Below are 72,089 nucleotides of genomic sequence, written 5' to 3'. Positions count from 1 at the left end.
TAAAACAGGTTGCTTCCCTGTTTCATTGCGCAGTGCTCTGATCGTTCTTATCTTAAAACCAGGCAAAGTGTCAACCGAACGTGGTTCTTATAGACCCATATTACTTTAAATTCAGATGCAAAGATTATAGCTACGGTTCTAGCCATGAGACTTGAGAAGAGTCTACCAGCCATTATCGATGGAGACCAAAATGGTTTTGTGCAAAAGCGGCAGGGGTTCCACAATGTTAGGAGAGTCCTTCACATAATTAATGAGTGTGAAGAGTCCCCTGACACTGCAATACTATCACTTGACGCCGCAAAGGCATTCGACCGAGTCGAATGGCCCTATCTACTCGAGTTGCTTAGACGGTTTGGATTGTGTGATTACTTTCGTAAATGGATCGAAATTTTATTTGTTGATTCTTCTGCAGTGGTATCTACTAATAATCTCACCTCTCAGCCTATTGAGTTATTTCGAGGCATGAGGCAAGGGTCACCAATTTCCCCTCTTCTTCTTCTTCTTGTAATAGCCATGGAAACATTAGCAATAGCGATCAGATCATACTACTTAATTCATGGTATTAAGATTGGGGACTTGGAACACCTGTTGTTTGACCGCTAATGGCGTTGCTCATTATAACATAACATAGCACTAGCACATAGCAAGGCTCTGTACTTAAGTGAAACAAACAATTAATTCAGTGTGCAGGGCCATCGGCTAACGTTCTCAGCTAGCCGTTAGCTTCTAGCCTGCCTGACAATATGATGGCGTTAGATATCCAGCACCATCACAAATTAGTCAACGTGAACTAAGCAAGCTTTATGTTTAATCAAAATGTCAAACAGAGTAGGCTGATGACCCCAAACATTTTAATACTGCTGCATCTACTTACCAACAGCTCCACCACTGCTTGCTGGCGACCATGACGTGTCAGAAAGACGTGGTTGGTGTAGACACTTGTCACTCAAACATGTCTGACCAATAGGGAAGCACCCGCCCACTGCGCGATGTTTGTGTGAAAATAATTCAATAAAAAAACGACTTCAAAACTTTCTTCACCTCATTCAAAAAACTTCAAATCTAAAAATCTTTGATTGACAATATTTTTTTTGATTGAAGCAACTTTTTTGGGATTGAAAAATTAAGACACCAATGTCCTCCCCATAATATGGCCCAAACACATATGGAAGACCATTTCTGCGAGTCTGATGGAAAAAAAAAAGATCCTGTAAGTATCTCATAATAATGACTTAGTATCTCATTATAATGACTTAGTATCTCATAATAATGACTTAGTATCTCATTATAATGACTTAGTATCTCATTATAATGACTTAGTATCTCATAATAACGACTTAGTATCTCATAATAATGAGATAGTATCTCATAATAATGACTTAGTATCTCATAATAATGAGATAGTATCTCATAATAATGATTTAGTATCTCATAATAATGACTTAAGCCTAGCATCACAAAGTCCTACATACTAGCTGTCATTGCTAACCTAAGGAAGCAGTCGAGGTTTAGAGGCACTTCGGGAGAGCAAACTACATGTAGATTGCGCTCCACCACCAAGACAAACGTAAATGTAAGCTAACTAGGTAGCTAGGTATTGTGTTATTAATTTGAATTTTCAACAGGTAGATAACCTACTTTAATTATGATAAACATATAAATATATATAATGGAATTGATTTGTTGAAGCCGTTTATCTATATTGGACGATGCTATTTTAGCATTTAGCAATGTGTCTGCCTGGTGTCGTCTTGCGTCCATGAATGAAAGAAACTTAGTGAACAGCCATACTGCCGACGCACTGTACTCTTGGGCTGCACTTTTGATTCATTATTCTTATTTAACCTGGATTCCTCCTGTCGCAACCGCAATTTGAAAGTACTGGTGCCCGCCTGACTCATAAAGATTTAGCTGGAAACGAACGACACGCTGCATTCACTTACTACTGTTTGTTTACAACTTTTTACGGCTGTGTTCCGGCATACTATGTTTACATAGGTCCAGTATCATTATTATACAAGTCAGACTGTGGACAGCTGCCAACAACAAATTGCACAGCTAACCCCCATTAGCGTTACATTCATGGAATAAGGATGACAGCTCAATACGCAGGTCAGGTAAATAAAATGTGCATTGATAAGCTAAAGTTACACCAGCCCCTCTGTGAGAGCCTCGTTCAAGCTTGCAAAGGTCCTGTTTAGCACATCCATAAGCTATAGCCTACTCCACTGCTCAACAGATTTGGATAAAAATTACAGCTTTCCTCCATTACGAAATTATGAATTTTGACGTATCTTTACAATGTGATATCCTACTTCAGTACACATACAATTATTAATGTGACCACAACTAATATTAAAAAAAAATTTAAATTGAGAGTTAATAGTGATCCTGACCAAACTATACTTATTGTACAATATTCTTCAGTAGTTCATACTGGAAAACCTAAAGCATTTCATATTAGGACTGAATATTAGTTATACAGTCCAAATGCAAAGTTATCAGAATCAGAATCAGAATCAAAAAACCTTTAATGTCCCGCAGACGGGGACATTCTTTTGTCACAGCAGCAACAGAATATTACAAAATAAGATAAAAAATAGCAAAATTAAGCAATAAAGTTAAATTTAAAAAGGGAAGAAATAGAAATAGACATATATACATATTCACATGATATAGTGCAGTTTCTCTTTTTTTGTTTGTTTTGTAATAATATAGTATTGAGTAAATAAATATGAGTAAATATGACCTAATAAACAGAAGTGACCTTAGTACAGACATATTGCACAGTGCAGGGTACAGGAAGAGGTCAATAGTCTATTGGGAGCAGTGCTGATTGTAAAGTCTGACAGCAGCAGGAAGGAAGGACCTGCGATACCTCTCCTTCGCACACTTAGGGCGCACTCACACTGTCGTTCAGTACCGCCTACGGCCCGCTTGAAAGAGGTGGGCTTTAGCAGAGCCGTTTGCACATGTACGAGCATGAGCGTGCGCACGTGTACGAGCGCGAGCACGAGCCCTACGGCGTTAGTGGTATGTGCGCCTGTTTGGACATAGAAAATAGAATGACGGACCATGCGCGGACATTTAACAACAACAACAATGGCGGTGAAAGGTTCACGTTGGTGTGATGCGGAGGCCGAGTGTTTACTGCAGATTTGGTCGGATGAAAATATTCAAAAACAGTCGACAAGACGCACAAAAACTCCGAGGTCTGTGGAAAGATGTGTAAACAAAGCCACACACGCGGTCACGTGTTACGCGTGATGACGTATGGACAGCAAGAAGCATTGGCCGAGGCCCAGGCAGTGTGAGTACAAACAGGGCTGGGGCGCGGGGGGAGAGGGAGGGGGGACAAGTACCCTAAAGCCCGGGTCGCGGTGCGGAAGGACAGTGTGAGTGCGCCCTTAGGGTGTATCAGTCTGTTGCTGAAGGAGCTGCCCAGTGCTGTGAGAGTGACCTGCAGGGGGTGGGACTCCTGCACCAGCAGCGATGACAGCTTGTCCATCATCCTGCTCTCTCCCACCACCTGCACCACCCTGAGTCCACAGGGCATCCCAGGATGGAGCCGGCCTTCTTGATAAGTTTATCAAGTCTCCTCCTGTCTGCGGCTGATATGCTGCTGCTCCAGCAGACTACTCCATAAAAAAAAGGCTGATGCCACCACAGAGTCATAGAAGGAGGTCAGGAGTGCCCCCTGCACTCCAAAGGACCTGAGCTTCCTCAGAAGATACAGTCTGCCCTGACCTTTCTTGTATGTTGCTGCATTGTGGTCAGACCAGTCCAGTTTATTCTTCAGGTGAACTCCCAGATACTTGTAAGATGTCACCATCTCAATGTCCCTTCCCCGGATGTTCACCTGTGTGCAGGGTTGTTTGTGCCTGCGAAAATCCACCACCAGCTCTTTGGTCTTCCCGGCGTTGAGCTGGAGGTGGTTCCACCGGCACCAGTCCACAAAGTCCTGAATAAGTTCTCTGTAGGCTCCGTCGTCACCGTCCCTGAAGAGGCCGACGATAGCAGAGTCGTCAGAAAACTTTTGTAGATGGCAGTGAGGGGATTGGTGATAGAAGTCTGTGGTGTACAGGGTGAACAGGAAAGGAGTCAGGACCATTCCCAGATTATTGTGTCCGACACGTAGTCCCGAGTCCTCACATACTGTGGCCGGTTAGTGAGGTAATCCAGGATCCAGGATGTGAGGTGTCGGTTCACCCCTGCCAGCTCCAGCTTGTCCCCCAAAAGTGCAGGCTGAATGGTGTTAAAGGCACTGGAGAAATCAAAGAACATAATCCTCACAGTGTTTCCAGACTTCTCCAGGTGAGACAGTGATCTGTCCAGGAGGAAGATGATGGCGTCGTCCACCTCGATGCCGGGTTGGTAAGCGAACTGGAGAGGGTCCAAAAAGGGGCCAACCAGAGGGCGGAGATGGATGAGGACCAGCCGCTCCAGGGTCTTCATCAGGTGTGAAGTGAGAGCAATATAATGGCTACTTCTCTTGCAAAACTTGTAGCTCATCTGTAGCCTGTGATGTTGGTATGTATGATGATAGCCTACAGTAACTTCCCTTGTAATGCATGCTCACAGGATGGATGACCTATGTGGCTTCTTGAGGGAGATAAATGTTCCTGAGGAAACGATAGAGACTCTGGAGCGCGAGAAGGTACATAACAGACTTATCAAATCAGGATTGCTTTTTTTAAAACAAGTCTATTTTTCTTTTTAGATTGATGCCAGCTATATACAGCTGATGACAGATGAACAGTTAAAGACTTATTTGCCATCATATGGGATCGCCTAGCAGTGTTAGGATTCTGTAGGCGGAAGGAAAACAGCCACAACACTCGCAAATCAAAACTTTTTGAGCGCCTTAAAACAAAACTTTCCAAAAGAAAACCTTGTGATGGAGGAGGCAGCAGCAAAAACCAAGGGGAGCATTCCCCACCAACTCAGAAAAAAATGCTCTAAAGTCCGTGAGAAAAATAGAAATAGGATGGATGCATTATGATGATGAAAAAGGGTCTTTCAAGCAAGTGAGAGCCAAACGAGGGGGGGGAACAAGAAGGGTCAACATTTCAAAAGATGCTCAGAAAACGGATTTGATACAGGAAGCAGCTGGTCTGTTTTTTCCAGATGGGAGAAATAGTATATGGCCCATAACAGATTTTGAGTTGGATCTCAGAAATTATGAAGAGGTGACAGTTGATGATGTAATCACAGTTGGAAAATTGTACACTGACACAAAACTCCCTCTTTTTGGGTTTTATTTGACAACAAAATAATTGCCAGTCTACACAGTCACAGCGCAGGTTTGGCTCTAACTTTGGAGAGACGACACAGATCTCAGAATCAGTCTTCCACTTCTTCTGTCAGTGTTGCTACAGCATCATCTGCTACATTTGAAACCATCAACACTTAAGGGTTGTCTCTTATAAGCACAAGTGATGATTATTTTGTCTTCTCACTATTTTCTGCAGAAAGTGTGAGTGAGGATGTTCATGAGAGCAGCAATATTGTTTTTATAGGACCATTTTCTGAGAATGAGTACATAATTTGGATGATACACTGCCTGTTAAACCATTATCCATGCCATCCAGTGAGAGAGTGAAGAGAATATTGGTCGTTCACAGAGGGCAGGTACTGCGAGAGCTCATAGCACATTTCTGTGATGACGGATGGACTGAAGAAAATCAAGCCTGTTCTGCCAGATGGAACATCTGAGATGGGGTATGATGATGGAGGGGTTGTGAGGGACTGTCTCTCCGAATTCTGGAATGAATTCTACGACCAGTGCGCAACAGGAAATGCTTTTAAAGTGCCCTTTCTAAGGCATGATTTTGGACAGCAGCAGTGGGAAAGCATTGGCCGAATAATTGCTTTTGGATGGGCAAGGGAGAAATATCTGCCTGTGAAAATTGCACCTGTCATATTAGAGCCAGCTGCCCTGGGATATGTAAAGAGCAATCTGGTGGAGAATTTCCTTAAATACATGCCTGAATCTGAGCGTACTGTGTTTGAATCATGGCGATCCGATTTTAACAGCGTCAACCATGAAGAATTAGAGATCCTAGATAACCACAGCTGCAGAAGGATGCCAACAGCCAGAAATGCCAGTGAAATCATCCAAGAGCTTGCCCACAAAATTCTTGTCCAGGAGCCTGCCTATGTAATCGAACAATGGGCAAAAGTACTCAGCATAGTGAAGCAAAGCCTTCAGGACCTCACAGCAGTCTATGAATCCCTACAACCAACTGTGAGAAAAGTTGTGAAGTCTCTTACCTTCGAAGAGACAATGAAGGTCCACCAGAAGGACATTCAGAAGTACCTAACCACATACTTGAGGAATGTAGATACACATCACCTGTGTTTATTCCTCAGGTTTTCCACAGGATCAAATCTATTCTTGGGCAAGGACATCATTAGTGACTTTACCCAGATTCAAGGTTTTCAGAGAAGACCTGTGGCCCATACATGTGGCTGTGTGCTGGAGCTGTCAGTCCATTATGACAGCTACCCTGACTTTAGCTCAGAGATTAACAAGGTCTAATGTGTGGGTAATGGACATAATTTAACATTAATGTTTAAGCACAGGGAGTTTGTGTGTGTTTATGCTATTAACACAATATTTAAATGTGAAATCAGGTTATTTCTATTTATAATGTGACTAAGCGTCCTCATGTGAAATTTTGCACAAGATTTAAATCGTTCAACAGATTGTTCAGCAAACAATACATTCCTGGTTTGTTACCTAGATTATTTGTCAAGGATAACACCATAGGATTGTAAAAGCATCAAGCTAGTAGACTTCCAGGAAGGCAAAATTGTTTGTTTAAATATTTTTTATTGGCACTATTGGCACTAATGAATCTTGTTTATCAATGTCTGTGAAAGCAATGTCTTTGGCTTCTTTGTTTGTTTTTGAGCTGAGCAATTATCATGTCAAGTTACTGTATTACTACCAAAGCAACATTTTGGCTAGTTAGTACTTGTTAATGTCACTTTAGATAAAGGCCTAATGATGTTGCAAAGGATGTTTCAGGTCACTCAAAACAACCTAGGAATGTATTTGCCAAATCCTCAGATACGCATAAAACCTTTGTCATCTTTATCGTAAAAGTCTTTATCATTTTCTCACAAGCATGAAGCACATTTGTTCATACACAGTTTAGATACTAAATAATCGTGTTTGTTGACACGTAAAGGCATAAAGTTAAGATGGTAATATGTGTAAGAATCATCACAATAATCTCTGGCAGCTGTCACAATTCATGACTGAAATTGCTGACTGTATTTTATTTATTTTTTATTTTTTTATTTTTTTCATTTTGAGCCAAACAATTGTTATGTCAAGTGATGTAACATTTTGGCTGCATCATTTTACTTAAGGTTAAGGCCTCATCACATTGTACAGGAAATCTATGGTAAACTGACCACTGTAAGATTTTTTTAATTAATACAGTACATGCCTCAAGTAAGCGCAGTCATAGTGTAAACATGTTAATAAATGAGTTAGAGTGTTCTGTTGTTCTGGTAGAATGTAAACAGTTTGTAAACAAATAGAGCACTATGGCAGATATCACTTGCTTATCTGTTATGAATGTTCAGCTCTCAGGGGCAGTTACTACTTACTCACTAACCACCTGGGGAAGGAATCTTTTTGCTAAATTCTCAGACGTATTAATTTACACAAAATCTACAGCATCATCATTTTTTTTTTTATTAGCATACAGTACATTTGAACAGCTTACATAATAAATTATCTTTTTGACATGTAAGGGCATAAAGGGTGGATAGGAATATGTGGATGAAACGTTACAAAAATGTCTTTGGCAGCTATCACAATTCTTGACTGGATGTCTTTTTTTTTGTTCATGAAATTGCCATGTTAACATGTGATTGTTGTTGTTGTTGTACTTTTTATTACAACTGTTACCATGGACTGTGTCGTAGTGTCCTTTTATTGACAATGTTTTTAAAAATTACGTACTTTTGCACAGTTTTACAGGTGCATCATACAGGGCATGCCAAAAGCAATCCGGCTAAGATGACAAAAGTCCACCTCTATGTATGCTATTGTATCAACAAGCACAAAGATAATGAAACATCGATTTAAAACTGACAACCCAAGGATGGCGAATAACCAGATCAAAAATTAACTTATGAATAATATTATCACATAATGTATAAGCTTGCCAGGCTTTCTTCCACTGATAAACAGCTTTGACCAATGATTGCCATGCACAGTCACTATCTAATCGGCAATACCATGAACAGAGGAAAGGTAAGGTAATACAACTCCAGAAGAGCCTGTGAAGTGAAATTATTCAGCACCATGCACAGCACCCTGTGCATAGACACGATAAACACACGAGTGTGTTTATTCCAAAAATATCAGACTATCAATTAAGAATGAGAATGAAATTGCTGATGTACATTGATTTTAATTATTTTGTGTAATTTTAGGATGATACATTAGGACATCTTCTCACTAAAAATGTCTTCTTAACAACCAGCACTGAGGATTTTAAAATCAGGTTTGGAAAAAGGTTAAGACACCTTATTTTCCTTCTCTGTTATGTTTTATTGCATCTTGTTTGCCAGTCTATATTAGGAAAATGGCTTGGCCAGCAACAGTTACAGTAAGAGTAATAATAATTGCAATGACACTCAAGGAGATGCAACATCTGCATGTGAGCTTGCTCAAAATGAAAATGTAAAAATTATAATCTACACATGGTGCTCTTTTACACTTTTGTTGTTAAGGCAATATAGAGCTACAAAAACATCAACCTATAATTTTAAGTGTATACAATGATAGGCCTCCTTAGCTGAAGCTTTTTCTCTATTCCCCCAAGCCATTAATAATCATTTGACGAAGTCTTAGATAAAGGTCAGTAACTTCATACACATCATCAGACATTGCAAGGTTGTGCTCAGACATAAATTCATTACATAAGTGAAACACATCCTCATCACAAGGATAGTCCTTAAAAATGCATTCCTCTCGACATATTTCTAACTTCATTTGATCAGCTGGCTGCAAGTACAGTAATTCTGAGACCCATAAAGATTGGGAACCGCATAGATTATTGAAGGGCGGCCATTTGGAGCCCGAGGATTGTTGGTTCTTCTTATGCGATGATCATTCCAAACAGTTACAACTTCATCAAGCTCCTCCTATAGAAGAAGAGTGAAAATAATCTGTGTTCATGCCGTTTATCTTATAGTTACATTTGTGTTGATAAACAATATTTTAAGGATACTATAACTGTATGGTGTTTTGGAAGCAGAACTGGATCAGTGATTTGTCAATGAAGCTGTCAACAAAATAGCCATCTGCTTTCAGCTGGTCAAAGTGATCCATCCAAAACTGGGCACATTCACTTCTCAAGGTGCACCACCAACGTTCAATCCTTTGATTGCCAGTACTTGGACCCAAAGTGACACATTCTGTGCCATTCTGATCCTCACTGTTGTGCAGACACTTGCATTACTGCAACATGTGTATTCTCAGTGCCGAGGTCTAACCTGACTTTCTGTGGACATCCATTGTTTTCGGTCACAGCATCAATAAAATAACTTGCGACAACACGAGGGTCACTGTTGGTTTTGTATGCTTCTAGCCACATCATTTTTCTTTAATAGCCATCTATGCACCCACTGATACATATGCCATATGGTTTTAATTTATCGTACCCGTCTATATGCCATACATAGTTTGGCCCTTGACTGACATACATCCGCCGTCTCAAACAGTTGTGTGCACGCAGATCCACCCCATTTCTGTCCATCAGTCGCATCAGTTGACGCACAGTTTCTCTGTCAGTTACTATCCCGTCCGGCCAACATTTCTGGTGCATCCATCTGTATCCGTGCTGTTTGCCAGATGTTTGTAGCTGTTGGTCAATGAAGGATGCCACTTCAGCTTCATCTGTCTTATTTCGTCTTCGCCAAAGCTGTTTCCTTTGTAGCTTTCTCTCTAGAGTCCGAATGCTTAGTTTGATATTATGCGATTTCTCCAAGAGCTCTGAAATTTCACGATTAGTGAATCCACGTCTGAAGTAGTCTTCAATGATGGTATCCATTTAGGTCTGCTAAGCCCTGTCTTGCCAGCTTGCTTCTGTTGCTTTGGCACATAAGAGGAAACCAGACATAGGACTAAGTCATTATTGTGAGATGCTGAGTCATTATTATGAGATACTAAGTCATTATTATGAGATACTATCTCATTATTATGAGATACTAAGTCATTATTATGAGATACTATCTCATTATTATGTGATACTAAGTCATTATTATGAGAAACTAATTCATTATTATGAGATACTAAGTCATTATTTTGTGAGATACTAAGTCATTATTATGAGATACTAAGTCATTATAATGAGATACTAAGTCATTATTATGAGATACTAAGTCATTATTATGAGATACTGATACTCATTATAATGACTTACAGGATCTTTTTTTCCCCATCAGACTGGCGGAAATGGGCTTCCATACATTTGAGTTTTTCCTTTGATTGACAATATTATTTTTGATTGAAGCAACTTTTTTGGGATTGAAAAATTAAGACACCAATGTCCTCCCCATAATATGGCCCAAACACAAACAAGATGACTTCAATCAAAGAAAACACTTTCAAATAAAAGAATGTTCAAATGCAATTTTTGGAGTCTCAATTCTGTTTTTGCATTCTAAAACTTTTTTCTATGATTAAAAATATTTCTTTCTGTTTGGAGCAGTTTCGTTTTTGATTGAATTATAAAGTCACGAATGTCCTACCCTCTGTTGTTCCTCCGGGAACCATCGCCTTATCGTGGTTGAGAGGTTTGTGTGTCCCTGTGAACCTGAGGGCTGTGTTGTCTGGAGCCTAGTGCTCCTGGTAGGGTCTCCCATGGCAGAGTGGTCTCAGGCGAGGGGCCGGACTAAAAATTGTATCACAAAGACTCAATGGACAAACGAGGAAGAGGAAGAGAGACCCTGCCCGGAGGAAACCCGGGGCCCCCGTCTGGAGCCAGGCGCTCGGCCACCAGGCGCTCGCCTGGTGGCCGGGTTTGCCACGGGGCCCGGCGGGGCACAGCCTGAAAAAAGTGACGTGGCACCTCCCTTCGCTCCATCCTGTGGGCCCACCCCTTGCAGAAGGAATCACTTGGGTCGGGTGCGCTGCTGATATTGTAGAACAATGTATTATAAAATAGAAAGGTCTACAAGAAGGAGTCAGCAGAGAAGTCTCACAGCAATCAAGGGGAATTTATTGAATCAAGGCTAACACAAATTCCAAGATTCCAAATCCTAAGTTCCTAAATTCCAAGTGTCTCTTAACAGAACTTTCCCTCTTACTGATGTTCGTGTGCTGACCACGTTTACATGCCCCATCAGGTCTTTCCAATACACACTCATATATTTGCAATCAGTAGAGTCTACTTTGTGTCCAGACGTCATCATGCCCAAATACAGTTCTATTATTTTCTAAACAGAATGTGTGCTTATCAGGCCTATGTCCCCAGAACACTGTGAGCACTTTCTCAATGATGTTTTCTTCCACATATCCCTCCTGTGAGGGTTCATAACCCTCATTTGAGTATTATCGTTAGAAATCAATTCGCCATCCGCGGCTCATGCAGGTGAAAAACCTCCAGCCTTCATTTCGTCATCATGTAATCATTCTTGATCATCTCATCATTCTGTGGAGGAGAAAGGTCCTGCATAGTCCCTACGGCCTCTGTTTTGACATACATAGATAATGGCCGACTGCGCTGGGCGCGAGCAACGGCTGCATTGATTTCTTCATGTTAATCTTTTAGTATGTGATAAAAATTAACCAGTGATAAAACATTTGTAAATTAAATTATAAAAACTGTAAATTCTAAACTGTAACACTGTAAATAATAAATGCAATCATGATATAGTGTTATTACCTGTAAAACTATCAACTGAAATCATCAAATGTAGTGTAAGCCTGAGCAGTGAAGGACACAAGACTACAAATGGCTCAACTGGAGTTGGTCAACTGAACCACTACCAAGTGCAGATGAACTATGGAATGGCTACATGGTTTCTGATTTTTTCTTTTTCTCTTTCGGAGCAGTAAGGAGGATGGTGAAATGGACACAAACCAACTGAGAGAGAGCTCATCAGGACTGTGCCATGAGAAATCCTCTCACGCTGAAATATTGTACCACTGAATCTTGGTATTGGCGGAGTCGGCGACTTCAAGGACTGATGATGGGCGATGCCGACACATGCGCCCACATATTAACCCACATATTATTCCATTATTGTTTAAGACTGTACAAGAATGTTCATGAATTTCATATGTGTATGCTTTCCAATATTAGAGTGTAAGTCGCAGTATAAAGGTTACATCATAATCATACACCAGAGAATAGTTACAGGCTTTATGGTAATAAGACAATCAAGGTAAATCACAAACAGTGACTTCAGGTGGGATATGGTATGGTGGATGTAAACACACACACAGATTAGATGGTTATAATCACCAGATCACAGTGAATGATCTGCATAGTTGAGAGTCAGGAAAGAAGAAAGTAGTGTTTTCATTCACTATATTCAGTTAGGTTAAAATTCCCTTTCATTCATTGTTCAGTGTTTTCATTCATTATATTCAGTTAGGTTAACATTCATTTTTCATTCTAATCGAAACATGATTTAACAACTGTTTCAATCATTATATTCAGTTAGGTTATGATTAATTTTTCATTCTAATCAAAACACGATTTAACACAACTGCACATCGCAGGCAAGCGCTAATCTTTTAATTTCACCATCCTCCTTACTGCTCCGAAAGAGAAAAAGAAAAAATCAGAAACCATGTAGCCATTCCATAGTTAATCTGCCCTTGGTAGTGGTTCAGTTGACCAACTCCAGTTGAGCCATTTGTAGTCTTGTGTCCTTCACTGCCCGCTTATACAACATTCCCTGGATCCACCTTTTCAGTATGGGTATGATGCAACAGTGTAGGGATGCTACAATATTTAACACTATGAAAATGATCGCAATGGCTTTTATACATAACGCTCCCCACTTTCCGGCTATTGCTTCTAGTCCTCTCCACTCACGTGCATCTCTGCCAGCATTTTTGTCATTTCAGCCTGCAACTCCACTCAAGCCGAGGGAACCCTGGTCGAGGGTGAACAGGGGCACTGGGGCTCGCCGATCTCTCCCCCCTCCGCCTCCGGATCTACCACTGGATAACAGGTTTGACGTCCTAAGCCTGCAGGAGTTTCCCCCGCTCGGTGCGCGCTCCAGCTCGTCTCCGGCATCCGCCCACAGAGTCAGTTGTGGCTCTCGCCGACCCAGGAGCCGGGGTCCGCTCGCCCAAACCAACCCCCCTGCTCCGCCCAGGTTAGGAGCAGCCGCGAGGCAGCGCATTCCCCCTCGCGTGCCCGTTGTCGGAACCTCGATGGTCAGGCACGTGAGGGTGCGCTGCGGCCAGACTTTCTGCTACCCTGGAGCCCGCGTCAGGGACGTTGAGTGCTCCGCCCTCCAGCTGTGTTCACAACACAGGTCGGCCTCCACGCTGGTGCTGCAAGCCGGCACCAACGACTTAAAGAAACGCCAGTCCGAGGTCCTCAAGCAGAACTTCAGGTCCATGGTGGACCGCCTGCTAAACACAGGGAAGCGTGTGATCATCTCCGGCCCGCTTCCCCCGCCCCGTTTTGGTGACGTCATGTACAGCCGCCTCCGCCAGCTGCACCTGTGGCTTAAAGGACACTGCCTGGGGAAGGGCATTCCATTGGTGGACAACTTCACGACTTTTTTTAGAAGACCCAAGCTTTTTAGACGCGACGGCCTGCACCCTAACCAAGAAGCTAGATATGATTAACATGTCTTTATCAGCAGGTTATGTACCACAGTCTTTTAAAGTAGCTGTAATTAAACCTCTTCTTAAAAAGCCCAGTCTTGATCCTGAGGTACTAGCCAACTATAGACCTATATCTAACCTTCCTTTTCTCTCTAAGACCCTCGAGAAATTAGTTGCCAATCAGTTGTGCGACTTTTTACATAATAATGAGCTACTTGAGGACTTCCAGTCAGGATTTAGAGCGAATCATAGCACTGAGACAGCACTGATAAAAATTACCAACGACCTTCTAATAGCTTCAGACAAAGGACTTGTCTCTGTGCTTGTTTTACTAGATCTTAGTGCTGCCTTCGACACTATTGACCATCACATCCTGCTACACAGACTAGAGCATCTGATCGGCATTAAAGGAACCGCACTGAGCTGGTTTAAGTCATATTTATCAGATAGATCTCAGTTTGTACATGTTAACGACAAATCCTCCATGCACACTAAAGTTAGTCACGGAGTCCCACAGGGCTCTGTCCTTGGACCGATTCTATTCTCCTTATATATGCTTCCCTTAGGAAATATTATAAGGAAGCACTCCATAAATTTTCATTGTTATGCTGATGATACACAATTATATTTATCGATCAAACCAGAAGAAACCCATCAGTTAGATAAACTTCAAATGTGCATTAAGGAAATAAAAAGCTGGATGACCTGCAATTTTCTGATGTTAAACTCAGATAAAGTTATTGTACTTGGCCCCAAAGGCCTCCGAAACTCAATAGCTAAAGACATTGTTACTCTGGATGATGTTGTGTTGTCCTCCAGCACCACAGTAAGGAATCTGGGTGTTATTTTTGATCAGGATATGTCCTTCGATTCTCACATAAAACTAACAACAAGGACTGCATATTTTCACCTGCGTAATATTGCAAAAATTAGGAACATTATGTCTCAGAAAGATGCAGAAAAACTAGTCCATGCATTTTTTACTTCTAGGCTGGACTACTGCAACTCCTTATTATCAGGCTGCTCCAATAAGTCTGTTAAGAGTCTCCAGTTGGTACAAAATGCTGCAGCTCTTGTACTAACTAAAACAAATCGAAGAGAACATATTTCTCCTGTATTAGCTTCTCTGCACTGGCTACCTGTAAAATCTAGAATAGACTTTAAAATCCTTCTCCTTACCTATAAAGCTCTTATTGGTCTGGCCCCGTCGTATCTTAAAGAGCTCATAGTACCGTATCACCCAACTCGATCACTGCGCTCAGAAAATGCAGGGTTACTTGTTGTTCCTAGAGTCTCCAAAAATAGAAGGGGAGGCAGAGCCTTTAGCTACCAAGCTCCTCTCTTGTGGAACCAACTCCCAAGTGTTATTCGGGAGGCAGACACTGTCCCCATATTTAAGAGTAAACTTAAAACTTTCCTTTTTGATAAAGCTTACAGCTAGGGCTTACGAGCTCTCAGCTGTGTTGCTGTTGTTATTCTTAAAGCTGCGTCCGTTCAGTTTAATGATGCTGCTATAAGCCTAGTCTGCAAGGGGAAATATAACCTTTCCTAATACTCTGAGATTCTCTCCTCTCTATGTCATTCATTTCTCATCAATGCATGTTATTAATTCAACTTCTTCCCCGGAGTTGTTTGTGCTTTGTCATCTCCGAGGTCTCTGCTGATCGTGGTGGTGCCTACTGCCGTAGTCCTGTGGGTCACTGCTGATTTTGGTAGTGCCTGCTGCCTTGGTCCTGTATATCAGGTCCCTGCTGATGGGGGTGGTGCCTGCTGCCGTGGTCCTGTGTGCTAGTCTCTGCTGGTGCTGGTGGTGCCTGCTGCCCTGGTCCTGTGTGTAGGTCTCTGCTGACGCTGGTAGTGCCTGCTGCCTTGGTCCTGTGTATCAGGTTCCTGCTGATGGGGGTGCTGCCTGCTGCCCTGATCCTGCGCGCATGTCTCGGCTGATGGTGGTGATGCCTGTTGCTGTGGTCCTGTGGTCCTGTATGAAGGTCTCTGCCGATGGTGTTAGTGCCTGCTGCTGTGGACCTGATTGTTGGTCTCTGCTGATCGTGGTGGTGCTTGCTGCTGTGGTCCTGTGTGCTGGTCCCTGCTGATGGTGGTGATGCCTGCTGCCCTGGTCCTGTGTGCAGGTCTCTGCTGATCGTGGTGGTGCCTGCTGACGCTTCCTGCTACTTCAATAACTATTAGTCATTTATTCTGTCACTACTTTTATAAATTATAAAATCTGTAGCCATAAAAACACCATCAGTGGTATGTCTTGCTGTATCGTAGCTGCTATTGCCCCTACTCATCATTTTGTCATAATTATTTTAATTTTCATGTTCTGTCACCTTGGATGTGCGTGTTCCTGCTGTTCTGCTATGCAGACTGCCATAACATGCGGGTCATGTTCACATTACTATAGATGTTGTTATAGTTACTGTTACTCGCTGGCTGCTTGCATCTCTGAAAGTGTGTCAGTCTCTCTGTCTTTTGTCTATCTTTGTGTTTCTCTCTTTCTCTCTCCTTTTCTTCCTCCCCAACCGGTCAAGACAGATGGCCGTCCTCCACAGAGCTGGGTCTGTCCGACGTTCCTGCCTGTTATAGGGAAGGTTTTCGTTGCCACCGTACTCTATGGGGGAATTGTTGGGTCTTTACCTACTCTGTAAAGTGTCCTGAGATAACTTTGGTTATGATTTGACACTATAAATAAAATTGAATTGAATTGAAATTCAGAATCAGAATCAGAATCAGGTTTATTGCCAGGCAATTTTCATTGCAAGGAATTTGACTTGATTTGACAGTGCCTACATAAATATAAACATGAACACAAGCAAACTAAACATATGGCATTGAATTATATACATGAAATATAAGTGACTGTATTTGTATGACCAGTGCAGGTGGTAGTGTGCAAGTTAAAGTGTCCAGTGAAAAAGGGGGGGGGGGGGGGGGGTGTTAATATAACACCTGTGATTTGGGTACGTTAATATAACTTATGAGTTCCAGATGTCGTTAATATAACGAATGACAGTTAAGTGTCTTTAACAGAATTCCAAAGCCTGATGGCAGAGGGGAAGAAACTGTTCTTGTGGCGGGAGGTTTTGGTCCTGATGGACCGCAGCCTCCGGCCAGAGGGGAGAGGTTCAAACAGATAGTGTCCAGGATGGGAGGGATCAGCAGCTATCTTCCTTGCTCTCCTCAGGGTCCTTGAAGAGTAGAGTTCTGGGAGAGAAGGGAGGTTGCAGCCAATCACCTTTTCTGCTGATGATACGCTGCAGTCTGCACCTGTCCTTGGCAGAGGCAGCAGCGTACCAGGCGGTGATGGAGGAGGTGAGGATGGACTCGATGATAGGGGTGTAGAAGTGGACCAGCATTGTCCGCGGTAGATTGAACTTCTTCAGCTGCCTCAGGAAGTACATCCTCTGCTGAGCCTTCTTGATGAGGGAGCTGATGTTTGGCTCCCACCTGAGGTCCTGGGAGATGATGGTTCCCAGGAAGCGAAAGGACTCCACAGTGTCCACTGGAGAGTCACACAGGATGATGGGGGAGGGTGGGGCTGTGCTCTTCCTGAAGTCTATAGTCATCTCCACTGTTTTTGACGCATTTAGCTCCAGGTTTTTTTCCCTGCACCAAGTCACCAGATGGTCGATCTCCCATCTGTAGGCAGACTCATCCCCACCAGAGATGAGTTCAATGAGGGTGGTGTCATCCGCGAACTTAAGGAGCTTGACGGACTGGTGACTGGAGGTGCAGTCGTTAGTGTACAGGGAGAAGAGCAGGGGAGAAAGAACACAGCCCTGTGGAGAGCTGGTGCTGATCGTCCTGGAGTCCGAGGTGAGGCTTCCCAGCCTCATGTGCTGCTTCCTGTCCGTCAGGAAGTCAGTGATCCACCTGCAGGTGGAGTCGGGCACGTTGAGTCGAGAAAGCTTGTCCTGCAGACGAGCCGGGATGATTGTGTTGAATGCAGAGCTGAAGTCCACAAACAGGATCCTGACGTAGGATCCGGCAGAGTCCAGATGCTGGAGGATGAAGTGTGTGGCCATGTTAACAGCATCGTCTACAGACCTGTTGGCTCTGTAGGCAAACTGCAGGGGTCCAGGAGTGACAAAGGATTTCATGACCACAGAGGTCAGGGCGACAGGTCTGTAGTCGTTTAATCCAGTGGGTCCTGGTTTTTTTGGGGACTGGTATGATGGTGGAGGCCTTGAAGCAAGCTGGCACACGGCATGTCTCCAGTGAGGTGTTGAAGATGTCCGTGAACAGAGGAGACATCTGGTCTGCACAGTGCTTCAGGCAGGATGGCGACACAGAATCTGGCCCAGCAGCTTTGCAGGGGTTCTGTCTCTTGAAGAGCCTGTTAACGTCTCTCTCAAGGACAGACAGAGGTGTCGGTGGAGGGGAGGTGGAGAGGGGCAGCTGTGGTGGTAAGAGGTTTACAGTCTCTATTGTGGTGGTGGGGGGAGAAGGGCTGATGGGCTGGAGCTGGTGGGTAGTGTGGTGGGGGGTGATGTGAGTACTGTCCAGGTGATCTTCAAAGCGACAGTAGAAGTCGTTGAGGTTGTTGGCAAGGTGTTGATCGTTAGCAGCAGGGGGGCTCTTGGCTTGTAGTTGGTGATCTGCCTGAGCACCCTCCAGAGCTTCTTGGGGCGCACTCACACTGTCCTTCCGCACCGCGACCCGGGCTTTAGGGTGAACGTGAACCTTTCACTGCCATTGTTGTTGTTGTTAAATGTCCGTGCATGGTCCGTCCTTCTATTTTCTATGTCCGAACCGGCGCACATACTGCTACCGCCGTAGGGCTCGTGCTCGTGCTCGTACACGTGCGCACGCTCGTGCTCGTACATGTGCAAACGGCTCTGCTAAAGCCCACCTCTTTCAAGGTGCCGTGTCTGCAATTAATGCGCGGAACGGGTGCACTCACACTGCTTAAAGGTACTAGGCTTTAGCTGAAAAAACGGTTTTGGCCCGGGACAGAAGGACAGTGTGAGTGCGCCCTTCGAGTACAGCTGTTTAGTGTCCCTCACCGCCCTGCTTAACCTGTACTTGGCCTCTATGTACTCTGCTCTGTTGCCACTTTTGAAAGCCCTTTCCTTGTCAGACCTCAACTGTCGCAGTCTGGGTGTGAACCAGGGCTTGTCATCGTTATAAGTCACCCTGGTGCGTGTTGGTACACAGCAGTCCTCACAGAAGCTGATGTATGAAGTCACAGCTTCTGTGTACTCATCCAGACTGCTGGAAGCAGTCCTGAAAACATCCCAGTCAGTACAGTCCAGACACGCCTTTAAGTCCTCTGCAGCTTCACTGGTCCACTTCTTTGATGTCCTCACCACAGGTTTAGAGAGTTTTAGTCTTTGTCTGTAGGCAGGAATCAGGTGGACCATGTTGTGGTCAGAGTGTCCCAGTGCAGCGCGGGTGACGGCGTGATAGGCGTTACTGACTGTTGCGTAACAGTGATCCAGACTGTTCCCCTTCCTGGTTGCACATTTTATAAACTGTCTGTATTTGGGCAATTTGTGACTGAGGTTACCTTTGTTAAAATCCCCGAGGACAATAACTAAGGAGTCCGGGTTGGTCCGCTCCACTTCCAGTATCTGGTCGGTGAGCGCGCGCTGTGTGTCCTGCAGGTTGGCCTCCGGTGGAATGTAAACACCGACCAGAATGAAGGAAGCGAACTCACGTGGGGAGTAGAATGGTTTGCAGTTAATAATAAAAGTTTCCAGGAGGGGAGAACAGTGCCGTTGTATCACCGTTACGTCGTTGCACCAGCCGCTGTTGGTGTTGAAACAAATACCTCCACCCTTTGTTTTGCCAGAGAGCCGCGTGTCACGGTCCACTCGGTGAAGCTGGAATCCATCCAGCTGTAGCGCAGAGTCGAGGATGTTCTCACACAGCCATGACTCGGTGAAGCACAAAATAGAGGATGAATAAGTCCTTGTCTCTCCTCAACAGAAGCTGAAGTTCGTCCATTTTATTGCCCAGTGAGCGCACATTAGAGAGAAATATTCCAGGTAGCGGCGTGCGTCTTCCCCTCTGACGAAGGCGCACGAGCGCACCGGCTCGTTTCCCCCTGCGACGGCGTAAAGTTGTAAAGGTGAGGGCACCTTTGACTAAAAAGTTCACAAGAACCGATGTGGGAGCCAGAAATTCGGGAAACAAATCCCGCGGAGTTATTACCCGAATGTTCATGAGCTGTTCTCTGGTGAAAGACAGCCGTGAACAAAAAACACTGTTTACAAACAAAACAAGACAAAACAAAGCGCACCCACAAATCGAGGCAGCCATCCGCGGCGCCATCTTGAACATCCTTGTTCATAGCTTTGATCTCGTCTCTGGCCTTAAACTCGTATGGAGTTCCTTGTGGTTGCCCTTTAACATCCAAATACACTTCCCTGTCCTCCATTAGACTTCTTCTTATTCGTGTCTTGCATTATCTACTACCATGATCCACCCACACAACGCCTCTCGCACTACCGGCACGCATTTTACTTTTTGTCAGCTTCCCCTTCCCTTTTATGTCTTTACGATGTTTTTCTATCGTGTGTACCACATTGTCCTGAAACTGTTGGTGTGATTGATTCAATTCTCTGTGTAGGTCCCTGCCTGCAGAATCCAGGTTCAGCCAGTAGGACTGTCCTGCTTTGCTTGTATCTACGTCCTTGTAGCAGTCCGATATGGATATCCTTTTCCCTGTGCTACAGAATTTTGGCCTAACCAGGCCTAATTGGCAATTAGCTCCTGTCCGAGTTTTGTCCATGTTGTCACTCACACCTTGTCTCTGTGTTATCATACTGCGGCGGCTGAATTTGATCGTCATTACCATGTTACGCCCTTAAATATTCCTGGTTCGGAGGCCTCGCCCACTGAGGTCAAACATGGAGAGAAGAAACACTTGTAAGAAAAGAAACTTTTCCTACACAGAGATCGGCATCCTGACATCCGAGATGGAGCAAAATAAAGATGTGCTTTTTGGCAGTCTTAAGAGTGGAATAAAAGGGTCCCATAAAAACGCTGTATGGAAAAGAATAATGGAGGCAGTACATCCGAAGCAGTGCTCCACTGTGACCCGTGTGCATGTGTGCACACTGTTGAACCTGCGCTCCTGCTCTGTAACGGGGTTTGCCAGCGGGGCTATGAGGTATCCCGTTAGAGGATAACCTTTGTCACCTAGAAGAACCATACCAAAATGTTTATCATCTGATACCTTGTTTGATTTAATGCAATTTATCAAGGGTAGCCACTTACCGAGGAGATGACTTTGGCTCTGCAGTGCGCCTTCCTGCAGCCGCGCGCCAACACAGCTGTTTTGAAATATAAAAGAATCGTGTGTGTCCCCTGGCCACCTGGCCCCCATGTTTAAAAGCGATAGCCTGGCATCACAAATCACCTGTACATTTATCGAGTGGTAGTTTTTGCGATTGATGAATGCGTAATCATTCATGGATGGTGCCTTCAGACGCACATGAGTACAATCAATTGCTCCAACCACAATTTTTTTTTATTCGTTTTAAGAATCCGTTTTGATCTGTACTTAATACTTGACTGCTTATGCTTAATGGCAGCTGAGGTTTGTTATGGTGTTTTAACCTGAAAAGCTACACCTCAGAAAACACTAGCCGAAACTCAAACCCATGAGTTGCCCCTGCACATGCTGCTGTATCAAAATCACTGTTAAAAGAAATCAAATGAACAAACAAATAAATACACTCTTAATACATGTATTTTGGAAAATGCAGATATACACACCAGAGGAACTGAGAGCCAAGTTAAGGTGTCCCTCTGGTCCTTCAAACATGTCTGACTCTGCCAGTGTTTCCATCAGCAGACGTAGAAACTGTGCTTACATTAAAAATGACATGGGTCTTTCATCTTATCAGCAAACAGTGAGAGTGGTTCTGTAAGTACTTCCATTTCCACTCTTCGAAAAACTACAGTTCTACACTTGAAGTGAAATTTTTACTGTAGTAAGACAATAAACACATACGTCTGATCCTCAATACTGGCAATGATAGCACTGTACAGGTCATCATCATTATCTTCATCTGATGTCTCATGTATGAGGTCGCCTTTGACTCCAACTATGCAAGTCTGCTGCACTTACTCACACAAATAGAAATTAAGCCAAACAGAACAAGCAAGGACTACATTTAAACCAAACTTGAATTTTAATCAGAACCACAAGCTATTTATTTTCTTCATAAGACAAGAATTGGCCTACGATTTTTAAAAGGGAGAAAAAAAAATCTATATTTGAATACTTTAACAAATAATGTCAAATTGATAGTCTGACTGGAGTGTATTAATGTTTGACATGAATATGAAGCTCTACTATATTGAGACTAATGCCACATTATAAATGTGACAGGGGCAGGTCAAGTTCTCACTCATCTGTCCTCTGCTGCTTACCTCCAGGACTACTGACGGCCTAATATACAGAGGAGCACTTTTGAAGATCTTGTGCACCTTCGCCCCGCAGAATGGCAGTGCTCCACCAGGGAGGACGTGGCGGTGGCTCCGGTTCTGGTGAGCTCAACTCCACTCAAGCTGAGTGAACCCTGGTCAGTGGTGAACAGGGGCACTGGGGCTCGTCTATCTCTCCCTCCTCCACCTCCGGATCTACCACTGGATAACAGGTTTGACGTCCTAATCCTGCAGGATTTCCCTCCGCTGGGTGTGCGCTCCAGCTCGTCCCCGGGATCCGTCCATACAGCCGGCGCACCTCCAGGCGGCCCGTGGAACAGCGCATTCCCTGGTTGTCGTGACCACGATGTTCAGGCACGTGATGGTCAGGCACGTGATGGTACACGGCGGCCAGACCTTCTGCCGCCCTGGAGCCCAGGGAGGTTGAGTCCTCCGCCCTCCAGCTGTGTTCACAGCACAGCTCGGCCTCCCCGCTGGTCCTGCAGGCCGGTACCAACGATTTAAAGAGCCACCAGTCCGAGGTCCTCAAGCAGGACTTCACGTCCATGGTGGACCGCCTGCTAGACACGGGGAAGTGTCTGATTATCTCCGGCACGCTTCCCCCACCGCGTTTTGGTGACGTCCGCCAGCTGCATCTGTGGCTTAAAGGATACTGCCTGGGGAAAAGTTTTTCATTTGTGGACAACTTTGCGGCTTTCTTAAACAGACCCAGGCTTTTTAAACACTATGGCCTGCACCCTAACCAGGAGGGCTCAAGACTTTTATCTGTCAACATTGACCTGACTGTCCGGTCCTGAACCACCACCACCTCCTGACACCAACCCAGTGTTGGGATCAGGATGCAGAGTCACAGTTTAATACACCTCTCTGCGATGCCCTTATCACAGACGCACAGGAAGCAGAGCTGCAGTCTTATAGCGTGATCACACTGTCCTTTTGGCCGCGGCCAAAACCGTTTTTTCAGCTTAAGAGCGTGATCACACTATCCTTTTGGCCGCGGCCAAAACCGGTTTTTCAGCTAAAGTCTAGTACCTTTAAGTAGTGTGAGCGCACCCGCTCCGCGCTCAACTGGGGCCAGCTGGCCCTCCACGGCCCGCTTGAAATAGGTGGGCTTTAGCGGAGCCGTTTGCACATGTACGAGCACGAGCGTGCGCACGTGTACGCGCACGAGCACGAGCCCTACGGCAGTAGCGTTATGTCCGCCTGTTCCGACATGTAAATAGAAGTACGGACCATGCGCGGACATTTAACAACAACAACAACGGCGGTGAAAGGTTCATGTTGGTGTGATGCGGAGGTGGAGTGTTTACTGCAGATTTGGTCGGATGAAAATATTCAAAAACAGTCGACAAGACGCACAAAAACTCTGAGGTCTATGGAAAGATTTGTAAACAAAGCCACACACACGCGATCAATGCGTGTGACGTGTTACGGCTTGAAGGCGTATGGACAGCAAGAAGTATTGGCCGAGGCCCTGGTAGTGTGAGTACAAACGGGGCTGGGGCGCGGGGGGGAGAGGGAGTGGGGACAAGTACCCTAAAGTCCGGGTCGTGGTCCGGGAGGATAGTGTGAGCGCGCCCAAAGTCTAGTACCTTTAAGTAGTGTGAGCGCACCCGCTCCGCGCTCAACTGGGGCCAGCTGGGCCGCCACGGCCCGCTTGGAAGAGGTGGGCTTTAGCGGAGCCGTTTGCACATGTACGAGCACGAGCGTGCGCACGTGTACGCGCACGAGCACGAGCCCTACGGCAGTAGCGTTATGTCCGCCTGTTCTGACATGTAAATAGAAGGACGGACCATGCGCGGACATTTAACAACAACAACAATGGTGGGGAAAGGTTCAAGTTGGTGTGGTGCGGAGGTGGAGTGTTTACTGCAGATTTGGTCGGATGAAAATATTCAAAAACAGTCGACAAGACGCACAAAAACTCTGAGGTCTATGGAAAGATTTGTAAACAAAGCCACACACACGATCAATGCGTGTGACGTGTTACGGCTTGAAGGCGTATGGACAGCAAGAAGCATTGGCCGAGGCCCTGGTAGTGTGAGTACAAACGGGGCTGGGGCGCGGGGGGAGAGGGAGGGGGGACAAGTACCCTAAAGTCCGGGTCTCGGTCCGGGAGGATAGTGTGAGCGCGCCCTTAGTTAATGGGGAAACAATCAAAATAGAGCTGGCTGATGTATTCCAAAAAGAATGATAGCTTGCACTGCTTTTGCTGCAAAATGTTCTCTACAAAAGATTACAGACTTAACAAAGAAGGACTGAAGGACTGGACAAATGGACAAATGCAAGCCAGTTGAGGATAGCCATACCCCTATGGCAACATGGAAGGAGTTGGAGGTCCGTTTTGCAAAGGGGTTAACAATAGATAGGCAAGAGATGGCACTCGCTGAGGCTGAGAGAAACAGGTGGCGTGATGTTCTCTCATGTATCGTGTAAATAGCGGTGTATCAAGAGGTCTACCATGTTTCATTACTGTGTGCAATAGTGTGTGTTGTCATATCTGCACTGGTTTAATTTTTCATTTTGTGCAATACCATATTTATATTGTATTCGTAATTCATATTATGTCACTTGTTTATGTGTGCACTGTTTAGCTTAATATGTTTGCCTTATTTATTTTGTATTTTTAATTTATCACTTGTTTATTTCTTTAGTTTTTATTTGGTGTAATATTTTTTACTCAAAGAAATAGAATCTTGAATACACACATGCCGTTTCTGTGTGAGTGTATGAACGTTGATTGTGAAATTGACTGCTGTGATATAAGGGGGCGCCGACTAAAATCTTACCTAGGGCACCAAATTAGTCAGGGCCGGCACTGTGGAGCCCTACCAGTTAGATCTGGTGGGGCTTACCTCCACACACAGTCTCGGTTCTGGAACCGTACTCCTGGATAGGGGTTGGACCCTATTCTTCTCTGGAGTTGCCCAGGGTGTGAGGCGCCGGGCGGCTGAGCGCCGAAGGGTTGGAGTTCCCCCCGGTGGATGAGAGGGTCGCCTCCTTACGCCTGCGGGAGGTAGGGGGGAAAAAGTCTGACTGTTGTTTGTGCAAATGCACTGAACAGCAGTACAGAGTATTCGGCCTTCTTAGAGACCCTGAATGGAGTCCTGCATGGGGCTCCAGTAGGGGACTCCATAGTTCTGCTGGGAGACTTCAACGCCCACGTGGGCAATGATGGAGACACCTGGAAAGGCGTGATTGGAAGGAACGGCCTCCCTGATCTAAATCCGAGCAGTCGTCTGTTATTAGACTTCTGTGCTAGCCACGGATTGTCTATAACTAACACCATGTTCGAACATAAGGATGCTCATAAGTGTACGTGGTACCAGAGAACCCTAGGGCAAAGGTCGATGATCGATTTTGTGATCGTATCATCTGATCTGAGCCCTTATGTTTTGGACACTTGAGTGAAGAGAGGGGCAGAGCTGTCAACTGATCACCATCTGGTGATGAGGTGGGTCAGAGGATGGGGAAAGATTCTGGACAGACTAGGTAAGCTCAAACGTGTAGTGCGGGTGAACTGGGAACGTCTGGAGGAGTCCCCTGTCCAAGAGATCATCAACTCACACCTCCGGCGGAGCTTTTCTGGCATCCCTGTGGAGGTTAGGGGCATTGAACCGGAGTGGGCAATGTTCAAAGCTTCCATTGCTGAAGCTGCAGTGGTGAGCTGTGGCCTCAAGTTCTTAGGTTCCTCAATGGGCGGCAACCCTCAAACACCGTGGTGGACACCGGTTGTCAGGGAAGCTGTCCGAGTGAAGAAGGAGGCCTTCCGGGATATGTTATCCGAGAAGACTCCAGAGGCAGTTGCAAGGTACCGACGGGGCCAGAGGGGCTACAGCCTCTGCTGTGTCAGAGGCAAAGCAGCGGGTGTGGGAATAGTTCGGAGAAGTCATGGAGGACTTTCGGGCAGCACCAAGGTGCTTCTGTAAAACCAGAAGGAGGGGGAAACGAGGAACCGTCCAAGCTGTTTACAGTAAGGACGGGACGCTGGTGACCTCAGCTGATGAGGTAATCGGGCGGTGGAAGGAGCACTTTGAGAAACTCCTTAGTCCGACTAACGGGCCCTCTTTTGTAGAGGCAGAGCTGGAGGCTGATGGGGAATCATTGTCAATATCTCTGTCACTGAGGTAGTCAAACAACTCCACAGTGGCAAAGCCCCAGGGATTGATGAGATTCGTCCAGAAATGCTGAAAGCTTTGTGTTTTGAGGGGCTGTCTTGGTTGACACGTCTCTTCAACATTGCATGGAGGTCTGGGACAGTGCCAAGGGAGTGGCAGAACGGGGTGGTTGTTCCCATGTTTAAAAAGGGGGACCAGAGGGTGTGTACCAATTACAGGGGTATCACACTACTCAGCCTCCCTGGTAAAGTCTACTCCAAGGTGCTGGAAAGGAGGGTTCGTCCTATAGTCGAACCTCAGATTGAAGAGGAACAATGCGGATTCCGTCCTGGACGTGGAACAACGGACCAGCTCTTCACTCTCGCAAAGATCCTGGAGGGGGCCTGGGAGTATGCCCATCCAATCTACATGTGTTTTGTGGATCTGGAGAAGCCATATGACCGGGTCCCTCGGGAGATACTGTGGGAGGTGCTGCGACGGTATGGGGTGAGAGGGGTCACTTCTGTGGGCCATCCAATCTCGGTTTACCCAAAGCGAGAGCTGTGTCCGGATCCTCTGCAGTAAGTCGGATTCGTTCCCAATGGGGGTTGGCCTCCGCCAGGGGTGCGCTTTGTCACCAATCCGGTGGATTGCTTACTCCAGGTAGGGTGAAGGAGTTCAAGTACCTCGGGATCACGTTCACGAGTGAGGGGACGATGGAGCGTGAGTTTGGACGGATAATTTGAGCAGCGACGAAAAGAGAGCTGAGCCGGAAGACAAAGCTCTCGATCTACCGGTCAATCTTCGTTTCTACCCTCACCTATGGTCGTGAAAGCTGGGTCATGACCAAAAGAACGAGGTCGCGGGTACAAGCGGCCGAGATGGGTTTTCGCAGGAGGGTGGCTGGAGTCTCCCTTAGAGATCCGTGAGGAACTCGAAGTAGAGCCGCTGCTCCTTTGCGTTGAAAGCAGCCAGTTGAGGTGGTTCGGGCATCTAGTAAGGATGCCCCCTCCCAGCTGGCACTTCCAGGGGAAGACCCAGGACCAGGTGGAGAGATTATATCTCCACACTGGCCTGGGAACGCCTCGAGATCCCCCAGTTAGAGCTGGTTGATGTGGCCCGGGAAAGGGAAGTTTGGGGTCCCCTGCTAAAGCTGCTGCCCCCGCAACCCGACCCCGGATAAGCGGTCGAAGATGAGATGAGAGATGAATAAAAGTATTGTGCACATTAAGGACAGAGCATATTAAATAAATTGCAAAAACTGCAGTGGGTGATTTAAAGAGCTCACAACATTAACAGAGCCCGGTGAGCATCAGTGATTTGGTGATGATCCTCCTTCACAATATAAATATTTTCCCTCGTGAAGCATAAAGTGAATACAACTTATATTTGGTTGTGCAACCCTGTGTTGTAGAAAGACGTATAAATCCATCCATTCATTATCACCACACATTTGAGAACTAAAAATGTTGTCCATGCAGTCGCCCTTCTCTACAACAGATGAATGACACCAAACCTGCCCCTCCACAGATGAGCTCTTCCTTCTGTTGGCACCGGTCACTCACCTTTCTCTGTGTGGAGACCCTTTACACATGTAGCAAAAAGACAAACAACATCAAATCAATAAATTATTATACCATATAAAATAAAGAGATACCTCAAACATTACCAGATGTTAGTTTTTACATCCACCACTAAGTTTAGATCCATTTACTGTGTGATCAGTGCATCATAAAGCATCTGTCTACCTTCTTGTTTAAGAAGAACTGATCCTCCTCAGAGTGTGTACTGCACAGACCTGACGTGTCTGATGGGTCCAGTTGTCTCAGCCTCTCACCATCACCTGAAGTGCATTCAGACTTTACATCATAGGACAACGTGTATATTCACATTAGGTTTTTCCCACTAACATGCGACCACATCTGCAATGTACATCTGCAATGAATATGAGGATTATTTATGACAGTTGCATATTACAAAATGATGTGCAAATAAACTTTAGAAACTAACAACTTACTACATCTGCAATATGCATCTGCTATTAAACTGAACTTGTTTATGTTTATTTAAGGCATGGAAATTCATATACATTTGTTTAGGCACTTGAATACATCATATAGATGAGATAGATTCAGCTTTACAGGCTGATATTAATTTGCAAAACATTAAAATGTAACTAACAACAGTTAAATGAATCACAGAGAAACAGCAAAACTATGCAAGAGTTACCAACAACAAGCAGCTATTAGCACATAAATGACAAAGCTAATCAGGTAACATAAGCGCTAGCTTGGTGAAGAACATACATCCATGTTAACTGTGATATTAGCTGACATGCTAAGTTTGGTTAGGGAGAGTTAAGTCTTAAATAATCTGTAATGTTACTTACCGGATAAACTGAAGAGCTGACTGCTTGGAGTGTCTTTAGTTCAACCGGTTAAACTGAAAACAAACTGCGAACACCGAAGAACATCACGGCTGTAGGTTTGAGAGTCAAGATCTCAGAGACCTGTCAATCATAAGTAAGCCACGCCCCCAATGCATCCCCTTAAACTTGGGCTGAATTTGAAAAAATCAACACCAGTGAATATTGTAAAAGGCATCAAACTAACGATAGAGACAATAAAACCTTTTTAACTGGCATATTGTAGCCACGGAGCAAGTTAGAAGTTGATCATTTTCACCGTTGACCTGAAGGCAACTGGATGTCTTCTGCAACCCATGTATCGCCCCCTGCCGGCCACTGGCTAGAATACATGCTTAAGGCACTTCAGCATTGGTTTCCTTTTTCGGACCCGGTCGCTCCGTCCATTCATTTATACAGTCTTTGGTATGGGCGCACTTCTCCTGCGCCATGAGCTGTTCCAGAGCTGAACGCAGCTGCTCCCGCTATGGGGATGACGTCACGTGACGTTGCACATCTGACGTTCGGGTGATTGACCGGTCTAGCCGCGGGAGTGGGTGACGATCGGACAGAGAAGCTAAATGGAGAGAGAGAAACTAAGTAATTCAGTAAAGTCACTGAAAACAGTACCTTTTGAGAGGAGAACATATCAGGAGAAGATCGACGTGAAAGAGCTCGGACCCTATCAACCGAACAACACGAATACTCAGCAGTCCAAAGACAGATGGAAAAGGTACACTCGCATCAAGGCTTGGTTAACTGCATGTTATGAGGCTAATGCTTTATTCTGCTTTCCCTGCCCACTTTTCCAAACGTCAGGATCTGATCCAGCATGGAAATCATGACTGATTTAAAGCACTTTACAGAAAAGGCAAAGAAGCATGAGCAAACTGGGATCCACATGCAAAATGCACTGTGACTAGCCATGTTTGGGAAAATTAACCTTTCATTTGAGCTTGATGAAGGCTACAGGGTAGGGAAACGTAAACACAGTGAGGAGGTTGACAAAAACAGGTACATCCCATCAGCAATAATAGACTGAGTTATGGTCTGTGGTGCATTTGAACTTGCCCTGCGGCCATGATGAAAGTGAAAGCTCAGAAGATTCTGGTGTTTTTAGAGGATTGGTGGATTTTGTAGCATCACTGGATGCGGTTCTACATAAGAACCTGCAGACTGCCACTGTGTTTAAGGGCACACTCAAACTGTCCTTCTGGCCGGGGTCAAAACCGTTTTTTCAGCTAAAGCCTAGTACCTTTAAGCAGTGTGAGTGCACCCGTTCCGCGCATAACTGCGACCAGCGGGCCGTCCACGGCCTGCTTGAAAGAGATGGGCTTTAGCGGAGCCGTTTGCACATGTACGAGCACGAGCGTGCGCACGTGTACGAGCAGGAGCACGAGCCCTACGGCAGTAGCGTTATGTCCGCCTGTTCGGACATGTAAATAGAAGGACGGACCATGCACGGACATTTAACAACAACAACAATGGCGGTGAAAGGTTCACGTTGATGTGATGCGGAGGTGGAGTGTTTACTGCAGATTTGGTCGGTTGAAAATTTTCAAAAACAGTCGACAAGACGCACAAAAACTCTGAGGTCTGTGGAAAGATTTGTAAACAAAGCCACACACACGCGATCAATGCGTGTGACGTGTTACGGCGTGATGGCGTATGGACAGCAAGAAGCATTGGCCGGCCCTGGCAGTGTGAGTGCAAACGGGGCTGGGGCGCGGGGGGAGAGGGAAGGGGGACAAGTACCCTAAAGCCCGGGTCGCGGTGCGGAAGGACAGTGTGAGTACGCCCTTGGGGTACATCTAAGACTGTACAGAATGAACTCCTTGACTGCATGCTGTCAGTTTTGAGAGAGTGCATCATTGAAGAAATAAGGCAAGGCAAGGCAAGGCAGCTTTATTTGTATAGCACTTTTCATACACAAGGCAGACTCAAAGTGCTTCACAGCACAACATGTCATGAATTCAAATGCATTACAGGAAGACAAAGAGAAAAAAAACATAGACAATAATCAAAACAGTGCGGACGTTAAAAGTGCGAAGATTTAGCAGAAAGCTAAGGTGAACATAAAAGTTTTCAGTCTAGTTTTAAAAGTGGTCAGAGTGGGTGAAAGTCTCAAATCTTCAGGAAGTTTATTCCAGCTGTTTGTTGCATAATGACTGAAAGATGCTTTCCCTTGATTTGAGTTTACTCTGCGAACCACTAACAGATTGGTCTCAGAGGATCTTAGTGATCTAGAAGGCTTATGTAGTGGGAGCATATCAGTGATATACCTCGGCCCTAGACCATGAAGTGATTTATATGTGAGCAGGAGGATTTTGAAATCAATTCTCTGACGTACAGGAAGCCAGTGTAATGATTTAAGAATTGGTGTAATGTGCTCACATTTTTTGGTCTTTGTTAGAACTCTAGCAGCAGCGTTCTGAACAAGCTGTAGCTGCCTGACAGTTTTTTTGGGAAGACCTGCAAGGAGACCGTTACAGTAGTCTAGCCTACTGGTTATAAAGGCATGGACAAGTCTTGAGCTGACATGAGCCCTCTAAGTCTTGTTACATTTTTAAGGTAGGCCGATTTTGTTACTGATTTGATGTGACTGTCGAAATGTAAATCAGAATCCATAATAACCCCAAGATTTCTGGCTTTATTTGAGGTTTTCAGGGACAGTGATTGAAGGTGTTGGATGACTTTAGACCTTTCTTTCTTAGCACCAAAAACAATTATCTCAGTTTTATCCTCATTTAGTTGAAGGAAATTTTGGCACATCCAGTGTTTGACCTGCTCAATGCACTGGCACAGTAGATCTATGGGGCGATAGTCATTTGGTGATAGCGCTACATAGATTTGGGTGTCATCGGCATAGCAATGGTGGTCAATGTTATTATTTTGCATGATTTGTCCTAGTGGGAGCATATAGATATTAAATAAAGTCGGCCCCAAGATTGAACCTTGGGGGACTCCACACGTTACGTTGGTTTGTTCTGATACAAAGTCGCCAATGGAAACAAAATAGTTCCTATCTTGTAGATATGACTTGAACCAGTTTAGGACTGTGCCTGAGAGCCCCACCCAGTTTTCCAACCTGTCCAAAAGTGTTGAGTGGTCGACAGTGTCAAATGCAGCACTGAGGTCCAATAGCATTAGTACTGAAGTTTTGCCAGAGTCCGTGTTAAGACGGATGTCATTTATAACTTTAATAAGGGCCGTCTCTGTGCTATGAAAAGGTCTAAATCCTGACTGGAGGTTGTTGTGGCAGCCAGTAGAAGCCAAGAAGTGAGTTAGTTGTTGGAGTACAACTTTCTCAATTATTTTACTTATGAATGGTAGATTTGAAATTGGTCTGTAGTTATTGATAATAGAGGCATCTAGGCTCCGCTTTTTTAGAAGAGGTTTAATGACTGCAGTTTTGAAGGCCTTTGGGAAATTGCCCGATTGAATAGAGTTATTAACTATTTGCAATACGTCTGTTGATAGGCAGTCAAAAACATTCTTAAAGACGTTGGTAGGTAAAGCATCAAGACAGCAGGTGGTTGGCTTTAGATTGGTCACTGTTTCCACTAGAATTTAGAGTCTATGGCATTAAAGCTTGCCATCATTGCTGTGTTATTTTGGCCTAAACGGGGTGGTGATCCAAGTTTTTTGTTTGAGATATTGATGGCACGTCTGATGCCTTCAATTTTATCAGTATAAAAGAATGCAAACTCATTGCATTTCTGTGTGGAATGGAGTTCGGCTGGTATTTGTGTTGGGGGGTTGGTCAGTCTGTCGACAGTTGCAAATAGGGTTTTGGCCTTATTAGTGTTGCTGTTTCTGATATTGGAGAAGAATGTTTCTCTAGCACTTTTTAAGACTAAATTGTAGGCCTGGAGCCTCTCTTTATAGATGTCATGGTGAATATGAAGTTTTGTATTTCGCCAGATTCGTTCAGCCTTCCTGCACTCTCTTCTCTGGGCTGTTACAACAGCAGCTTTTCTCCAGGGTGCCTTTTGCTTACCAGAAATCGTTTTAACTGTAACCGGTGCAATGACATCTATGATATTCACAATTTTGGAATTAAAGTTGTTTACAAGATCATCAGCATGGCATGGGTTTAGAGGTGGTAGCGAGGAGATGGCATTTTTAAAGAGTACATTAGCATGTTCATTGATGTAGCGCTTTTTGACATTCTTTGATTCTGTTTGTGTCTCCGGAATTAAAGAAATATTAAAGAAAACACAGAAGTGATCAGACAATGAAAGATCAGTCACAAGAACATCAGAAACATTGAGACCTTTTGTGATAATCAGGTCCAGGGTGTGTCCTTTACAATGAGTAGCCTCTTTCACATGTTGAGACAGGTCAAATGTATCTAAAATAGTAAAAAGTTCCTTTGCACCCTTGCCATTCGAATCGTCAATATGAAAATTAAAGTCACCAGTTATAACTAGGCAGTCAAAGTCAGTGGAGATACTAGACAATAATTCGGTAAAATCATCGAAAAATTTGCTGAGTATTTAGGTGGCCTGTAAATAATTAACAGAAGAATTTTGGGAGAGCATTTCAACACAGCACACAGGTATTCGAATGATGTAAAATCACCAAGTGACATCTGTTTCCCCTGAAATATGATTTTAAATATAGCAGCAACCCCTCCCCCCCTTTTCCCAGATCTACATACATCAATAAAGTTATAATTGGGGGGTGCTGTCTCGATCAGAATGCTTGCACTGTTATTTTGCTCCAGCCATGTTTCAGTTAAAAACAAAAAATCAAGTTTGGAAGTAGTAATAAAATCGTTGACTAAAAATGATTTGTTATTCAGAGACCTAACATTGAGCAGACCCATCCTGATGGTGTTATTGACAGGCTTCGATGTTGACTTTGATTTGGAGAGGATAGGAATGAGATTGTTTAGGTTAGCAGGGTGTCTACGTTTCCCAGTGTTCTCTCTCTTGGTAGTCACAACAGGAATGTAGAAGGTGCCAAGCTTTGACGTAGGCAGCCTTGGGCCCAGCTGATAATGTGGTCTACTGCTGAACCCTGTTTTGTATCAATAATATTCAGGACTGCTGTCAGGGCGGGGCGGGGGTGGCCATGAGGGGGAGGAGGAGTGGGCAGCGTCAGAGCTGGAATGAACTACTGGAGGTGGACGTTGAGGGCGAAGAGGGGGTTTACGTAAGAGGGGCGGAGTAGGGCTGAGGGGTTGTGAAGCACACCTTCGTGGAGGGGGGGGAGGAGGTGGGAGGGAGGTGCCACTGAGATGACGCTGAGGGGGGGATCGCTGAGGTCGGTCAAGGGGAGTAAAAATAGGAGTAGGGCAGGGAGTGGGTGGGGGTAGCTCCCGGAACTCCAAAGGGGATAAGGGGGGAGAAAGGCTTACTTGAGGAAGGGAGAAGGATGGAGACCTGGATTTAGGCTTGGGGGGTGTGGGGGAGGGATCTTCAAGCCCATTTGAAATGAAAGGGGAGGTAGAGGGGGATGGACACGTCTCCTCTTTGCTCCGGTGTCTCTCATGGTCAGCGCTCTCCTTTTGCAATGGCGGTCCTCCTTCGACGTTCATGATAAGCTGTGTTGTGTCTGTCTTTTCCGTTGGTTCCTCTTGTCTCTTGTCCTTGGCAGTGATGATAGATGGATGACGCAGGAAGTAAGACATGTTGGTCATGAAAAGCTTTACTCCCAGCTTATTTAGACAAAGTCCGTCTGCCTTAAAAAGAAATAAGGACTACATACTTTGTCTCCATCCAGGCTGATGAGACAATGGACCACTCAGTGTCAGCTGGTGCTTGTGATCCGCTACATTGACAAAACCCATCATGTCCAAGAGAGGTTTTTTGAGTGCATACCTCTCCAAAGTGCCACAGCTGATTCCATCGCCATATCACTTCTGGATAGGTTGGGCTCCATTCTCCCTGAAGACCAAGAGCAAGCTCATCTCCCAAGCATGTGAAGGTGAAGTGTCATGAGAGGAGCCACAGGTGGTGTGCAGAAGAAAGTCCAGGATATCTATATAAACGCACACTATGTCCACTGTTATGCTCATCATGCTCATCATGCAGCAGGTGACTTCCCATATCCCCAAAGTGAGTCATTTTTTCTCAGAACAGGCTGGATTCACTGGCATTTTTTCAAGATCTCCAAAGAGAACCAGCGTGCTTGATAGAGTAGTAGCCCACAGACTCCCAAGAGCGATCACAGTGAGGTGGAACTTCCCCAGCCGAGCTGTGAACACCATTTTTGAGCACAAAGAAGACCTGCTCCAGTGAAACCATCAGGGACTCAGGAGAGTTTGATCCTGTCACTGGGAGAGAAGCTGGATGCTCTGTGAGACTGCTGGAGGATGATACTTTCAGCTTCTTCCAGAAACTGTTCCATCTCATCATGCCTCATGTGGACATTCTCTCCAGAAGCGGACCATCGACTCAGTCTTTGTTCAGGAAATCATGCAGCAGTTCACAGACAGCATACAAAAGATCAGGTGAATTAATGTTCTGTTTAATATTACTGATATTGGGTTAATATACTTGAACCATTTCTTGTTATTTTACCTGGTGACTCTTCTGGTTCTCTTCAGAGATTCCCTCCCTACTCTCTGTGGAGAACAAAGTGGCAGTGTATCTCAGCCGCACACTGGGCCCAGTTGAACTTCGAGGGTAGCCACAGAGGTAAGATAGAAGCTCAATGTGGGATACTGTATAGGTCTTTTACAATGTTTTTAATCATAGTAGTGCTATATTGTGAGAAAGGGGGAGCACACCTTAAAATAGGCCCTATATAATATAATCATCTACTTTTATAGAGGTATAATGGTAATTTGCATTGTTGCTATTAAATCAACACATACTGTATATTCATAAAATGAATTGGTTTTATGTATTAAATAATTAGAAAGTTGACTAAAGGCCATCTTCATAAAGTATTAAAGCTGTGCATTCATTTTTTAGGTTTGTGAAACTATCTTGGGCCTCTGATCAGTGCTCCACTGCTGCAGGCAGACAGATTCCAGCAGTACCACAGAACACCACCATGGAGGCTTATCCACTGGTGAACAAGAGAGTGTGGTCTTTACCTAGTCTGTAAAGTTTCCTGAGATAACTTCTGTTATGATTTGGCACTATAAATAAAATTGAATTGAACTGAATTGAATTGAAAAGTGAACTGGCTCTCATCTACAGCAATGATGAGTTGAAGAGCTGCAGTGGTGCTGTGGCTCTGTAACAGCCCTTCATGGGAAACAATCTTCAGGACACCTTCTTAAAGACTGTGGCTCTGCTGAAGATCCCTTATCACAACTCCAATGACTATGGCTGAATCAAAGAGATGCTTTTCAACACCGAAGAAAATCAAGACCCTTCTCAGGAACACAATGTCACAGGATCATCTCAACACGTTGGCCATTATCTCTATGGAGAAGAATCTTGTCAAAACCATCCCTGACTTTAACCACAAAGTAATTGAGAATTTTGCTTCTCTCAAGGACTGAAGGGCAACATTAATGGACAAAAAGTATAACACTACATGACATCATAATGTTGCTTTTGTTGTTTTCATTTATGTAAATACACTGGTGTAATACCTTAGTACAAGTTCACTTGGTTTTGGTATAAGGTATGTCTATTATGGAGTTATAGCCCCCCCCTGGAGAAAAATCCACCAGCCGCCACTGGATTTAAGTCTAACCTTTAAGATGGTAAATGACCCAGAACAATATAAACAGTCATTGTTTGAACTCATGGTAATGGACTGTAGTCACTGGCCCCACAGCACTTCCATTCATGCCAACAGTGTATGTAAGTCCATTCATGTCAGTGTCTGTATCAGTAATATATTTGTATATATATACACTGGAGATCAAAATTAGTGAACAAATCATCAATACTGGATTTATTCTAAAATACTTTTATTTTGTATTGTTTCAAATTTGATAGAATATCAGCTGTGGCTATACTAGTGATGTCCAAATGAAGCATTAGTTTTATTTGTTAGATGGAGCTCTTGGTTTAAAGAGAAAGGTTAATTGAATGGTGATTCAGTGTGTTTTCAGCCCTTTGTTGAACAGAGAGCTTCATCTAGTGGACTCAGAAAATAAAGAAAATGCTTCAGGAAGCTTCATTTGAACGGCACTTGGCTTATACCACTGCTGTACTAGCATGTTTTTTAAATAACTAAGACACAAATTATTTTGTGAAAAAAGCAGTGATTAAAGTTAGAGAACCCTTTCAGATCCCTCCCAGGTATTGGTGTTAATCTGCACCTGGTGACAGTTGACTTCATTGTTGGACACACCTTTTTTATCTGCTGCTCTCGATGTCAAGCTGCTCTAAGGTGACTGAAACCCTGAGACAACAGGTTGTCCAGATGAAGGCCAAAGGGATGACCCTCTCATCAGAGAGAGGTTGGGCGTTCACAGTCTGTGATTTCAAGAATATTGAAACTTTACAAGGACACAGAAGTCCCTCAAAAAGGCCGGTCGTCCACGTAAAACAAGTGCATGAGAGGACAGGATAATGAGAAGACTCTCAATGGGGAACCCAAAGTGTGTAAAGAAGTCAGTTACATTTGGAGGAGGAAGTGTCATGGTTTGGGGATGTTTTCTGCAGCAGGAGTTGGGCCTCTTGTACAGCTACATGGCAGGTGAATGCAAATGTTTATGTGAACCTCCTTCAGCAACATGCAACACTTTTGCTGCCATTAGCTCCCAATCAGCTGTAATTTTCATATTTTTATTTTCACACTGAAAAAAAGGTGAAGCAGTTAATTGAAGCTAAGAATATTGAAACAATGACATGTCCAGAGTCCAGATCTAAACCCCATAGAGAATCTCTGGAAAATCCTTGTCAACAAAGTAATGTCTGAGAAACCCACTACAGTTAGTGAACTGTGGAAGAGAAAATATTGTTGAAATGTTCTCTTCTGACACAATGGTTACTGTTCTCTAATTTTGCTCACTGTTTATTTCACTAAATAAAGGTTTTTAATGAAGGTTATTTAAAAACATGCTAGTATAGCAGTGGTATAGCCACAGCTGATATTCTATCAAATTATGAACAATACAAAATAACAATATTTCAGAATAAATCAAGAATTAATACTTTGTTCTCTAATTTGGAACTCCAGTGTAGATTAAGTTCAGTTCAGTATTGAAGTTTGAAACAGCTCAGAAGATCACCAGGAGAGGGAGGAGCCATGTGCAGGGTGTCTGCTGTGATTGGCTGTTGTGGCTCCGTCAGTCATCGGTGACGTTGTTTGCAGTGCGAGTGCAGTCAGATAGTCCAGTGTCTGTCTGTCTGGAATATTTCGTCCGTCTGGGTGTTGAGCAGAAGCAGCTGTTGCCATAGGAGTTTCCCACCGCAGGCTCTGTGCTGCACTGGAGCTGGCGACATACATTTTCATACTTTACCACCAACACAATGACACACTTCAATAAGGGACCAGCCTACGGCTTATCTGCTGAAGTGAGGAGCAAAGTAAGTGTCTTCTTTATCTTCTCCGTCTTCGAGAGAAAACAGAGACTTAGCTAACGCATCTCTGAGAGAGGAGCGACACACGGTAATGTCCTTTAATGTTCCAGCAGCAAAGGCTGCCTAACGTCAGTCAGAAGTCTTCTCTTCAGCCCGATGTTACACTGAAGAACGAGAGCGCGCTGAGACGGTCACATCAGTCCACGTCCCTTCAGGTTGAACTTTACATCAGCAGAGACACAAGAAAGAACCCAAGGAGATTTTAGCTGTTTAAGTGTTGAGGTCGTCGGGTAAATTCCAGCTCCTAAACTCTGACGGAAGTGAAAGTGTCCCCTACATGTGTGCAGACTCCCACTAACCCGGGAGAGCTGCTGTAAGCAGGAGCCGAGACATGTAGGCCTCCACCACTTCCCCCCTCACTGACGGGGAACTCTTTGTTTGTGGACCGGATCACAGCATCGTGGACTTAAAGTGACCTGGTTTTGGTGCTGTCCATTGAAAATCAGATTTTTTCAATCCAATTGTAATCTATAGTTTTTGTATCCAGGCCACAGCTGGGCTGCGAGGCTCTGCTGGACACACACATGTATTGATTAACCCATTCTGCTCTCGGTGTTGGCTGATGTTCACTAATTTCTCATCAGATTGCCACATAGCAATTGTTTAATTAGGCGCTTTCTATTAATATGCATGGTAACAGGAGGCCACACTACAAATTAAAAGTGTCATCAGTTTTTATAGACGGCTGCAGGCTGTTTGGGTTCTAGGAAATGTGTAAAGGATTCATCGGGAAGTCAATGCACCGTGACGTCAGTGCATGTCTAAATTAGGCTACTTTATAATAATACAGCTCTGCCTCCAGAAGCTGATTTGAAGAGATCTTTGAAAAAGGACCACAATTCAGTTTTTGCACCGCTCGCAGTTAAAATGTTATGTAATTTCTGTTATTTCCATCACTCCAACACGATGGATTGCCACTGGTTTCACCATAGTGTGAAAAGTATTGACTTAAGGTTTATAGTGAAATTCTTGTGTAAAATCATCCCAGGGTCTTTTTTGGGCAAATTGGGTCATCAAATAAGCCATCGAGACTTTTTTTTCGTGTATGAACTATTAACGTAGATTTTCCAGAGAAACGCTAACAGCCTGCCACGGCTAACACTGATAAGCTCGGGGTGGCGAGTTGAACGCAATAAAACGTCTTTTTTAACCACAAATACTGCTCCAAAGAACAGTTTGAAAAGAAGAAAGAAAAGAAAAGAAAAAGTTTTAAGGACGTATCTACTGGCCCCAGTACCACCTGCTCCATTTAAGTCGATTACCAAATACAATCCAAAAGGAAGGAACCCAGTGATGATTTATTCCAGCAAAACACGTAAACGTTGAGGTTTGTGGCAGTTTGGTGAAATAGAAGCTAATAATAGATGGTAAAAGGTTTAGAAAAGTCCCACACAGCATCTTTCTCTGCAGCACTGAATCATTACGCAGATGTCAGGGGTCAGGGGGTGTGTGTTGCTGGACGACGCCCAGTGAGTGCAGGCACGGGTAAAGGCGACTTGCCTGCAACTTGAAGTGAAGAGAGACAGAATGGTTCATGTTTGTATCTTTCCTGGCTGTGAAACAAAAATGAAAGCTTCCAACCCAGAAACTTTTCATAGGCTGCCATTGTGGTACTCTGACCACTGATAAATCAGTGGCTTATTGTTATGAATCTGGACATTGAGAGGCTGATGGAGACGCTTAGGCAGAGGGATTAATGTGTCTGCAGCAAACAACAAGCTTTACCTGTTTTGCTGGAATAAATCATCACTGGGCTCCTTCCTTTTAAATTGCATTTGGTAATCAACTTGAATGGAGCAGCTGGTTCAGGGGCCAGTCGGTAAGTCTTTCAAAACAATCTTTTAATAAACTCTGGGTTCACTAACTATGTTGTTGGTGCTTCAGTAAATGTGCCAGGACTCTTCTCCTGCAACTGCAGAGGTTTGGTGTTATTTGGAGCAGTTTGTCTGTCCGAAAAAAATACGTTAATAGTTCATACTAGGGCTGGGACTTTAACACGTTAGTTATGGTTAATTAATAACAGAAAAAATAATGCGACAAAAAAAATAACGCAATTAATCTCAATTTATTTTTGCACTCAGTGCGGAACATTGTTTATTGCAGGAGTTCTCGCCCGGCCTGTAATACTGACGCACAGGACACAACAGGAGAGAAATGAAGCTAACATTAGCACTTACAACGCTGAACATGCTGCAACTAATGATAGCACTGACAACGCTAAAAATGCGTCAGCTAACGATAGCACAGGCAACGCTGAACATGCTGTAGCAGTTAACATTAGTTGATGGATCATTTTTGTTTTTGTATTTTTGAAAACATGGAGAAAAAGCACTCTATGTTTTACTTTTTATTTTATAACAAGGATATTATTCTAAGTATTTTTGCAATGTTAGGTTTCCACTTTTCTTGAATATACCCTACTAATCACTGTTTTATTTTTTACAATATATTAAGTTATTTATCAAAATCCATTTAAATTGAAAAATGTTGCTCCTTGTGTCAAATATTTATATGCGATTAATCGCGATTAATTAGTTACAAAGCCTCTAATTAATGAGACTAGTTTTTTTAATCGTGTCCCACCACTAGTTCATACACGAAAAAAATTGTCTCCATGGCTTATTTGATGATTTTACACCGATATTTCACTTTAAGTTGGTAACTGAGTTTTTACGTTTTTTTTCATATTTGCTGAAACTGTCACTATATCCTCAAAAAACATGGGAGAGATAACCTGTGAAAAGATCCTATTCCTCTCTCTCCACCTGATGCTTTTTGTGCGTCTTGTCGACTGTTTTTGTATATTTTCATCCGACCAAATCTGCAGTAAACACTCCACCTTTGCATCACACCAACGTGAACCTTTCACCGTCTTTCTATTTTCTATGTCCAAACAGGGGCACATACCGCTACCGCCGTAGGGCTCGTGCTCGTGCTCATGCTCGTACATGTGCAAACGGCTCTACAAAAGCCGTGGACGGCCCGCTGTCCGCAGTTATGCGCGGAACGGGTGCACTCACACTGCTTAAACGTACTAGGCTTTAGCTGAAAAAACGGTTTTGGCCCGGTACAGAAGGACAGTGTGAGTGTGTCCTTCAATTAACTTAACAACTGCATGTCTTTGGACTGTGGGAGGAAGCCAGAGAACCCGTAGAGAACCCACGCAGACATGGGGAGAACATGCAAACTCCACACAGAAGGCCCTAGCCGGGATTGGAACCAGGAACCTGGTTCCAAATAAATAAATAACACCTCCATGTAACGTGCACTGCAAACTTATATTTTCAAATGTCAAATGTCAAATGTTAAATAAAACCCTAACCGCATGGCATCAATTTTTCTTCAAACCCAGGAACCTGATATATTCTTGGACTGCTTTTCTACAGTTGACCTTAACAAATTAACCTCTAATATTTCAGCATCTGAGTCCTCGATTTGTCTCCTAGACTCTATTCCAACTAGTTTGCTAAAGAAGTGTTATCTTTAGTTAGCACTCCTGTATTAGATATGATTAATATGTCTTTATCAGCAGGTTATGTACCACAGTCTTTTAAAGTAGCTGTAATTAAACCTCTTCTTAAAAAGCCCAGTCTTGATCCTGAGGTACTAGCCAACTATAGACCTATATCTAACGTTCTTTTCTCTCTAAGATCCTCGAGAAAATAGTCGCCAATCAGCTGTGTGACCTTTTACATAATTATGAGTTATTTGAGGACTTCCAGTCAGGATTTAGAGCGAATCATAGCACTGAGACAGCACTGGTAAAAATTACGAACGAGCTTCTAATAGCTTCAGACAAAGGACTTGTCTTTGTATTTGTTTTACTAGATCTTAGTGCGGCCTTCGACACTATTGACCATCACATCCTGCTAGGGAGACAAGAGCATCTAATTGGCATTAAAGGAACCGCATGGTGGTGTGGTGGTTAACACTGTCGCCTCATGGGTTCCTGGTTTGAATCCCGACTGGGGCCCTTCTGTGTGGAGTTTGCTTGTTCTCCCTGTGTCTCCGTGGGTCCAAAGACATAAAATCGAATCAGCTTTATTTATGTAGCACCTTTCAAGTGCTTTACATTAAAATAAAATAAAACGAACCCCCTTGACATCCCGACTCCTTCATTCGTGTAACACACACACACACACACACACACACACACACACACTCTGATATGTACCCTCCCATAAAGCAGGAGTCAGGACTCCCCAACTATCCAGGCCCGGACAACCCCCAGGACGGCACCCCCGCAGGCAGGCAAAACAGAGTTCGGGAGTGGAGGGCCCCCATGAGGAGAACAATGAGCTGGAAACTAAATGACAATAAATAAAATAGGTACTAAAAGAAATGGAAATGCCTCCTAAAACAACATAAATGATTGTTAATATGAATAGCTCAGAGCAAAACAAAAATAAATCACTAAATTAATAATAAAACCTTTAAGACAAAATTAAAAGACAAGGGAAAATGATAGGACAGGATAAATGAGTAATACTAAAAGAGTCAAAGAGGACTCAGTTAAAAGCTGAATTAAAAAGGTGAGTCTTGAGCCTGCGTTTAAAAGCATCAACAGACTGAGGGCGCACTCACACTGTCCTTCCGCATCGGGCCCAAACCGTTTTTTCAGCTAAAGCCTAGTGCGTTTGAGCAGTGTGAGTGCACCCGCTCCACGCATAACTGCGGACAGCGGGCCATCCACGGCCCGCCTGAGAGAGGTTGGCTTTTGTAGAGCCCGTTTGCACGTGTACGAGCATGCGCACGTGTACGAGCCAGGGCCTACGACGGTTCTGACGCAATTTATGTGTGCCTGTTCGGACATAGAAAAAAGAAGGAGGGACCATGCGCGGACATTTAACAACAACAACAATCGGGGCGAAAAGTTCACGTTGGTGTGATGCCGAGGTGGAGTGTTTACAGCAGATTTGGTCGGATGACAATATTCAAAAACAGTCGGACAAGACGCACAAAAAACTGGAAAGATTTGTAAACAAAGCGACGCATCGCGATGACGTCAATCAATGCGTGTGACGTGTACGGCGTGATGAGGTATGGACAGCAAGAAGCGTTTGCGCGAGGCCCAGGCAGTGTGAGTACAAACGGGCCTGGGGTGCGGGGGGAGAGGGGGGGGGGGCAAGTACCCTAAAGCCCGGGGCGCGGTGCGGAAGGACAGTGTGAGTGCGCCATGAGTGGCCCTGAGGCCCTCCGGCAGGATGTTCCACAGGCGAGGGCCGTAATGATAAAATGGGGCTTCACCAAAGGTTTTGGTTCTCACATTGTGAACAGATAAGACCAGTACCGGAGGACCTCAGGGTCTGCAAGGGTCGATATGGTAAAAGCAGGTCAGCCAGATAAGAAGGCCCAAGGCCGTTAAGCCTGCTGCTCCTTATTTGGGAGACCAGAGACCAGGGCATTACAGTAATCTAACCGGCTAGTGATAAATTCATGCATTAGCACCTATGTGCTGGCCAGAGAGAGAAATGGGCAACCTCTGGCTATATTCTTAAGATGGTAAAAAACAATCTTCGTAGTATTTCTGATGTGTGGAATAAAACCAAACTCAGAGTCCACTGTGGCTATTTAAAAGCATTTAGTTTTGATAAAAGCTTCTCTCTCTTGCCTTCAGGACCAATAATTAAAACCTCTGTTTTTTGTCCTGGTTGAGCTGTAAGAAGTTCTCTGCCGTCCATGACTTTATATCTAAAATATAGTTTAAAAGGGAATCAATAGGCCCTATGTCATCAGGAGACACGGCAATGTAGAGCGGTGTATCATCAGTGTAGCCTCCTGATGACGTCCCCAATGGGGAGCATGTATAAATTAGTATTGGACCTAAAATTGACCCCTGGGGCACCCCACACTTAAGTTCATGCATTCCTGAGGAACATGTATCCATGCTTACAAGAAAGTGACAATCTGTGAGGTAAGAATAAAGACCAGTTAAGAACAGTACCAGAGAGACCCACAAGGTGTCTGAGTCTATTTAACAATATGTGGTGGTCTACTGTATCAAAAGCAGCGCTTAGATCCAGTAGCACCAGGACCGACTGAGAGTCATCGTTACACCTGAGATCATTAACAATCTGAAGGAGGGCTGTCTCGGTACTGTGGTTCATCCTAAAACCAGATTGACACTGTTCTAAAATCGTGTTGCTGTTAAGAAAATAATTTAATTGGATAAAAAACAGCTTTTCTAAAACTTTACCTAAAAAGGGGTAAGTTGGATACAGGTCGGTAGCAAAATTGCTCTTCTTCAGAAGGGGCTTCACCACTGCTGTTTTAAAGGCAGTTTGGAAGACACCCGTCTGGAGAGAGCAATTGACAAGGTTTAAAAGTTCAAACTCCAAGAACACATGCAATTGTTTTAAGAATGATGTGGAAATTGGGTCTAAGGGTGCACTCACACTGTCCTTCCGCACCAGGCCAAAACAGGTTTTTCGGCTAAAGCCTAGTGCATTTGACCAGTGTGAGTGCACCCGCTCCGCGCATAACTGCGGCCAGCTGGCCGTCTGAGAGAGGTAGGCTTTTGTAGAGCGCGTATGCACATGTACGAGCACGAGGCCTACGGCGGTTCTGGTGTCATTTATGTGAGCCTGTTCGGACATAGAAAATAGAAGGACGGACCATGCACGGATATTTAACAACAACAACAATGGAGGCGAAAGGTTCACGTTGGTGTGATGCGGAGGTGGAGTGTTTACTGCAGATTTGGTCGGATGAAAATATTCAAAAACAGTCGGACAAGACGCACAAAAACTCAGAGGTCTTTGGAAAGATTTGTAAACAAAGCGACGCATTGCGATGACGTCATCAATGCGTGTGACGTGTTACGACGTGATGACGTATAGGCAGGCAAGAAGCATTGGCCGAGGCCGAGGCAGTGTGAGTACAAACGGGCTGGCAAGCGGGGAGGGGGGGACAAGTACCCTAAAGCCCGGGGGGCGGTGAGGAAGGACAGTGTGAGTGCTCCCTTAAAAACAGTTGGTAGAGTTTTCTCCTGAGTTAACCCGTGTGTTACTTCATCAACCAGGACAAAATGCTCCATTGTCTCCTCAGATAAAAGTGATGATTCAGGTCTGTTAAAAGCAACATTGTTTTGTTCTAAAAGAGTGGACCTGATACCACTGACTTTACCTCTGAAGTGGTGTGCAAAGTCCTCACATAGATGGTTTGTTGGAACTATGGAAGATTTCTTCAAATCTCTATTAGTTGAACGAGCAATAGTGAAGAAGAGGAATTTGTGGTCGTTCGTTTTTTCTGAGATGAGTTGTGAAAAATGGGAAGTTCTTGCCTGTTTCACTGCTTTATTGTAGATTTTGAGTTTGTCCCGGAATATGTCATAGTGAACTGTTAACTTTGTCTGCCTCCATTTTCTCTCTGCACTCCGGCAATTTTATTTTCAGTTGTTTTATTTCAGTCCTTATCCAAGGTGGTGTAGGTTTGGATGATATTGTTTTTGTGGGCAGTGGAGCCACTGAATCTAGGGCTGACCTGAGTTTACTGTTAAAATTGTCAAAAATAAAATGAAGGTGTTAGGTTAATTGATGACTCTAATTTTCCGCAGGTGTGAATGTGTGTGTGAATGGTTCTGTCTCTATTTGTCTCTATGTTCCCTGTGATAGACTGCCGTCCTGTCCGGGATGTACCCCATCTCACGTCTGATGTCTGTTGGCATTGGCTCCAGCCCCCCCGCCACCCCGATAGGGACAAGTGGTTGAAGATGGATGGATGGAACCGCATTAAGCTGATTTAAGTCTTATTTATCAGATAGATCTCAGTTTGTACATGTTAATGACAAATCCTCCATGTACACTAAGAGCGTGATCACACTGTCCTTTTGGCCGCGGCCAAAACCGTTTTTTCAGCTAAAGTCTAGTACCTTTAAGTAGTGTGAGCGCACCCGCTCTGCGCTCAACTGGGGCCAGCTGGGCCGCCACGGCCCGCCTGAAAGAGGTGGGCTTTAGCGGAGCCGTTTGCACATGTACGAGCACGAGCGTGCGCACGTGTACGAGCACGAGCCCTACGGCAGTAGCGTTATGTCCGCCTGTTCGGACATGTAAATAGAAGGACGGACCATGCGCGGATATTTAACAACAACAACAATGGTGGTGAAAGGTTCACGTTGTGTTTACTGCAGATTTGGTCGGATGAAAATATTCAAAAACAGTCGACAAGACGCACAAAAACTCCGAGGTCTGTGGAAAGATTTGTAAACAAAGCCACACACACGCGATCAATGCGTGTGACGTGTTACGGCTTGAAGGCGTATGGACAGCAAGAAGCATTGGCCGAGGCCCTGGCAGTGTGAGTACAAACGGGGCTGGGGCGCGGGGGGGAGAGGGAGGGGGGACAAGTACCCTAAAGTCCGGGTCGTGGTCCGGGAGGACAGTGTGATCACGCCCTAATATCAGCCACAGAGTTCCACAGGGTTCTGTCCTTGGACCGATTCTATTCACCTTATATATGGTTTCCTTAGAAAATATTATAAGGAAGCACTCCATCAATTTTCATTGTTATGCTGATGATACACAATTATATGGATGGACTTGGTAAATGGACTTGTACTTATATAGCGCCTTTCTAGTCATCTGACTACTCAAGGCGCTTCACAGTGTCTGTCATATTCACCCATTCACACAGACATTCACACTGATGGCAGTGGACATCTACATACCATCTAATCTGATCTAACCATTCACACCACATTTACACACCCATGCGCAGCACGGGGAGCAATTCGGGGTTCAGTGTCTCTTGCCCAAGGACACTTCGACATGTGGACCGGGGGGAGATGGGGATCGAACCACCAATCTCTCGAACAGAGGACGACCCACTCTTCCACCAAGCCACAGCCGCCCAGCGCATATTTGCTCAAACCAGAAGAAACCAATCAGTTAGCTGAACTTCAAACGTGCATTAAGGAAATAAAAAGCTGTATGACCTGCAATTTTCTGATCTTAAACTCAGATAAAACTGAAGTTATCGTACTTTGCCCCGAAGGGCTCGAAACTCAATATCTAAAGATACTGTTACTCTGGATGATGTTGTGTCGTCGTCCAGCACCACAGTAAGGAATCTGGGTGTTATTATTGATCAGGATATGTCCTTCAATTCTCACATAAAACTAACGACAATGACTGCATATTTTCACCTGCGTAATATTGCAAAAATTAGGAACATTGTGTCTCCCAAAGATGCAGAAAAACTAGTCCATGCATTTGTTACTTCTAGGCTGGACCACTGCAACTACTTATTATCAGGCTGCTCCAATAAATCTGTTAAGAGTCTCCAGTTGGTCCAAAATGCTACAGCTCGTGTACTAATTTAAAAACTAATCAAAAAGAACCTATTTCTCCTGCATTAGCTTATTTGCACTGGCAACCTGTAAAATCTATAATAGAATTTAAAATCCTTCTCCTTACCTACAAAGCCCTTATTTGTCAGGCTCCGTCGTATCTTAAAGAGCTCATAGTACCGTATTACCTGACTAGATAGCTGCGCTCTGAAAATGCAGGGCTACTTGTCGTTCCTAGAGTCTCCAAAAGCAGAATGGGAGGCAGAGCCTTCAGCTACCAAGCTCCTCTCCTCTGGAACCAACTCCCAAGTGTTATTCTGGAGGCAGACACCGTCCCCATATTTAAAAGTAAACCTAAATATTTCCTCTTTGATATAGCTTTCAGCTTGGGCTTACGAGCCCTTAGCTATGTTGTTATTGGCATTCAACTTCACTTAGAGCCTGCATGTAAAGTGTCCTAAGATAACTTTTGTTATGATTTGGCACTGTAAATAAAATTGAACTGAATTGAATTGCCATTCCACTCAGAGTTCAAATTAGTTGCTTTGAATTTGTCCTAGTTGCTGCTGACCTTTCAAAAGCTCAACCAATGAGATAGAAGCCTTTAGTGTGACCTTTACATTTCCTAGGCAACCAGAGAGCAACATCAAGACGGCTAGAAAGATGAAGGAACAACTTATTGTTTGTGTGTCAGAGTTTCCCGAACTATTTAACGTCACATTAGAGTCGTTTCATAATCTCAGAAGATGCTTGGAGGTTTATAAGCAGTCACACCAGGTTTGTGAATAAGCAGTTTACGAGCTAACGGTTTTTACAATACTAATGTTGATTTAGCCATGTATGTTTGCTATGCCAGGCCTTGCAACAGTCTAACCGATGAAGAGCTCAGCCACGTTACATATTATTGTGGGGGGGGGGGGGGGGGGTTGTACAGAAGAGGCGTGTAAGAAACGGCAGAAGAATTTAAGTGATAGATGCAAAAAAGAGAACAGAATACAGATTGAGAAGAAGAGTGGTGTTGACGTTAGAGGAGAGAAAAAAATGGAAGTATATTTCCATCATGAAATTCCACAGTGTTACTGTAGTTCAGGGCAATACTGATGGTGAAGTGCTTGAAAGATGTTAAAATCATCCAGGGTACAGCTGTGTGGTTTCCTTCCAGTTCAGTTTGGTGCACAAAACATAATTGTCAAGTTCCCATGAGTCTGAAATACTCAATAAGAGCAAGTTTTTTTGTCCTGTAATATGGCTAGTCTTTATATTTTCACTGGCCTTCATGACTTTGATATGATTATCATTGTGGTAAGATCTGATTCAGGTTAAACCCTTTGTAAAACATGAATGAATACAGCAAATGGAAGCCATTTATTAATAGGAATAATAAGTGCAGCTACACAGTAAACAAAAAATACTTTAAAACAACTCATCCAGGACAATAAACTCCAAAATTTTGTTGGTTATCTTTGTTGCTTTTTGGCTGTCTTTGGGAAATGTATCGCGTCGCTGGAAGGCAGTTTGGTTAGCGTGACGCATCTTCAAATGTTTGATTAAATTGGTGGTATTGAAATTTGAAACACTCGTGCCACCTCTTGAAATAGAGTCTTGGCATATGTTGCATGTCGCCGTCTTACTGGTGGGAACATCCACTGTGAAGTACTGCAAAACCGCCAACATGATGCGCTAACTTTAGCTCCTTTTAAAAGGTGTCAAGTGATCAATTCTTCTTCGCCCCTCTAACTTTTTGGCCACTTTTTGCAAAGTCGACAACCCTAGAGGGAATGAATGAATTTCATGAACCCACGTTGATCCAATGAGAACAAATAATGTTAAAACAATTATTTTGATAATGATAGCTTTTTATCAGCTTTTTAAAAATTGTGTGCATGCTCTGCACCCACCGGATGTTGAACGAACAGGGAGGTGGTTGCTGGACATTTGAATGAATAATCTAGAATATTTTCACAGGCTTAGTTGAGCTGAGTTATTCAAGTGACCTGCTCTTTGATTGCCAGAAACATGACCACCTTCTTTTTGAAGCGCTTAGAGAGGTGTGCCAGATGAGGGAGCACATCAGCTTGCAGGTGAAGTACAGCAATGAAGCAATAGGTGTCAAGGAATAAATACTGTCTCTTAGCAGTAGGACTTTTGCATGTCTCTCCTTCATCTGCTAAGGCACCCATTGCAACAGTTCAGTTTCTTTAGAGGTTTTTTTTATATATATATATTTTTTTTTTTAAAAGAACACAAAAACATCAAAACCAGGGAAGGTTCACACAAAGCCCAAGTATAGTCAGATAAAATCAGATCTGACTGTTTTTTACATACTCCATTTGGTCCAGATCTTATAAAAACGTTCTTTGTCACTTCTGAGGGAAAACAAAATCTTCTCCATAACATAAATCTCATAAACACTTTCAATCCATTCGTCGATGGTGGGAGCTTCCACTTTTAACCATTTCCTAGTGACACGTTTCTTACTAGCTGCCAACAGTATGGTCAACTGCTTTTTGTCTATTATGTTCCATGTTTCAAACATTACATAGAACATAGTTTCACATTTTAATGGAATGTTCACATTAAATTAATTTTTAACATGTCACTCTCTTCCCAGTAGGATTTTATTACTTATTACTTATTACTCCCAAAAAATATGGAATTAGTTGGCTCCATTAGACCCACAGAGTCTCCAACAAGCATCCCCATTACCCTGATGATGTTTCTGAATGGGTGTGATAAAAAAATCTTGTTATACTTTTCCAATAGAACTCCCGACAGGTGTTTGACCCGGTTGAGATCCATTGTAATTTATATATTTTCTCCCAGCTCTCCTGTGTAATAATTATCCTTATTTCCGATTCCCATTTCCTCTATATGTATCCTGTATTCTCTGGTTTGGATAATTGTATGGCATTATATAATGTTGAGATAATTTTGTTACAAGATCTGGACTTGGTTAATGATAAAAAATACCTCCATGTATCCTGACTCATCTTTTCTTAACGCCTCTCTAATATTTTTGTTATAATGTCTCACTTTCAAGGTATCTTAAAAAATCATCTCTCTCTAGACCATGATCCTTCTACAGGGCTTCAAAACTCTGAAAGGCCCCCTTTGAATAAATGAATAATAGGTAGTTAAACCTTTTGTGATCCATGTGTCTTTTAATCTGCAAATTCTGACTATTTCCTGCCAGGACTTCAGGAAGCTGCTTGTTATAGAGTCCCCTGGGATCTCCTGTTCCTCTTGTAGTTAATTGTCACTTAATAAAGCTGTAATTGGAATTCCCCTTATCATCGTTCCTTCAGTTTCCTTCCATGCTGCAGTGTATGTAGGTGAGCCATAATTTATGTTCTACAGCCTTGTGAATGAGGCACCCAAATATTTAATGGACTTAGCATCCCATTTCCAATTGTACATGGTCCTAATTGCAGGCGTGGAGTCATAATTAAATGTTAATGCTCTGGTTTTATTCATATTCATTTTATAACCAGAAACTGAACCAAATTCCACCTAACAATTTCATCAGTTTTGGGAGTGTCTGAGTGTTGTGTGTTTTTCTTGTCAATAAATCATCTATGATTAGGGCTAGTTTTTGTTCCCCAGATGTCATTGTTACCCCCTTTGTATCATTCCTCTGCCTAATTAGTTGACTCATGGGTTCTATAAACAGCGAAGAGGAGCGGCGACCAACGTCGCACAACACCTGTTGCACAACACCCCTGCCTCGTTCCTCTTCCGAGAGTGATTGAATTGGTTACGTTTCCATTGATTTTGATTCTAGCTGTTGGTTTGTTATATAGTGCTGCAAACGTTTCAATTATAGTTGTATGGAAGCCAAATTTCAAAAAGACTATATAAGAATGACCACCTCACTGAGTCAAATGCTTTTTCGGCGTCCAAACTTAATATTAGTGTCTCCAGTTTTTGATGTGTGACTTGTCTCGTAACGTGCAGTGTTTTCCTAATGTTATCTTGGGTCTGTCTTTGTTTGATATTTTTGTTCTCCAAAACTCAGTTTAATGTTTTTAATAATGTTGGAATTAGTCTTGCATTGTCTTGTACCATTCTGTGGAAAAACCATCTGTCCCTGGAGACTTCCTCCCTTTCATTCCCCTAATTGCTTTTTTAATTTCTTCCTTTGTTATTTTAGATACTAATTTTCCATTTTGTTCATCAATGATTCTTAGAAGATTTACCTGAGCAGAAAGGCATCAATCTGGTTGTCATTACTTATCTGTGGTTGTGTATATAATATTTTATAGTATTTTTGGAAGCGTTGCTGTATTTTCTCTGGGTTTGTTTCTATTACATTTGTTTCTGAGTTCTGCATTTCAGATGGAATAAAAGTTTTTTTTGAAAGAGACTTGTTTCACAGTAGAGGATAATGGATTCAATGATGCTGGGCTAAAGAAGGAGTAGAAGGCAGGGTTTAAATTGTAAGGGACCTGAGTATGCGGATGACGTAGAGTTTCTGTTAGCAGCGCCTGCGGATGTCCATGGTGTATTGGTTGAAGGTGTGTCAGGTATTTAAAGCTGTCAACTATTGCAACTGGTTGGTTGTTGTTCAGTATCGAGTTGTTTGGAGTAGTTTTTCTGCGGGTGTCAAATATGACTTCTTTTGATTTCATGATATTAAGGAGAAGGTGGTTGTCTGCACACCAGTTTGAGAAGTGACAGTTTGTTAGTAGGCTGTGAGTGAATCATTGTCTGATAAGAGTGAGAGGATGGCAGTGGCATCAGACTATTTGAGATACTTTATGGTAGGTAATGGGTTGAGGCAGTCATTGTTGTAGAGTATGTATATGCAAGGACTCAGAGCCTTGCGGGGCTCCAGTGTTGGTGGTGATGAAGGGGGATATGGTGGTCCCTGATCTGACAGTCGGGGGTCTGTCACCGGGGAGTTTGTAGGCTGAACTAAAGTCAATGAAGGTCACCCTGGCACAGGGGTCCAGGTGCTGGAGGAGAGTGTGGAGGAGGCATGCCATTGCATCTTCTGTTCCTCTCCGTGCATGTATGCATGATATGGGTCCAGATGTGCACTGACAATTGAAAGTACGCCATTTAATATCAGTTTTTCAAGGCATTTTAGGTGAGGTTGACTGGTCTGTAGAGGTTAAGTTCAGAGGGGCAGGGTTTCTTGGGCAAAGGGATAATGATCAATGTTTTCCAGATTTTTGGGATCCCTGACAGGAATGATTTGCTGTAGAGGGAGATGAGGACAGGTGTAAGCTTCAGAGCAGCTTTCCTGTGATTCCATCCGGTCCAGGTGCCTTGCCGATTTTACAGCCCCTCAGCTGGTGATATACATCCCTCTCTGTGAAGATCTCTGAGCTGCATTTCACATTCAGTGGAGAAGCCGGTGGTATCAATGTTTAGGTCTGTGGTTTAAGAGACGCCTTCTGAAAGGCCTGCCTGGTGGCAAAGGATCGAAGCCCTTTGCAAGCCGTACTGCTTCCTGAACTGGATCCAAATTTTAATGGTATGGACAACAACCGGATTGAATGAGACCTTGTGGACAGTTATGGGGAGCTGTGAGTAAATCGTAAAATGCAAAGAGCAGGAAGAAGATGTTATATCAGTGTGAGCCCAGGGCGGGCAGACGTCTACAACTTCACCGCAAAGCCAATATAAAACTTTATCAATGTTGCAAGCCCCGAAGTAGTGGCGGAAATAAGGAAGTGCTGAACTTTTTACTCAACTACATTTATCTGATTACTTCAGTTACTAGTTACTTGACCAGGCTTACAAGTACATATGAAACATTAGTTTATTGATCAAAAACTGGACTGACAAAAATTTACGTTTTTCTGAAAACGTATCTTTTTCCACACCGATATGGCTGCAGAGTAAACACAGGCTTCACAGTGACAGAAACAAAAACTTATCTGTGAACTGACGGTTTTCTGTGATAACCTTTCTGTTTTTCACAGTAGAAAGAGACATTGCGGTGGTGATTTAACCACAGATTTAACCAGACAAATGATTGAGAACAACAGAGCAGGGCTTAGCAAGCTGTTGCCCAGAGTATTCAGAAACCCACAAAGAAGAGTGTAGCTGGAGCTTGTGTAACATTGTGGCCGCGCGCCTACAAGGAGTGCGTTGAGCAAGTCTCCCAGTATGCCGGTATTTGACACGTGGAGATGGATACAAGAAAGGACAGCGCTCATGAATATCTTTTTTACATAGGCTTCTACTCAAAGGGCCAGCAAATATTCCTGCACGGGCCGCCAATTGAATAGCACTGGTTTAGACCCTTCATACCTTGTTGATTTGTTACTGAATACAAAATAGACAGAACCCTTATGGCCCATCCACACGGAGACTCATTTTCCTGTAACTGCACAACTTATGTATCAATTACCCCGACCATCCACAAGGAGCCGTTATCGGAGCCTGAAAGCGGTATCTTTTGAAACCGGGTCCCAGATTGGGTACAACTGAAAATGCCCCCCTACGGCGTCTGGACGGCGAAGCCGCATACTTTGTTAAACGATGACGTCATCGCCCCATCTCCGACCTCTAACCATGTGGCAGTGCAGTTGTTTTTCTAGTCTTCTGACTATTTGTGGCATTCATTCACACAGACATTCATACTGATGGCAGTGGACACCTACCTGTACATACCATCTAATAACCATTCACACCACATTCACACACCCATGCGCAGCACAGGGAGCAATTTGGGGTTCAGTGTCTTGCCCAATGAATTCGATGGTGACTAATGAATGATGGCCCCCGAATGCCTACCTCTGAGCCACAGCCGCCCAGGAGAGAGCGGAAGAGTAGACGCACAGACTGTAGACCGTTTTGAGTCGGTTTCATCGGTTTCCTGTTGACAGAAAACATTTTGAGAAGGACAGGGTAAAAAAAAGATTGTTTTCGATCGTGTGGACAGACCCTTATTTCATCAAATAAAGGTAATGGTGCCTTCAGTCATTATGGCCCTACTCTTTAGAATTCTCTACCAAAGGAACTAAGGTCGGCTACATCAGTTTCTTCTTTTGAAAGCAAATTAAAAACATATATGTTTTCACAAGCTTTTAGGTTGGTTTAAACATGTGGGTTAATAGGTAAGAATCAGTATTGTTTTAATTATATCCTTTAGTTTTTTTTAATACTTTAGTTCATCGCTTTGTTGTTATGCCTGTTTTTATGCTGTGCTTTATGTTTTTATGTAAATACCTTTTTATTGTTTGTTTTTGTCGCGATCTTTTGATTTCAATTGTGACGCACATTGAATCAACGCCTGTTGTATGAAATGTGCTATATGGACTTGACTAATTATTGGTCTGGCTTTTAGTACACTTTAGTGTGGAGTAGAATACTAAAGTTAAGTATGCTTAAGACCACTTTTTTCACTTGGATACAGACTCGGTTTGAAATTCTTTGTTTCCATTTGTAAGCAGCTGTATTCCAAATGCATCTCTAAAGTATAATGACTTTGGTTTTCAATCACAACTGCAGTCACGTAGGCCCAGTTGATTGCAGTAAAACCTCCTCTGTTAGAGAGTGCACATGAATAAAAGGTCAAGAGGTCAGCCAGGGCCCCATCTGGGTTCCATTGCATGTGGTGTGATCAGTCGTCCATGCTCTTCTCCAAGCTGCATACATCACATTCCTAAAATCCTTCAGTAGAAACCCCTTGATGATGACCCCATCCACTTGGCCTCCAGCCCACTGCGTTTCACTTTTCCCTCGGCTCAATTGGCATCAGTGTTTTCCTGGTCTGGGTAGTACTGTAGTATATGTTTCTGGTACAAGTCAGTTGTGGCTCTCTTTCTCTCTAATGTTTTGTGAAAAGAATGCACAGCATCTCAATTGTAAAGCTGCTTTCACACCCTCGTGCTGTAACTTCAGTCATTTCAATGAGGGCAGGCGGCAAAGGGGAGCTTTTTTGACCGTGGTTGCAGGGGTATGAAGGGGCCATCCCAAGCCCCCACCACAGTGAATTCTAGGTTGATCCAATAAGGAAGTACCAAAAATTGCAGTTTGTTGGGTGTCCACTAGGGGCATGTTTCATAATAGAGCAATTTCTCTATTGATGACATGATCCCCATTTTAAACAGGCTGTTTTCACAGCATAATTAAACCTATTTAAGGCCTGGGACAAAAAAAACATTGTAGTCTTTATGATTAGGTCATATCTCCATGACAACACGGGAGTTTAAAATTTATGAATAATTAGGGCTGCAGCCTCTTGAGTGACAGCTAGCTGCTGGCCCCCACTTCTCCTCGGAGGCTAGTTGTCAGGATTAGCATGCTAACTCATCTTGACCTGGACTGCAGCCATTCGTGTGGTACTGTTACAGTACCATAAGTGTACTGTATTTACAAAACTGTATGTTATAGAACGAATAAAAAGGTGTTAGTGTCACGAGTGTCACAATGTGTTAGCTCTATTGGGCATTCAGACACGATGGACGTGTCTCTTGATCATATTTGGATCAAGATGATCCAAATATGATCCTGTTTGGAGTGACGAGGCAGCTAGCGAGTAGTCGCCGTTAGCTCGGCCAGCTCAGCCTACAGCTATACCCTACTCTGCTGTTAAAGGTATGCTAGTGCTAACCAGGGATCTGAATGCTTCTAAAAGGACAGAAATTAGCCCTCAGATGAAGTGTGTGGCTCTTAAAAGAGCCGTTGTGTTGAAGTGAGAACCTCTGAAGTCGTATAGGGTGCTGCCTCTTCCGCACACCATGGGTCTCCTCGTAGATCAGACCGGGATACACTTCCCTCTGCAATGACAGCTTTCCTCTTCTTTATTGCAGCTAATCAAATAGCACCATGACTGCAGTATAGCCTACTATCGATGGCACATACACTAGATGCTAATCTGGAGCAGCGGGAGGATTCGGGCCGTGAGGGTCGGTGTTTTACGGTCTATGAGCATGGTACTGTGTTGAATATTAGTTTAAATCTTAAATCATAAATGCTGGCTGCACTTGACTCCCGGAGTTCTAGATCCTTGTGGTCGGGCTAATGTTGCAATTTGGTACATGTCAGCTAGTCAAATCTGACAAGATGGCAACTCCCATAGGCGAGTACGATTGGATCAACTTGAAATAATTGACATCAACGTAGATGTTCACTGCAAGGGGGGTCAAGGGGGTCTCCCTGACACCCCTCGCAGTGAACCTACTTCACACTTTAATCAGCATGCACAACAAACAAAGAACGGTAAAATATTCACTTGCTTTATTTATTTTAAGAAAGCTTTCGACTATCTGGCATGAAGGGCTCCATTACAGACTTTTAAACTGTGGTATAGGGGGTAAAATGTATGATCTTGTTTAATCATTGTATTAAGAAAACATGTGCTAGTAAGGATTTCTTCCCCCAGAGAAGAGACGTTCAAATAATAATAATAATAAGATCCAAATAATGTTCTCCAACAGAAACAGAACAAAGTTTGATCAAAAATAACCTTATGGTTTCAAGCACAACAAACTAAAGTTAGAATTTCCGTTTGTTTAATTCTGTTTTATTTGTTTTTTTGTAGGAGTGAATCATCTTCTCAAAATAAATAATAAAGGATCTCTGAGAAGTTTCAGATTTGTTTTTCCGGTTAGGAGTGGAGCCTCTTCACAAACAATTTAACAAAGGATCTCTGAACAAGTGAATCTCCAACGCTGTCACAGTTTTCTGAGAATTGGAAATATGCGACCATGTAGAGACAAAATGTACACTCAAATTAAACAGCCTTATGTCTTTATCTGTTTACTAAAAGGGCAGAGCTGTTCTATAGGAAAGGGATCCTTAAATGACTCCTGTTGGGATCTGACACTATTCAGAAAATACAATTCAATAAAATCAACCTGACTTTCGAGGGGGGCAGGGGATGCTGTTGGGGGGGGGGCACAGCGCCCCCCCCTAATATAATGGTGGTGGGGGGGGGGGGGACGCGTTGCTTCTGGTAATTTGACATTAGCAGGTGTGTTGTCATGCTGAAAGTGCAATTTTTTTCAGAGACAGTATATTTTTCTTTCCGATACGGCTTACCACCTCCAAATCTTTTAGTAGTACGCCTTAGGGGCCAGTACCGGCTTACTTTCACCCCTGAGTGTGAGACAGAGCAAGATGTGGCCACTGCGTGCACAAGACTGCTGTTGTCTTCATGCGGGAATTGTTGGAAATTATAAATAAGTCATAGAATGTGGTCTTTATCTACTCTGGATGTAAAGTGTCTTGAGATCACTTTTGTTATGATTTGGCACTATAAATAAAACTGAATTGAATTGATCAACAACACCAGTTATAAATGATCTATTTTAAGTCAATCAGTTTTGGTAATATAATCATAGCATGTACATTGTTGTCAATATTTTATCATATCTATTGTAATTTATACTATTAGAAAATGGTCTGATTAGAGCACAAAGTACAAGTTCAGCAGCTTTTAAAAAATATAATTTTTTTTTGAGTTTTTTAGGGTTTTTTTTGTTTTGTTTTAATTAATAAAAATAAATACATCATTTCAAGTTCCACATGCTATCATATATTTTTTTCCATTACTTTTGATGATGTTTTAGTTTTCCACCTTGGTATCGTGACTCACGTTACGATACTTACACGTTTTGTTCAGTCAATCTCTACATACTGGCAGGGCCGCTGGAAGTCATTTTGAACAGGGGGTGCTGTGAAAAAATTGTTTGTTTTTTTTAGATAAAAAAAAACCTATGAGCCTATAGGCCTATTTAAAACATTTTAAATAAATTGATTGAGATTCACTACTTTATTGTCATATTCACTTCAGTGCACACAGCCAGGGTCTGTAACACACAGATGTCATCATTTCTCAGATGACTATGCGCTATTAATTTAACTTCACAATAACGCTACAACAATGAAATAGATTTGGTCAGCTGGCATTAACCTGAGTCTCTGCACCATCTACGTTTATGTCACACGGGACTCTGTGATGTGCGTAAAATGATTTTGGAGCTAACAAAGAAATAATATCTTACTATTTAAGCATGTTATTGATCAGTTCTTCACATCCATAACACAAAGAACACACGATCACAATAACACATTTTGTCTCCATCTCCAACCTTTTTACGCAAACCACAACAAAATAATCTCTGACTATTTAAGCATGTTATTGAACAGTTCTCCACATCCATTACGCAAAGAACAGACACACAAAATAACACTCTTCATCCCTACCATCTTGCAACAAAAAAAAATACTATAGTGTGACATTAAACTGCATGAACAGATACAGAATGAAAGTGCACGGCAACTTCATGCACTCACTTTGAGCTACAGGCAGGGCGCCATGGTTACATGTGAACAGATGCGCTGAGGTGCGCTCTGGGGTCATAGAGATAAAGGCTCTCATGAGGGGACGATGAACTGAATAATCAGTTTTTATGTGTAGGTACTCTAGGTTAATTGGATCAAAAGTGTGACTATTAAATGAAATATTAGAAAAAGAAAATGAATAAAGAAAAATTACTAAAAGTTAACAACTTTAATTTATTAAAAACTTCACACGGAGAACCAATTTAATGTAGGGTCTTGACTCATGTTCAGATTGAGATTGATTATTCTCAATAAATTTATCGTTAATCAGGTAAATATTAGCTATCACCAATAATTATCAAAGATAATAATAAAAATTACAGAGTTCCTCGGGACACCACCGTCAGACGGAGTGACAACTAATATAAAAGTCTCATTAAATATATTAAACTACTCATTAAGGGTTGAACACCGATAAATGTAATAGTTTAATTAGTTGAAGGATTTAAAAGTTATTTTCTTAGTAGAGGCTGGCTCATGCATCTTTGTGTAATATTAAAGTGTGTGTGTGTTTGTGAAACAAAGAGGAGAGGTGTAGGGCTTGGACCCCTGCAGAGATGGTGCGAACATTTAAGTCACACAGAAGCCAGCAAAGTTACAGTTCTGCTTAGCCGTTCATAAAGTCTTATAACATGTAGTAATGCCCACTTGGTGATTAGTTACCAGTCCATGAGATGGGAAAGATATGTTGCGTTACTTGATGCCAGTGGCTGGTCCTTGTGAAGGAAGCTGGTTGAAGAAAGGTTCTTGTCCTTGTTGTTGGCTCTTAGAAAAAAGAGGAATCAGATTGCTCTTTGTTCTGCTCAGTTGAGTTGGTAACCGGTTGGTTAACCTGGCTGGTGATCCTACACCATACAGGCCATGTTCAGGGCCTAGGGACAGCTGGCAGCTGGTCCCTGGATCCAGCAGGAGAGCGTCGAGTTGAGTGAGGAGATTCGAAGAAAGAGAATGAGCAGGATGTGTCCCACAGTTTTATAGACTTGATGGTGATGTCATCACCAGAGGTCAGGTCAGCCAATGGACTGACAGTTTGGGGTTCCTTGGACAAAGGCTACCAGGCTTTTGGGCCTAGTCTTTCCCTTTGTTTGATCTGGCCTAGGCCTTCTCATAATCAAACTGAATGTTCACATTAATCCAGAAATGAACAATCATCTTTGGGATGCCGATTGCACCTACATCTGTCTCTGAAAACATGGCTTTTGTTTGTGGCTGGAGCTTTGTCAAAGTTGATGCTAAATCTTGGACTGTGACACACTTAGGCCCTCTGTCTTTGGTGAGTTCGATAAGCTGCTTGGCCCAAGCATTTTGAGTTGGAGTTCCAAGTACCGAGCCAGTGCCACTGAACGTGCCGACGTTTCATTAACACAACGCCGTGTAGGACATCTGAAACTGGATGTTGGCTCGTCTAATCCAATCACACTGGGCTGGGTTGTGGGTGCTGGGGCTGGGCCTGTCGGTGCAGCTGCAGGCAGAGGTCTCCTCACTACGGCTGCTCTCTGTTGTTGTGGTTGCGGTACTAGTGTTCTTCCACACTGGGGGGGGTTTACCAAAAAAATCTGAAATGTGTTTCTGTGCCATATTTCCTCCTCGTTCTGTCATTAGACTGTAAATTTAACAATCTGCTGCTGCCATAGATGTTTGCTGATGGAACGAGCGGGAAACCTCTTTACTCTGCGACCACGAGCCTGCCTGACGCTGACAACAGAACTTCTGTGAACCTGTGTTGATTAGGCCTCAAAATAACTAGATTAAAATCCAAAATACACTTAATAGCCTACGTGTGTCAAAATCATTTCCCAAAATATCCATATGGAATTTATAAATTGTGCAAAATATTTTAAATATATTTTAATCAATTTCCAATCAAGATTCCAGTGCGTCAGCAGACAGTTTCAGCCATTCAGGAACCCAAATCCTCCAGTCTTAAATGAGATTATAAACTGAAGCAGCTAGTTGTCTGCTCTTTGTACAAAAGAAAAGTGAAACCAGAAATTTTTGCACATAGCACTCGAGCTTAGGACTGCTTGATTTATTATATATATATAGATATATTTTTTTTACAAGAATTAAGATCATGATTCTCAGGGAAGGCCTTTATTTGATTTTATATTTAACTTTTGTAATTATTTTGTGCCATTGGGAGCTTGTTGGTGTTGCACAGAAACAAGTTTCTGATTTTTTCCTGTTATTATGTAGCCTACACTACAAAATATTATGACATATTTACATAAAACACCTATCTCTGTAAAATCTGACATTCAGGGTCTACTCACACTTACCATTTGTACTGTGCCCAAGCACGATTCACGGCTAAAGTCTAGTTTGTTTGACGAGTGTCAGTAAAACTGTTCCGGCTGTGGCTCAGAGAGGTGGGCTTTAGTAAAATACGATTGCACATGTACTAGCACGAGCACTGACGGCTGTCCTGAGACTATTTATATATGACTGTTCCCCGCAATGGACCTCTAAAAAGAAGCAGCGAAGGGTTCACGGTGGTCTGATGCGGAGGTGGAGTGTTTACTGCAGATTTAGTCAGATGACATTTTAAAAAACAGTCAGACGATACTAAATCTCAGAGGGTTGATGACGTATAGACAAGAAGCATTCGAGGGGGGGGATCACAACGTATACAGTGACGTGATCTTCAGAACAGCTCTAATCAATTCAGACACGGTTTGGCAATGCTATGTATATAAACTAGTTGTGTTCAAGCATAACCCGATCCTTGTTGTTGTTATTTAAGCAGTAGCTCACGACAGACTCCACTTCGTGTCAGGCCGGACAACACTCCATAGCCGTGATATGATCTCAACACATAAAATGGCTACTATGGCACTATTGAGTGATGGACAGATTCCAATTTAAGTCAAGTTAATTTATATAGCAGAATTCAACAGCAAGGCAATTCAAAGTGCTTCACACGGAACATTTAAATACATTTGAAAGAAACACACACACTTACATATAAATCACATATATAATGATATTCAAATAGAATAAATAAAAAATCAGGAGAAGTTAAAATATAGTACATGCAGTTAAAATTATTAAATGAAAGGAGGCGACAGAACAGTTTTCTGGAAGTTTGTTCCACATATGTGGAACATAAAAACTGAACGCTGTCTCTCCATGTTTAGTCCTGACTCTAGGGACACAGAGCAGACCTGTCCCATGTTTAGTTTTGACTCTGGGGACACAGAGCAGACCTGTCCCATGTTTAGTCCTGACTCTGGGGACAAAGAGCAGACCTGTCCCATGTTTAGTCCTGACTCTGGGGACAAAGAGCAGACCTGTCCCATGTTTAGTTTTGACTCTGGGGACACAGAGCAGACCTGTCCCATGTTTAGTCCTGACTCTGGGGACAAAGAGCCGACCTGTCCCATATTTAGTTTTGACTCTGGGGACACAGAGCAGACCTGTCCCATGTTTAGTCCTGACTCTGGGATCACAGAGCAGATCTGTCCCATGTTTAGTCCTGACTCTGGGATCACAGAGCAGACCTGTCCCATGTTTAGTCCTGACTCTGGGATCACAGAGCAGACCTGTCCCATGTTTAGTCCTGACTCTGGGATCACAGAGCAGACCTGTCCCATGTTAAGTCCTGACTCTGGGGACACAGAGCAGACCTGTCCCATGTTTAGTCCTGACTCTGGGGACACAGAGCAGACCTGTCCCATGTTTAGTCCTGACTCTGGGGACACAGAGCAGACCTGTCCCATGTTTAGTCCTGACTCTGTCAGAGCAGACCTGTCCCAGAGGATCTGAGAGGTCTGGATGGTTCGCAGCTGGGCAGAAGATCAGAAATGTATTTTGGTCCTAAACCATTCAGTGCTTTGTTAACCAACAGAAGTGTTTTGAAATCAATTATTTGGCAGACAGAAAGCCAGTGTAAAGATCTGAGGGCTGAAGTGATATGAACAACTTTTTTGGTCTTAGTCTAAGTCCCACCCAGTTTTCCAGACGGTCTAGTAATACGTTGTGATCGATTGTGTCAAATGCAGCACTGTGATCCAATAATACTAAGAGTGAGATTTTGCCATTGTCCGTGTTTAAGTGGATATCATTGAAGACCTTAACAAGAGCCGTCTCAGTGCTGTGGTGTGGTCTGAAACCTGACTGGAGGACATCAAGACAGCTGTTCATTAACATGAAGTTGTTCAGCTGCTTAAAAACAGCTTTTTCATTTAACTGAGGATTGGGAGGTTTGATATTGGTCTATATTTGTTCATTAGTGAAGTGTCTAAATTGTTTTTTTAAGAGAGGCTTGATAACAGCAGTTTTCAGGGCCTGTTGGAAGACACCTGAAAGAAGAGACGTGTTTACAATCTGTAGAAGATCTGAGGCCATGCAGTTTGATACATCTTTGAAAAGGCCTGTGGGGAGAATATCGAGGCAGCAGGAGGAGGATATCAAATGTTGTCTAATTTCCTCCAAGGTCTTATAGTTAATCACATGAAATTGTGCCATGGTATTTGAGTTAGTGTTAGGTGGACACACGGACGGCACATGTCCTGCACCTGATGTGGAGGCACTACATTTTGTCATTGAAAAAGGAGGCAAATGCATTGCAGGCCCTGGTGGAAAGCAGTTCAGGGGCTACTGACACATGAGGGTTTGTGAACCTGGAGATTTGTTTTCCTCCACCTGTGTTCAGCTTTCCGACACTCTCTTTTTTCTATTCTTACCAACGTGGAATTCCTCCATGGAGACTTTTTCTGCCAGAGACCTTTTACCTTAGTGGGTGCAATGGCATCAATAATATTTGTAACTTTCACATCAACATGAAAGGGTTGTTGTGGAGGAGAAAGCCTGAATAAATGTGAGGTGTTTTCTGTAATATTAAGTTTTGTGATGGCTGTTTTTTTTGAACATCACTTTGAGATAACACTCTCAAAGAAAACACAGGAATGATCAGAAAGAGCAACATCAATCACAGCAACCTTAGAAATGCTAACACGCTTGGACATGACTATGTCCAGAGTGTGACCTCAGTTGTGTGTGGGCTCGGTTACATGCTGAATAATCCATGGTTATCAATGACACAATGAAGTTCTTTAGTCCCCTTGTCATGGAGTTTGTCAACATGAATGTTAAAATCACCAACAATGACTACACAGTCAAAATTAATACAGATCATAGGCAGCAGTTCAGAAAATTATTCAAAAAAGGATGCACAATATTTGGGTGGCCTGTAGACATTTAGAAACATAACTCGGGAGGAAGAATTCACCTTCATAGCCACATATTCAAAGGAGGCAAAGTTTTCAAAAGATAACTGCTTGCATTGGAGGGAATCATTAAACAGGACAGCCACTCCTCCTACTTTCTTATGAACTCTGGCTTCACTTTTAAACTGAAGTTGGGAGGAGCTGATTCAATAAGAACAGCACCACTCTTATCCTGATTTAACCATGTTATATAGTGTTTGCCTGTTGCTTTCAATGTTTGCAGGATGGTAAAGTTGAGTTTTAGTGCTTTAAACTTTTGAAATTTTAAGACCTACAGAAGACCTGCAGTATGTGCACTACCAGCGCTGAGATATCCGGATGATCTTGAGTGCATGTTGGGATTGCGTCAGTGATGACCTGTACTGTAGCACCTGGGAAGCAAAGAGTTTTTGCTTGAGGAAAAGAAACGTGGCAGCCTTTGGATGACTTGACCACCAGAACAGAGGGAGCACAAGGTCTTAGAGGGTCATGCCAGGCTTGAGCCAGTGACAGAGCACTGTCAAGCTTTGTATATGCTCAATGCACATCAAAGCAGTTGCTGATAAAAGGAACAAAAGTTGTATGGTCAAAAACAGTTGCATTTTTGTCAGAATTTTCAATTAAGGAAGCAGCAATTTCTAATATAGATAGGCAAGGAAGACCATTCGTTGTGCTGGAAAGATCTACTAATATCTACTACTGTGCTGGCCCATAAAAACATAGATTATAAAAAGTAATGAGCATTCGTTCAGACCAAGTCACGGATAAACGGTACCAGCTGGGTTTCTCATGAAAAATGGAACAGCAGTACATAAAGACATTGGTTTACTATGTTTTTATTTTTCCCTTTAAAGGATCTCTTGGAGTTGAAGAACTCAAAATGATGACCTCTCATTGTCACACGAGCTGCTGACAGTGGCCTAGTGCCACTTATCAGTTCTAACTGAGCTTCCCTTGCAGTCTTAGAGTAATCACCACTGATTTTATAGATATATACAGTGTGTGTATGTGTGTGTATATGTATATATATATATATATATATATATATATATATATATATATATATATATATATATAGTATAAATGGAATGCATGATGTATTATTTTTCAGATTGCTCAGAAATATGACCAACAAAAGGAAGAGGAGCTCCGCTTCTGGATTGAGGAGGCAACAGGAATGTCTATTGGGGAGAACTTCCAGAAAGGCCTGAAGGATGGAGTCATCCTCTGCGAGTAAGTTCACAACCGGTCGAACAACTGTGATGGCAGAAAATATACTAAAATATATGGTACATGACTGATAGATTTATAAGGCTGCAAGTTTATTTATATAGCACAATTCAGCAAGGTAATTCAAAGTGCTTTACAAAAAAGATTAAAAGCATTGGAAAGAAACACGTACAATTATATTTAAATAAAGATAAAACAGATGAAAAATGACATTCAAGTAAAAAGAATCACAAGATCATCAAAGCAAGAGAAGAAACTTTGAAAAAAGAAGTTTTCAGTTGTCAGTAATTATTTTGTATAATTTTTGAGACAGATAATAGCATTAGAGTGCAGTGAAAGCAGTAAATAAATTGTTTTATTTACTGGAAAGCAGGCGCAAACAGAACCGTCTTCAGTCTTGATTTAAAAGAGCTGAGAGTTTTCTTCAGTTTTCTGGAAGTTTGTGCCAGATTTACGGAGCATAAAAACTGAATGCTGCCTCTCTGTGTTGAGTCCTGACTCCGGGGACACAGAACAGACCTGTCCCATGTTTAGTTCTGACTCTGGGGTCACAGAGCAGACTTGTACCATGACTTCTTAGGGAGACCTGTAAAGACACAGTTACAGTAGTCGAGCCTGCTGAAGATAAATGCATGGACAAGTTTTTCTACGCCCTGCTGACACATAAGTCCTTTAATCCTTGATATATTCTTTAGGTGATAGTAGGCTGACTTTGTGACTGTTTTAATGTGGCTGTTGAAGTTCAGGTCTGAGTCCATGACTACACCTAAGTTTCTGTCTTGATTTGTGGTTTTTTGGCATTACTGTTAGAAGCTGGGTGCTCACCTTTCAATTATACAGATGTATAGATTGCACATGTTGTGTTTGTCTTCCTCTCAGACTAATTAATAAGATGCAGCCTGGATCAGTAAAGAAAATCAACCTTTCAAAGCTGAACTGGCACAAGGTAAGACCTGTTACCAACTGGAAACAGCCCAGTCCCAGAAGTGGACTCATTTTTTAAGCTTTCACTGCTTCTCACATACAGCTTGATTTGTGCTGTTGTTGCTTCCTCCTGGCTTTGTTGGACTCCCTGACCCATCCCCCTCTCATTTTTTTTTTTTCATTTCTTTTTTTTTTTTTCCATTGCTCTCTGCAGCTGGAAAACCTTGGGAATTTCATCAAAGCTATACTGGCCTATGGCCTAAAGCCCAATGATATCTTTGAGGCCAATGACCTGTTTGAAAATGGGAACATGACTCAAGTCCAGACCACACTGCTCGCACTGGTCAGCATGGTGAGTAAACACACAGTACAGAAGGTCCTTGTTTACTAAGGAACACGGTTTCTGTTGTTATAGGAAACAAATCTAATGTCACATCAGTCCTTTGACCAGTATGTCTTCTCTTTTAGGCAAAGACCAGAGGTCTGGACACAAAGATTGATATTGGGGTTAAATATGCAGACAAACAAGCTCGACATTTTGACGATGAGAAGATCAAGGCCGGTCAGTGTGTCATTGGACTGCAGGTAACTTTGACTGGAACACATGAAACATATCTTTACACTGAGGTCACTGTGAGCCTTTTTCTACTGACTGGGAACAGGCTCTGTTCCAGTTCGCGCACCAGAGTTTGAAACGGCTGAAGCATTTCGATCAGAAATAACTGGGTTCAGAACCTGGAAAGTTTGTGCTGAACTGGAACCTGAAAATAGCTGGGTTTTTTTTTTAGACCGGACCGGTTCAACCGTGACATCAGTGGGTGTGCCAATCAAAAGAGCGAGCAACGCAGCCTTCTTCTCCAGGGGTGTGACCAATAAATGACATGAAAATGTGAAAGGAGATGTGTTCTGAGTGGATGAGAGAGAGCCATCAGAGCAGAGGAGAAATAAAGTTTATCAAGATATGTGTGAAGATACCTAGTGAATGTACAGCAGCTACAGTTTTAAGTATTAAGACAAAAAAGACCTGTGGGGGAGTCCTGTGTGTTGTTTCTGCTGCCGAGTGCTGTGACGGAGGTTAGCTCCGGACACTACGGCCAGAGGACAAAATAAAAGTGTCTCCTGCTGTGATTCCTGACCAGGAACAGCTAACACTGCGCTAGTGTAAGCTATTTTATTGAGTTTCATCTTAATGAAATGCTCTTAATGAATCTAAGTTCCCTCTGGTAAACTGTTAACTACGTAGTGTGTGTCTCAAGCTTTTATTTTGAAAGGTAAGAACAGAAGAAGTGAAACTGTCATGTCAAAGAGCTAGAAGCTTGTAGCTGTGCATTGGTCCTCAGAACCCACTGGAGTGGTGGAAGTCCAACAGGCACAGGGACAAAAAATTGAGCGTTGTGTCTGTGGCAGCAGCTACTGATACCGGCCTTCTCTGTGCCAAAGGAGCGCCTGTTCTCCACAGCAGGACTGATCATTAACACAATGGAAACAATGTTTTGAAGTTGTGGTCGTGAAGAAATCAGTCCTCAAAGGGGAGCTGTGACTGTTTTGATTGAGAATGAGCATTAGGTGCTGGGTAGGCTGGATTGCTGTACATCATTATTCCTGCAGGATGATGCGTTAACTTCTAAAAATAGATTTGGAAAAACAAGTACTTGATTGGCCCTCGAGGAACTGATGCGATCCCTCGATCATGGAGTTAAATACTCATGCCCATCCCTGCCATTAAAAGCCAGACTATGGTCAGCCAAGAAGCTCTTTAAAGTAGGATGAACGACCAGTCTATTCAATGACAGAAACAAGGATACAATACTGCCTTTTCAAATAAGACAGTTTCAATAATCATCATTTCAAATGTCAATGCTTTGAATTTAAATATTTTTGAAAGGGGATAGTCTCTGGAAATGTAGCATCTGTTCATTTTAGGGTTATTTTAAACAAATTGAATTTTACTTGGTGATATCTTATCTCTGACCATTTGTCCTCAGATGGGGACAAACAAGTGCGCGAGTCAGGCTGGAATGACTGCCTACGGAACAAGAAGACATCTGTATGATCCAAAGACTCAGACTGACAAACCCTATGACCAGACCACCATCAGCCTGCAAATGGGAACCAACAAAGGAGCCAGCCAGGTTCAAACACAGTTCTCCCTTTAAAGTGTAATTCCAGCGCAAAATCATCCCATCGTCTTTTTCAGCACTTACATATTTCAAATAAGCCATCAAGAGAGTTTTTTCGTGTATAAACTATTAACAGAGAAATCCTGGAGAGTCGCTTACAGCCAGACGTGGCTAACACTAATTAGCTCGAGGCAGTACGGTGAAGGCATTAAAACGTCTTTTTTAACCACTAATACTGCTCAGAATAACACCAAACCTCTGCAGCAGCATGAGAAGAGTCCCTACACAGAAAACAAAGCACCAACAGCGTAGTTAGTGAACCCAGAGTTTATTAAGAGTGTTTTAAAGACTTACCTACTGGCCCCTGTACCAGCTCCTCTCATAGTAAAGTCCATTTAAGAGGATTAAAGTCAATCCAAAAGGAAGGAGCCCATTGGTGCTTTGTTAGTATTAGTGGTTAGAAAAGACGTTTGAATGCCTTCACCGTACTGCCCCAAGCTAATCACTGTTAGCCACGTCCGGCTGTTGGCGACTCTACAGGATTTCTCTGTTGATAGTTGGAACAGGAAAAAACTGTCTCGATGGCTTTTTTGAATTACGTAAGTGCCTTTTCGGCATGGGCCATGGGATGACTTTACGCCGGAACAAGAGTTTAAGAAACATGTTGCAGTGATGATTTATGATTTTAAACTGACCGTTTTAATTTTTCAAACAGGACCCTTTTCAATTTCCCCATGTAAATTGGTCCAGTATTGCGCTGCAGTCTGGCTGATGTGAACTGAGCTGCAATGTAATCAGGGCCACAGCGACTGTCAATGTAAGCCTTCTGACAGGGCAGAGCTTATTTTAAGTGTCCGACTGGTTAATGGAAAGATAGAGAAGATGCCATTAACCTGCCATGCTTTAGTTTGTAGCTACTGAAGCAGGTCTGAACACAGTAACTTTAGCTAATAGCATTAACCTACCTCCTCCTGTGTCTCCTACCTCCAGCAAGTGTCTCTACTCTTGGAACAGGATTTTTCTTCAGGAAAATGTGCTTCGGTAGAAGGCGTATAGCCTTCCTATTCAAGTCCCCACCACAGCGACTTCCTGGTCGATCCAATAAGGAAGTGCCAAAATGTCAGTTCTTCGAGCGTCCACTAGGGGCAGGTTTCATAATAGAGCAGTTTCTCATTGACCCCCGTGTTAAACAGGCCTTTTTCACAGCATTATTAAACCTGTTTAAGGCCTGGGACAAAAAACTAGGGCTGCCCCCGACTAAGGATTTTCTTGGTCGACCAGTGGTTCTCATTTGAGTGATTAGTAGACTAATTGACGCCCAAGCTTTAGATCCTTAATAAATGAATCATCAGCATGCCTAGTGGAAACTTTCTTGTCAAATCACAACAGAACTTTCTATACAAGGGAAGTATATGTGTACTGCCTTCATCATGTGGTCAAGTTGCTGCTGCCCTGTGGTTTCCTGCAGGCGGGCATGTCAGCCCCCGGTACCCGCAGGGACATCTATGACCAGAAGGTGGTGCAGCAGCCACTGGACAACTCTACTATCTCCCTCCAGATGGGCACCAACAAGGTGGCGTCTCAGAGGGGTATGAGTGTGTATGGTCTCGGTCGACAGGTCTACGACCCCAAGTACTGCGCCCCCCCAATCGAGCCGGTGATCCACGCCAACGGCAGCCAGGGAACTGGCACCAATGGATCTGAGATCAGCGACAGTGACTATCAGGCTGAGTACCATGGAGGGTACCATGATGACTACAGCTCCCATTACAATGATCAAAGCATTGACTATTAGTGGAGACCTCCACATCCAGATCAGCATTGACTAGTGTCTTTTTCTTCTCTTCAAGCACACAATTAAATGTTGCCTTGAATGCTTTCCTTCTTCACCTAGACTCTTTGATCTGAGCAGCACAGGTTATAAGAAGCTGTAGAAGCATAGAATGAGATAGAGTGATGAAAATGTTTAAGAGCATTATTTGTTAATACCCACTTTTTAAAAGATGTCTTAATGATGGGACACTGATGTAGTGATATCTTGTCAGGTGAAGCTGCTGCATTCTAGTGTTTATGTTCCTGGATTGAAACTGGGCTGATGATCTACGTGAAAGGAGCTCAACAAGATGCCGATCTCCCCTCTGACTTCTGTCTGTATGCAGCCACACATTGTTATATTCCTTTTTTTTAACTACATTTAATCACTAGATAGTGTTTTTTCTTTTAATGATGAGGACATTGTGACTGTTCAGTGGCAGATGACCAAATCTAAGCTGACTCTATTTTACAAACAGACTTCCTTGTTCCATTACATGGCCTATATTTTCATATTATTGCCCCTGTATTCTAAAACTGTATTTATTGCAATGTCTCTCATTGTAAAACAGTCCACTGTTATATGGGTCATAAAGATTTGTAATGATGTTATAAATAAAGCCTTAAATTCTTCAGTTCTGTAAGCGTGTGCGCACTATTGTTAAAACATCATCACATGTCCAGCTCTACTGGAAGAAGGTGCTATATAAATTGTAACAATTTCAACAACATATAAGAACCTCATTCCCTATGGATTGGGAAGATTGAAGCTCGGAGACAGAAGTAGGGCGGGGCGATATGACAATATATGGTATATCGACAAAACAATATAAACGTATGTAGTTTATATTGTTGTACGTGTTGGGTCATTGATGATTCTGTGTGCCTGTTTTATAACTATTCCATCATAGATGGCTTGAAGAGATGGCTGACCTTTGTGTCCTTTGATTCTTATTGCAGTTCTCACTAGGCTCACAATTTTGTTTTTTCATTTCACACTTATGAAACCAGGCTGCCATTCGGTATCTAAAAATAATGAACAAAAAAAAGAAATGTATGTGTATGAACAGAGAAACCAGTAGAGTCGCTAACAGACGGACGTGGCTAACACTGATTAGCTTGGGGCTGTACAGTGGAGGCATTAGAACCGCTTTTTTTAACCACTGATACTGCTCAAAATAACACCAAACCTCAATTCAATTTTATTTACAGTGCCAAATCATAACAAAAGTTATCTCAGGACACTTTACAGACTAGGTATAGACCACACTCTATGACTAATTTATGATTTACATAGAGCCAACAATTCCCCCGTAGAGTACGGTGGCAACGAAAACCTTCCCTATTACAGGCAGGAACGTCAGACAGACCCAGCTCTATGGAGGACGGACATCTGTCTGCACCGGTTGGGGAAGAAGAAAAGGAGAGAGAAAAGACAGACTGATGGACAGACAAGAGAACATTAAAAAAAAAAAAGTATAAATAAACTGCATATGTGCAAATGTAGGAAAGGGCTGAATATGTGTAAAAAAAGAGGGCGACACGGAGGTGTGGTGGTTAGCACTGTCGCCTCACAGCGAGTGGGTTCCTGGTTTGAATCCCGGCTGGGGCCCTTCTGTGTGGAGTTTGCATGTTCTCCCTGTGTCTGCGTGGGTTTTCTCCGGGTTCTCCGGTTTTCTCCCACAGTCCAAAGACATGCAGGTGTTAGGTTCATTGATGACTCTAAATTGCCTGTAGGTGTGAATGGTTGTCTGTCTCTGTTCGTCTCTATGTGCCCTGCGATAGACTGGCGTCCTGTCCAGGATGTACCCGCTTCACGGCCGATGTCAGCTAGGATCGGCAGATAGACATCTATCTCAGAGAAGGAGACAGGACTTATTTAGATGCCCAGTATATATTTACATGCCACAACGTGAGTGACAGTGAGTGATCGAAACACACACACACACACACACACACACACACACAGACAGACAGAGG

General features: G+C 43.2%; 1 protein-coding gene across 1 annotated transcript; it reads left to right on the top strand.

Moving 5' to 3' along the window:
* Window positions 1–38,000: 38,000 nt before the first annotated feature.
* On the top strand, window positions 38,001–70,744 carry LOC310963483 (calponin-3-like). Its single transcript, XM_083936336.1, has 7 exons — window positions 38,001–38,172; window positions 65,135–65,256; window positions 66,133–66,199; window positions 66,392–66,529; window positions 66,646–66,762; window positions 68,163–68,309; window positions 69,766–70,744. The coding sequence occupies exons 1-7, from the start codon at window positions 38,116–38,118 to the stop codon at window positions 70,090–70,092; spliced, it is 975 nt and encodes a 324-aa protein (XP_083792462.1). The 5' UTR covers window positions 38,001–38,115; the 3' UTR covers window positions 70,093–70,744.
* The last annotated feature ends 1,345 nt before the right edge of the window (window positions 70,745–72,089 follow it).

This window comes from Echiichthys vipera (genome assembly GCF_963691815.1).
Source record: "Echiichthys vipera genome assembly, chromosome: 21".
Lineage (NCBI taxonomy): Eukaryota > Metazoa > Chordata > Actinopteri > Perciformes > Trachinidae > Echiichthys > Echiichthys vipera.
The sequence above is the reverse complement of the archived record's forward strand: the minus strand, read 5'-3'. Positions and strand labels throughout refer to the sequence as shown.

Coding starts and splice junctions, on each gene's coding strand:
- LOC310963483 (XM_083936336.1), top strand. CDS start 38,116: ATGACACACTTCAATAAGGGACCAGCCTACGGCTTATCTGCTGAAGTG. Junction 66,200..66,391: donor CAAAGCTGAACTGGCACAAG/GTAAGACCTGTT, acceptor TGCTCTCTGCAG/CTGGAAAACCTTGGGAATTT. Junction 66,530..66,645: donor TGCTCGCACTGGTCAGCATG/GTGAGTAAACAC, acceptor CTTCTCTTTTAG/GCAAAGACCAGAGGTCTGGA.